At 43.6% G+C, this 72,089-nt stretch overlaps 1 protein-coding gene and 2 non-coding genes across 3 annotated transcripts; all 3 read right to left on the reverse strand.

Moving 5' to 3' along the window:
* Window positions 1–860: 860 nt before the first annotated feature.
* On the reverse strand, window positions 861–14,208 carry LOC137312888 (probable G-protein coupled receptor 139). The gene is made up of 2 exons (XM_067979266.1): window positions 14,094–14,208; window positions 861–1,771 (listed from the first exon to the last, which is right to left on the reverse strand). The coding sequence occupies exons 1-2, from the start codon at window positions 14,206–14,208 to the stop codon at window positions 861–863; spliced, it is 1,026 nt and encodes a 341-aa protein (XP_067835367.1).
* An 8,611-nt stretch (window positions 14,209–22,819) lies between these two features.
* trnat-ugu (transfer RNA threonine (anticodon UGU)) lies at window positions 22,820–22,892 on the reverse strand. The gene has a single exon. It is a non-coding gene; the product is annotated as a tRNA-Thr (tRNA).
* Window positions 22,893–27,946: 5,054 nt separating this feature from the next.
* On the reverse strand, window positions 27,947–28,036 carry trnar-ucg (transfer RNA arginine (anticodon UCG)). Its single transcript is given in 2 exon segments — window positions 27,947–27,982; window positions 28,000–28,036. It is a non-coding gene; the product is annotated as a tRNA-Arg (tRNA).
* Between the last annotated feature and the right edge of the window lie 44,053 nt (window positions 28,037–72,089).

Below are 72,089 nucleotides of genomic sequence, written 5' to 3' on the forward strand. Positions count from 1 at the left end.
AAACAATTGGGTATTGCAAGCCAAGAAATCCGTGAATAAACAGAGAGGTCTGAGCTAATAACATGTTAAAATGGTCAATGTTACTGAGTGACAAAGTGGAACAAAATGTGATTTATGAAAAGAACAGAAAGCAAAGGATTTGCTTGGCGACAAAAAAAAGATGTGATCAACGGAAAGGAACGCACCAAGCGTTATTCGGAGCATTTAATAAAGGAAGTGTGTGCTTACAGAGTAAAGCAACATCAGAGCTTTGAGACAGGAAGGGGTAACTGAGACTCTCCCACAGGCGCGATGTTGGCAGATCGTCTTTGTGATCTCACGCAGGCGCATAAGGTTAAGTGGTGTTTTGATTGAGGTTTTTCCGATTTTGAAAGGAATTGATGTAGTAGATCGAGATAAATATTGTTCGCTGGTGGAGGAGTCTATGACCAGGGGGCATAACCTTAGAATCAGAGTCAGGTCATTCAGTAGAGAAGTTCGGAAAGGGGTGGTGGAAGTGTGGAAATATCTCGCCCAAAAAGCAATAGTTACTCGCTTAATCAATAACTTTAAACCTGAGATCGATAGATTTTGGCAGCAATGAGTACTAAGGGATATGGAGCTAAGGCGGGTAAGTGGAGTTAGGATACAGATCAGCCCTGATCTCACTGAATGGCGGAACAGGCTCGAGGGACTGAATGACCTCCTCCTGTTCCTATGTTCCAATGTATAGAACATGCGGTCTTTGTCACATATTTCCCAGTGTTGGGTTTGGGAAGCGTCGGGAAGGAGAGCCAACCTGCTGGGACCCGCTAAACCCATCGAGGAGCACAGGGTGGGATATGAGACGGAATAAAGTTCCAATGCCGGGAATTCTGCCGCTATTTTCCTCGTTTAACTAATTTAAATATTAATTTGAGAGGATATTTCACCCCATTCTTCAGCTCCTCTCTGAATTTAGTCTGGGTCACTGCATAAATACACGTGTTTGTGCAGCAGCTCAAAAGCAGGAGCATGTAGCTGGTTTGATCTGCGATAAACATCGGGTCATTGAAACCTGTGCGATAATAACGGTTTGTAATTCGCACTGATAGGAAAAATAAAACATATGTCATCCATAGCAGTATGAAATTGCCGGAAATAGCAAACAGTAAGATGATGGATTTTCTTCGGTTCTCCATCTCCGGATCATTGTGATTCGCATCACTCTTGCTGCCCCTGAGCCTCCTGCGGACTCTACTGGCCACCAAAATGTTTCCTACAGTCAGAGAATTGAGCAGCAATATCAGGAATATTGGGAGCAGTGGAGTCAAACAGCGGTGAATCCATGTAAATGCGACCCATGCAGCTGAAGGATAAAAGTCTGGTTTTACAATACAGCCCCAGGGTACGTTCTCCAATATAATGTATGGTTCAAATGCAAAGTACCAGGGGATGTTTTTTGAACAGAACAGCGCGCACAAAGTTCCTATAACCACGGCTGCAGTTTTCTCGGTGCAATATTTAGTCCTCAGCTTCTGGCAACAAATTGTTATAAAACGATCAAAAGTGAAAGCGACTGTTAACCAGACAGAAATGTCTGAGACAGCATGGTTAAGGGCAGTTTGGAAAGAGCACACAGGGGTGAGGAACAGGAAGTTAGTCGGGAAATAATACTCCTTAATCCGAAACAATATTACGTCATTGATAATGACCAATAGATCCGCCGCTGCCATGGCCACCAGGTAGCGAGTGACACAATTCGAGAGACCGCACTTTCCTCGGGACAGGATCACAATCGTCATCACGTTAGCTGTGAAAGGGAAAGAAACAGAAACAGTGAATCACACAACAGGTTACAGCAAAAGAGCCAATTTCACAGTATTTTGTGTGAAACATACATCTTATGAGAGTATATGAGAGTGCTGAGTAAATAATAACAAATAAACATTCCCAGTAAAGAGGAAGGAATGAATCGAAGATATTCTCTGTGAATTTACTCGGAACTGCACCCTCTCTGACGCCGTAAGTTCGCCAGAGGAGCAGTGTAAACCCGGCGCAGCACCAAGGATTTTTAATTCCATTGATGAACATTAGCCAACACAAAGCGAGATAATATGTTACAAATAATTACAATCAGTTGTAAGTCAGAAGGGCAAATGACATAATGGAAAGAAAACGTAAGAATATAGGTTGCAAGTAAGTAATAAATTGTCAACTATAAATTGGGAGATAATTATTCAGTGCGGAGCAGTGAAAATTAAGCCAGCTGAAAATGCGGTCAATGCAAAATGGGGACCCCGAAGGGTGATCTCAACTGGCTGGGTTTGGACCCGTGAGCAGGAGAGGGGAGTGGACCAGGTGGTGGTCGGAAATAGTTCGGAGTTGTCAGATTTTATTCTCAGACTGGAGGTCGTGACAACAGATTGCAGCAAAACTCTGCTGTCAAACATCATCATACAAGGGAACTTGGCAGGTTTGAACTCGACCAAGTTGCAGCAATTTCGTTTCACAAACCCCAGCTGAACCGTTCACATGGTCAACAGACTTTCCATCGCTGCAAAACCCATGTCTGTCATCGACAACTTCCACAGTCCAACACCATGTGGGGAAACTCCAACAATGTCCGCAAGGGGCAAAGGGTTAGTAATGAGCAGCAACGGACAAATTTATCTTGTTCTTTTATGCCTAAAAAACAAATGTACCCCCCAAGTACAGGATGCAACAAGGGACACAATCCGACCTCAAAGGGAAATGATGGCAGCGATCCCGAGATCGAATAATAGACCAGTGCAAGTGACAATAGAGGCTGTCGTTCAACCCGGTCCCCGGATTACAGTACAGACCAGTGCAATTGATAATAGAGTCTCTCGTTCTACCAGGTCCACGGATCGCAGAACAGACCAGTGAAAGTGACAATAGAGGCTGTATTTCCACCAAGGGAAACAAAGTACCTGCCGAGATTCAACTTCAGAAAGATTGTCTGGGACATTCATACCTCTGAATTGAATCCATCTGTAATATCACTCCGACAAAAACGCGTTATGAAGAATTTGTCTCCATGGTCTGGAATGAAGTAATTGAGGAAATTGTAGCTGCGTTCGTAAATAGTCTTCAAAATCTCATTATTCATTAATTGTGCTGTTGGATTGGAAAATTACAATGGACTCTCCAATATTTGAGAAGGGTGGGAGATAGAAACTATATAACGATATACCTGCCGCTCTAAAGTCAGTTGTGGGAAAATTACCAGAATCTGTTAATAGGGACAGAGTGACTGAGCACTTGGACAAATTTGAGCCACGTGCTACTGAAGAGAAACACAGGGTAATTCGGCACCAACGCGTGGCGAAGGCTCTGGTGTCGGGACTCAGGCTTTCGTTTCCTCAAACAGTGGCACTCCAACGACATAGGTAGGACTAAGAAAGAGGTTCTGCTGTGGGAGTTTGAGCTGCTATAGACTGAATTATAAAGCAGAACTACAAAGGTGATAATCTCTTGATTATGACATGAGCCAGGAACAAATTGGCACAGAGTAAATCAGATCAGAGAGAAGAATGCGTGGCTCAAAGATTGGTGTGGGAGAAGTGGGTTTAGGTTCCTGGAGCACTGGCACCAATACTGGGGAAAGAGGGAGCTGTTCCGTTAGGACGGGCTTCACCTGAACCAAGCTGGGACCAATGTTCTGGCAAACTGAATAACTAGGGCGGTAGAGAAGGTTTTAAACTAAATAGAGTGGGGGAGGGCTCAGGTGGGATGAAGTTTAGATTAATAAAAAGAAAAGAAAAGGAAGCAGTACAGGAAAGCGATGTGGGGAAAGATAAACAGAGTGTGTCAGGAAGGGACAGAGCATACAAACATAAGATTGCACTAGCAAATGGGGCCTGGGTAGGAAAGAATGGTAAAAAGACAAATTTAAAGTTTCTTTATCTGAATGCATGCAGCATTCGTAATAAGATCGAAGAATTGACGGCACAAATAGAAACAAATGGGTATGATCTCGTGGTCATTATAGCGACGTGGTTGCAAGGTGACCTCGGTTGGGACCTAAATATTCAGGGTTATTTAACATTTAGGAAGGATAGGAAAAAAGGTAAAGGTGGTGGGCAGGCTCTGTTAATAAAGGATGAAATTGGTATAATATTGAGAAATGATCTTCGCTCAGAAGATCAAGGTTTCGAAACAATTTGGGTGGAGGTAAGAAATTACAAGGGAAAGAAATCACTGATGTGAGAAGTATATAGGCCCGCTAACAGTAGCTACACTGCAGGGCACAATACTAATCAGGAACTAAGGGGGGCTTCTAAAAAAATGTAATGCAAAAATCATGGGCGATTTCATGATTCACATAGATTGGACAAATCAAATTGGCAAAATAGCCCTGAGCAGCAGTTGACAGAGTGTATTCGCGACTGGTTCTTAGACCAATACGTCGGGGTACCAATCAGGGAGCAGACCATTTTGGATCTGGCAATGGCTAACGAAACAGGATTAATTAACGATCTCAAAGTGAAAGATCCCTTGGGAAGCAGTGATCACAGCATGATAGAATTTCACATCCAGTTTGAGAGCGAGGATCTTGGGTCTTGCTTTCAACTGGTTAAGTTCAATTTTAAAGTGTACATTTTTAAGTTTCTGTCAGGCTTCAGCAGAGAGAGCTGCTGTAGTAAGTAAATTGGTTAGCTAGATTAAACTGGTACCTGAAGGTGGGGCAGGGCTGACTCATCTGAGTCACAAACTGTAGAAATACAGGGGCATGTCAGTGCGACAGCAAGGAGTGCGGCAGGACAGAGTGGCTTGCTGAGCGTTTGGTAAGTGTGGGAGTTCGGTGAAGTGGGGGAAGGAGGTGCTGCTTTGCCTTGCTTTTCCTAACTTTTTCCACAGAGCGGCAGTGGACCTGAGCGTTGAAGACTGAGATTGGGGAATAAAAGCAGCAGCAGACCTGCAACAAGAGAAAAGAACTGTGCAACGTCACAGGTGAGACAGGAGAGTCCGAGAGGTGAGCACAGTATAAAAGGAGAGACCGAAAGCGGGAGGAGAGTCTGAGAGTTTAAGGCAAGTCATGGCAGCACAGCTCGCACTCGTGATATGCTCCACCTGCACTATGTGGGAAGTCATGGACACTACCAGTGTCCCTGGCGACCATGTGTGCAGGAAGTGTGTCCAGCTGCAGCTACTGGCTAATCGTATTTCGGAGCTGGAGCTGCGGGTGGATTCACTGTAGAGCATCCGCGATGCTTAAACTATCGTGGATAGCACGTTCAGTGAGGTGGTCACACCGCAGGTAAAGATTTCACAGGCAGAAAGGAAATGGGTGACCACCAGGCAGAGTAAAAGGACTAGGCAGGTAGAGCAGGAGTCCTCTGGGGCCATCTCCCTCTCAAATAGATATTCTGCTTTCGATAATGTTGGGGGAGATGGCTTATCAGGGGAAAGCAGCATGAGCCAAGTTCTGGGCACCAAGGGTGGCTCTGCTGCACAGGAGGGGAGGAAGAAGTGTGGCAGGGCAATAGTGATAGGGGATTCAATTGTAAGGGCAACAGAGAGGCGTTTCTGCGGCCGCAAACGTGATTCCAGGAAGGTATGTTGCCTCCCTGGGTCTAGGGTCAAAGATGTCACGGAGCGGCTGCAGGGCATTCTGGAGGGGGAGGGTGAACAGCCAGTAGTCGTGGTCCATATTGGTACGAACGACATAGGTAAAAAAGGGATGAGGTTCTGCAAGGTGAATTTAATGAGTTAGGAGATAAATTAAAAAGCAGGACTTCAAAGGTAACGATCTCAGGATTACTACCAGTGCCACGTGCTCGTAAGTATAGGAACAGGAGAATAGACAGGATGAATGCGTGGCTGCAGGGACGGTGTAGGAAGGAGGGATTTAGATTCATGGGACATTTGGTCCGGTTCTGGCGAAGTTGGGACCTGCACAAACGGGACGGATAAACCCGAGCAGGAACGGGACCAATATCCTCGCGGGGGTGTTTGCTGGTGCTGTTGGGGAAGGTTTAAACTCGAGTGGCAGGGGGATGGTAACCTGAGCGGGGAGTCAGAAGGGAATAAAGTTGAGAGCAGCAAGAGAGGGGAAGATCCAGGGGAAATTTACAATACAAATAGTACAAACAGTTGTTCAAGAACAAGTGAAAGGGAAAAGCCGTAGAGCAGCAGAAAGAAAGTGCACTTGAAGCACGAGAGATAAAATAAGAACGAGAAGGCGTAAGGCAGCAAAGCTGAAGGTCAGGCTCGGGTGTGTGGCCCAACTAAGAGTTCTATTTACAAATGCACGGAGTATAAGGAATAAATTAAATGAACTACAGGTTCAAATTCAAATTGGAGGGTATGACATGATAGATATTACTGAGACTTGGCTGCAGGATGGTCAGGATTGGGAACTAATTATACCAGGTTATAAGGTCTACATGAGAGATAGGGTAAATGGATGATGGGGAGGAGTAGCCTTAATGATTAGAGATGAAATCACTTCAATGATAAAGGGGGATATAACGAGAGGTAAGCAGCCAACAGAGACCTTATGGGTTGAATGGAGAAATAGGATAGGATCTAAGAATATAGTTGCAGTTGTATACAGGAGCTCTGGCAGCAGCTCTGAAGTGCTAGATTGTATAAATGCAGAGATTCGACAAGCGTGTAAGAAAGGCATAGTGGTCTTAATGGGGGACTTCAACCTTCACATAGATTGGGAAAAGCAGACTAGCAACTGTCAGAAAGGTAGTGAATTTCTTGAGAGTGTCCGGGATAGTTTTCAACAGCAGTATGCCCTAAAGGCAACAAGGGGGCAAGCCATATTCGATTTAGTAATGAGTAATGAACCAGATTTATTTAACGGCTTAACTGTGCGTGAACATCTATCCAATAGTGATCATGACATGATCGAGTTCAATGTAGTGTTTGAAAGGGAAAAAGTGAGTCAGCTGCTAAGATTCTAGACTTGGGCAAGGCCGACATCAATGGGATGAGACAGAGACTGTCCACAGTAAACTGGGCAAATCTGTTCATGGGTAAAACGTCTGAGGATCAGTGGGAAATGTTTAAAGAAACATTTGACGTGATACATAATTGGTTTATACCCCTGAGGTGAAAGAACTCTACTTGCCAAAAAAAACCGCCATGGACAACAAAAGAGGTAAGCGAGAGTATAAGGCATAAGGAAAGTGCATACAAAAAGACATAAAATGGTGCAGATCTTGGCGAATGGGACAGATACCAAGATCAACAAAGGGTCACAAAGCAGATAGTAAGGGCTGCAAAAAGAAAGTATGACATGAAACTTGCAAGGCATATCAAAAGCAATACGAAGAACGTTAATAGTTATATTAGGAATAAGAGGGTGGTCAGGAGCAGTGTTGGCCCCTTGAAAACTGAAAGTGGGGATATTGTCATTGACAATGGGGAAATGGCGGGCATGTTGAACAATTACTTTGCGTCGATATTCACAGTTGAAAAAGAGGATAGCATGCCGGAAATCCCAAGAAAACTGATATTGAATCGGGGACAGGAACTCGATAAAATTAACATAAGTAAAGCAACAATAATGAAGAAAATAAAAACACTAAAGAGTGACATTAGTGGAGCCCCGCAGGCATCTGCCTTGTGGCCTTAATTATTCACAATATTTATTAACGACTTAGATGAAGGCATAGAAAGTCTCATATCTAAATTTGCCGATGACACAAAGATTGGTGGCATTGTAATCAGTGTAGATGAAAACATAAAATTACAAAGTGATATTGATAGATTAGGTGAATGGGCAAAACTGTGGCAAATGGAATTCAGTGCAGACAAATGCGAGGTCATCCACTTTGGATCCAAAAAGGATAGAAAAGGGTACTTTCTAAATGGTAAAAAGTGAAAAAAACAGTGGATGTCCAAAGGGACTTCGGGGTTCAGGTACATAGATCATTGAAGTGACATGAACAGTTGCAGAAAATAATCAAGAAGGCAAATGGAATGTTGGCCTTTATATCTGAAGGACTGGAGTACAAGGGGGCAGAAGTTATGCTGCAGCTATAAAAAAAAAAACCTGGTTAGACCGCATCTGGATTACTGTGAGCAGTTCTGGGAACCGCACCTTCGGAAGGACACATTGGCCTTGGAGGGAGTGCAGCGTAGGTTTACTAGAATGATACCCGGACTTCAAGGGTTAAGTTACGAGGAGGGATGACACAAATTTGGGTTGTATTCTCCAGAGTTTCGAAGGTTAAGGGGTGATCTGATCGAAGTTTATAAGATATTAAGGGGAACGGATAGGGTGGATAGAGAGAAACTATTTCCGCTGGTTGGGGATTTTAGGAGTCGGGGGCACTGTCTATAAATTAGAGTCAGACCTTTCAGGAGCGAGATTAGAAAACATTTCTGCACAGAAAGTCTTGTAGAAGTTTGGAACTCACTTTCGAAAACGGCAATTGATACTATCTCAATTGCTAAATTTAAATCTGACATCGATAGCTTTTTGTCAAACAAATGTATTAAGGGATATGGGCCAAAGGCAGGTATATGGTGTTCGATCACGGATCAGCCATGATGTTATCAAATGGCGGAGCAGGCACGAGGGGCTGAATGGCCTACTCGTGTTCCGATGTTCCTTTGTTCCTATGTCTGAAACTATTGTATTGAACTTAAAGTAGGGCAATTATAAAGGAATGAGGGCGGAATTGGCTGAAGTGGATTGGGTAAATAGATTTGATGGTATGATGGTGGAAAAGCAGTGGCAAACATTTAAAAAATATACTTTGTGACTCGCAACAAAAATATATCCCTGTTAGGACGAACGACTCCACAAAAATGGTGAACCAACCAAGGCTAACTAAGGAAGTTATAGATGGTATCAGTTTAAAAGAAAAAGCATACAGCATGGCAAAGATTACTGGTAAGCCAGAAGATTGGGAAAAGTTTAAAAAACAGCAAAGGATGACAAAAGGAATAATAAAGAGGGAGAAAATAAATTATGAGAGTAAACTATCAAGACATAAAAACTGACAGTAAAAGCTTCCACAAGTAAATAAAAAGGAAGAGGGTAGCTAAAGCAAACATTGGTCCCTTCGAGGATGAGACTGGCGAAAAAATAACGGAAAACAAGCAAATGGCAGAGTAATTGAACAGAAATGTTGTATCTGTTTTCACATTAGAAGACACTGATATTATAACAATAGTAGTTGAAAATCAAGGGGCAAAGGAGAGGGAGGAACTAAAAACAATCACTATCACTGGAGAAAAAGTATTAGGTAAACTAATGGGTCTAAAGGCTGACAATTCCGCTAGACTTGATGGCTTGTATCCGATGATATTAAAGGAAGTGGCTACAGAGATAGTGGATGCATTGGTTGTAATCTTCCAGAATTCAGGAGATTCTGGAAAGATCCCAGCGGATTGGAAAACCGCAAACGTAACACCCCTATTTAAGAAGGGAAGGGAGTGAGACAGAAAATGGTAACGAAGGACCAGTTAGCCTGACATCTGTAATTGAGAAAATGCTAGAATCCATTATTAAGGAAGTAGTAGCAGGACTTTTGGAGACTCATAATACAATCAAGAAGAGTCAACATGGTTTTATGAAGGGGAAATCGTGCCTGACAAATTTATTAGAGTTCCTTGAGGAAGTAACGGGCAGGGTGGATAAAGTGCAAGTAATGGATGCAGTGTATTTGGATTTCCAAAAGGCATTCGATAAGGTGCGATATAAAAGATTGCTGCACAAGATAAGAGCTCATGGTGTTGGAGGTAATATATTGGCATCGATAGAGGATTGGCTAACTAACAGAAAACAAAGAGTCGGGATCAAAAGGGTCATTTTGAAAATGTCAATCTGTACCTTTTGGGGTGTCGCAGGGCTCAGTGCTGGGGCCTTAACTATTTGCAAAATATATCAATGACTTGGATGAAGGAACAGAGTGTCTTGTAGGGAAATTTGCTGATGATACAAAGATAGTTGTAAAATCAAGTTGCGATGAGAACACAAAGTGTCTGCAAAGGGATATTGACAGGTTAAGTGAATGGGCAAAAAATTGGCAGATGGAATATAATGTCGGAAAACGTGAAGTCATCCACTTTGGGAGGAAAAGTAAACAAGCAAAATATTATTTGAATGGAGAAATCCTACAAAATGCTGCGCTACAGAGGGTTCTGTGTGTCCTCGTCCATGAAACAGAAAAAATCAACATACACGTGCAGCAGGTAATCCGGAAGGCAAACGGAATATTGGCCTTTATTTCGAGGGGGATGGAGTGTAAAAGCAGGGAGATCATGCTACAACTGTACAGGGTGCTGGTGAGATAACACCTGGAGTAGTGCGAACAGTTCTGGTGCCCTTATTTAAGGAAGGACATAATTACATTGGAGGCAGTTCAGAGAAGGTTCACTAGGTTGATTCGGGATATGGAAGCGTTGTCCTATGAGGAAAGATTGAACAGGTGGGGTGTGAACTCATTAGGGTTTAGAAGAATGAGAGGAGATCTTATTGAAACCTACAAGTTTCTGAGGGGACTCGAAAGGGTAGATGCTGAGAGGATGTTACCCCTCATGGGGGAATCTAAAACTAGGGGGCATAGACTCAGAATAAGGGGTCGCCCGTTTAAGACGGAAATGAGCAGTGATTTCTTCTCCCCGAGGGTCGTGAATCTTTGGAATTTTTTACCCCAAAAAGCTGTGAAGGCCGAGTCATTGAACCTATTCAAGGCTGAGTGAGACAAATTTTTGATCAGCAAGGGATTCAAAGGATATGGACAATAGGCAGGAAAGTGGAGTTGAGGTAAAAATCAGATCAGCCATGATCTGATAGAATGGCGGAGCATGGTCGAGGGGACGAATGGCCTACTCCTGATCCTATCTCTTATGGTCTTATGGTCTTGTGGTCTTTTGCAATAGGGGGAGCCTTTACAAACCGGATGGCCTCTACCTGTACAACTGTGGTGGGAGGTGGTTGGGGTGAGAGGTGTTGGCAGGCAAGATAGCTGGAATGATGGGGGAGGGTTTAACCTGGATGCGGGGGTGTTTGCGGTCAGTGTAAGAGAACACCAGTTAAATTGGAGCAACTTTTATGTGTACCAGTGAAAACACAAATCAAAGCTTAATGAGTCTAATTCCAATAGTGGGAGGTCAACAAACTAAAATTATTGATAAAGTAAATGGGAAAGACAAAAATCAGAAAGCTAAAAAAGCTGCGCTTGCATAAATAGAAGAAGTCTGATAACTAAGATGGGTGATCTGGAAGGTATTGCAGCGGTTCATAGATTGGACATTAGTTTCATTACAGAGACATGGTGGAATGATTCCAATCAATGGTATACCTATCTGGTAGGGTGTAAATTGTTTAGAGTAGACCGTGTCAAGAGAGAGGGCGATGGTGTTGCAGCATATGTAAACTCCAGTATTGAGGCACAAGTCAGAGAGGATATATAAAAGGAAAGTGCTCCTCTACTTTTCCGAGTTGCTCACCATTTAGAATATCCCCCGATTTATCTTTCTTAGTTCCAACATGGATGACCTCACACTTGCCCACATTAATCTCCACCTGCCATAATTTTGCAGCGCGTTTCCCGCCTAATATCCTTCTCTGCTCAACCGACAAGTTCTGTGAGCGGAGCGCCGGTGGAATAGCGCCACCCGGTGGGAAGGTATCTAACTGATCACCAAGCCAGTTGAATCGCAGAATGTCCGTGCCGTGGACAAGGTGAAACCCGAACTCAGGCCAGCCAAGATGACTTTAAAACTTGCTCAATTACGGAGCTGTAGTTGTCGAACTTTCAGCTGCTTACCTCTCAGTGAAACGTCGTGTAATTATATTGAAACTGGTAAGAATATTGATAAATATGAGGCGGTCGTAATGGATGGTCAGAAAGTTCGGTGGCATATTCAATGGAATGGATTGTCCTCGGTCTCAGTGCGAGCACCCCATACCAATCAATGTGTACACACATGGCCGCCTGAATTGCCTGAGATGCAAAGATGTAGATGAAAGATTCAGTTCAGTCCTCTCCACTGATCAACTTGAGCAGTTTTTATTGATTTACTCGGGGAGAGAATTCCAAAGATCCACTGCCCTCTGAATGAAGAAATTCCTCCTCATTTCAGTCATAAATGGCCGTCCGCTTATTCTGTAAGTATGCCCCCTAGTTCTAGGCTGTCTAGCCAGGAGAATCAACTTCTCAGCATCTACCCTGTCAAGCGCCCTCAGAATATTATGTGTTTCAATGAGATCACCTCTCATGCTTCTAATCTACAGAGAGTACAGCCCCATTCAACTCAATCTCTCCTCAGCGGAACATCTCTCATCGCAGGAATCAATGAAGTGAAAATTCTGGCACCGCCTCCAAGAATATCCTTCCTCAGCTATGGAGACCAAAACTGTACACATTGCTCCAGGTGAAGACTCACTAAAGCCCTGCACAACTTCAGTAAGATTTCCTTACTCTTGTAATCCAACCCCCTTGCAATAAAGGCCAACATGCTTATTGTTTGCTGGACCAACATGTTTATTTTCGAGTTCCTTGTACGAGGACATCCAAATCTCTGTGAACACCAACATCTAATAAATTCTCATCATTTAAAAAATAATCTGTTTTTCTATTCTTCCTACCAAAGTGAGTAACCTCACATTTCCCTACATTGTACTCCTTCTAACACCTTCTTTCCCACTCACTTAACCGGTGTATATCCCTTTGCAGACTTTTTGTATTCTCCTCACAGCTTACATTCCCAACTAGCTTTGCATCATCAGCAGACTTGGATACATTACACTCGGCCCCTTCATCTAAGTCATTAATAGAGATTGTAAATAGCTGAGGCCCAAACACCGACCTTTCGACACCCCACTAGTTACAGCCTGCCAACCTGTAAATGTCCCGTTCATCTCTGCACTCTGTTTTCTGTCCGTTAAGCAATCCTCTATCCATCGAAACACAAACATAGAAACATAGAAAATAGGAGCAAGAGTAGGCCTTTCGGCCCTTCGGGCCTGCTCCGCCATTCAAAATGATCATGGCTGATCGTCTAACTCAGTACCCTGCTCCCGCATTTTCCCCATATCCCGTGATCCCTTTAGCATGAAGAAATATACCGATCTCCTTCTTGAATACATCTAATAACTTAGTCTCCACTGCCTTCTGTGGTAGAGAATTCCACAGGTTCACCACACTCTGAGTGAAGCAATTTCACGTCATCCCGGTTCTAAGTGGCATACCCCGTATACTGAGACTGTGACCCCTGGTTCTGGACTCCCCAGCCATCGGGAACATCCTCCCTACATCTAGTCTGTCTAGTTCTGTTAGAATTTCATTTGTTTCGATGATATCACCTCTCATTATTCTAAACTCTAGTGAATATAGGCCGAGTCGACCCAATCTCTCCTCATACGTCAGTCCTGCCATCCCAGGAATCAGTCTGGTAAACCTTCGTTGCACTCCCTCCATGGCAAGGACATCCGTCCTCAGATAAGGAGACCAAAACTGCACACAATACTCCAGATGTGGTCTCACCAACTCCCTGTATAACAGCAGTAAGACATCCCTGCTCCTGGACTCGAATCCTCCTACTCCCACCAGTGTTTTCTACTCCTTGTTAAATCTTTCTTCCACCCAAACTGATTCTACTTCCTGTTCTTCTGAACCAAGATCCATTCTCTCCACTGTCCTCATGTCATCCTTTATTATCAGATCGACACCCCTTCATTTGCTACTCTGCTTTCGGAACGTCAAGTTCCATGGAATATTTCATTCCGAACCTTGGTCACCTTGAATCATGTTTCTCCAATGGCGATTAAGTCAAACCATTTTATCTCTATTTTTGCAACTAATTCGTCTCTCTTATTAAGAAGCTCCGTGCATTCAGATAAAGAGCCTTTAATTTTAACTTTTTATCATTTCCTAAACTTTGAACTTATTTTTTGATGCGTTAATGGAACAGCTCCCTCTTTCGATCGTACAGTTGCCAATGTTCAATGAATTGAAACCCTTGTCTCCCACATCACTCTTTGAGCCACGCATTTAACTCTTTGACCTGTTTGTCCCTATTCCAATCTGCACGTGGCTCAGGTAGTATTACAGAGATTATCACCTTTGAGATTCTGTTTGTTAATTCAAACCCTAACTCCTCAAATTGCCTCAGCAGAACCTCATTCTTCTTTCTACCTGTGTCGTTGGCTCCTACATGGACCACGGCAAATGAATCCTCCCCCTCATGCCCTAAGTTATTCTCCAGCCGCGAGGAGATATCCATAACCTTGGCAAACGGTTGGCAACGCATCCCACGGGAATCTCGGTCGCGGCTGCAGAGAACTGTGTCTATCCCCCTGAATATAATATCCCCGACCACGACAACATTCATTTACTCCCCCGACTTGAATGGCCTCCTGTGCCACAGTGCCGTGGTATCTTTGCCCATCCTACCTGCAATTTTTGCTTTCAACCTTAAAGGTAGCAAGTGCCTTGTACCTGTAGGACAAGGTCAAATGCTGTGGCTCCTCCAACATTACATCCAGGGTCCCCATAACAGCCTGACTCGCAATCACACCCTCCTGTTTTTGACCACTGAACGAATCTAAACTACAACCTAATCTAAGGGTTGTGAATGTCTCCTGGATGAAAGTGTCCAGTTAACTCTACCCTTTCCGGATGCATTGCAGTGTCTGCACCTCGGACTTCAGCTGAACAACTTTGAGCTGAATCGCCTTGAACTGTGGACACTTACCACATATGTGGTTGCCTGGGATCTCTCTGATCTCCACAAACTCCCACATGCTGCTTTTCCATTCACTTAACAGAAATACAGTGTTCATAACCTGACAACAGCCCACTGGCTGAATATTGCTCACATTCTCACTTACAGCCGCATCAACTTGAAACATTCAATGTATTTCGTTGGAGAATAAAAACACATTATAACATCAATTAACATATCACACAAGAAAGTTGGAGGAAAGGGAGGTCGTGATATTCTCTGAATTTCTGACACTCACCCGAAATCAGCAAAAGAATCACTTCAGGACAAATACAGCAAATGACAAGACCCGCAAGAGCAGCAGTGACACAGTGAGACCCGGATTTATACGAACAGGAACCGGTTTCTATGATTTACCGGGAACTCGAAGGGTTCCAAGATTAACACAGGAATTAATTTGCACCTCTAAAGGTTTCAGTTACTCTGGAAATGGACATACGATGAATGCAACTCTCATTTCAGAAATTATGGCTCATGGTCCTAGATACGGGATATAAGGACATAGGAACAGGAGGAGATCATTCAGCCCTACGAGCCTGTACCTCCATTGAATTAGATCATGGCGGATTTGTAACCGAACTCCATTTACCCACCTTTGCTCCATATCCACTGATATTCTGACCCAACAATGATCTATCGAACTCAGTGCTCATTTCTAGATTTCCAGAATCCTTACTGTGAAAAAAATGTTACCTTATTTCACTCAAAAATGGCCGAGCTCTAATGTTAAATTTAACCTCTTCTTCAGGACCCCACCATAGTAAATTGTTTCTCTGCATCTACCTCATCGAATCCCTTTACCATTTTAAATACCGAGATCAGATCATCCTTCAACCATCTAAACTCACGGAAATACAACCACGCTCATGCAACCCGGCTTCAGAATTGAACCCTGTCAGCCCCGGTATCATTTTGATGAATCTGTGCTGCATCCCCTCCAAGGCCAATATATCCTTCCTGAGATTCTGTGCCCAAATCTAAAAAGAGTGCTCCAGATCGGGTCTGACCAAAGCTCTGTACAACTGAAGTAGCACTTCCACACTTTTCAATTAAACCCCCTGGCGATAAAAGACAACATTCCATTAACATCGACCCCTACTTTCTGTCTCCTATCTCACAACCAATTACCGACTCATGTCACAATTTAACTCCAATTCTAGACGTTCGCAATTTTGCTAATGTTCTCTTGAGCGAAAACTATCAAAAGCACGGAAATAATTGACATTGTAGCATAACTTGAGAATGTGGAGTTAGGGGTATATAACATTTCACACAGTACTGAAGATATTCTCAGATAAAATTACACCAGCTGACAGCACGTTCAATGATTGTAACAGATTGGAGCTTTTGCTGGACATTATAAGTACATTATGATCCCAATGAAAATATCACAAAAGGAAGGTGGAGGGAAACGCAGATTTGATATTCAATGAAATTTTGACATTGAGAGAGAAACAGTAACACAAATGCTTCAGAATAAACAACAATTTATCGGACACATAACAAGAACATTGATTTATTTAAACCCTGATTCATAAAGTAAGTAATTGTTCTGAATCAAACATCAAACACCACCTGGAGAACAGGAACACGGCGAACGGATATACAATCAATTAAACTTTATTTGTGTCTGAGAATTGATGGTGTCTCTGGGTGCGGTACACCGAGCTACAACTGACCCTGTGAGTTGATATATTCAGAGAAACCCTCATTAATAGAGGCGCGAATTTTCCAGTGGGAGTATTAGGCTGCATTGACATTGAGACTGGTGACAGTCAGAGGGACAGTCAGGCAACTCACTTCACTCGGTTGTTACTGAGCAACATCTTTAAACAGACTTCACAGTTTTATAATCAAACAGCCGAAATATTGATGGTTTATTCCGATCACAGGTGGATGGAGGAAGAGGTGATGAAGGGATATGAGGACAGGGCGGCAAAATGCGATCAGAACAATCTTCTCACTCTAAGGATCTGAGTGATATTAAAGGTGAATTTGTATCGAGCAGCGTTTTGACCGGGCGGACAGACTTGCTAAAAGTGCAGCAGGTGTATCAACCTGCAAGTGAGTGATCTAACTGATAAAAGTGTCCGGTTAGTATAAAGGGGCCATAACCCGGCATCTAATCGATGCTATGGGTAAAATACAGGTGGTGGAGGATGAAACGGGTTTCTCAAATCGGGTCAAACCCAGGACAGTTTCATGAAGCGCCGCTCCGCGGTTTCAATCGCTCGATCACTGCATTGGATTCCCAATCTCACCTGCATCGTGACAGAAAGGGGTCTGACATAAACTAGCTGCCTCCCACCGGCAGAGGGCCGCAAAATGCCGGCCCGTTGGTTGAAGAGGTGGCTGATTTCAGGCTGAGAACCGTTCATGGGAGAAGATCAGGGGGAGAATCAGTGTTCTACGTGGACCACATACCCACCCTGGGAATGGATTGTGATCACCAGGAATAATATCAACACTTTGGTGGGAAAAGACCGAAAACAGTCTGAAAGTTCTGATTAATGGGATTGAACAAATCCCACTCCTGATTGTTCGGATTCACAGTAATATGTCCAGGTTTAGAACGGATGTGAATGAGCGTTAGATCAGCGGAAGGAGGGGAGGAGAGGGAGTCTGTTATATGTCCAGTTCTTGAACGTATATTACCTAGTGTTAGATGAGGGGAAGGAGCAGAGGAGAAGAAATCTGTTATATGTCCAGGTATTGAACGGATATTGCCGAGTGTTAGATGAGGGGAAGGAGGAGAGGAGAGGGAGTCTTTTGGGACCAAGGGAAATAACTTTAAATCTAAATATATCCACTGTATCACAAACTGCAAGGATTCTCAGTTAAAAATGCATCAATTTGAAACTCATTTGATGATCAAAATAAGCTGCAGCTTTTGATGGAGATGAACAATAACATTATACTGTCAATAGAATGATCAGTCAAGGAACAAGATAGAGCGGGAAATACAGTCACTGAATTTCTGCCTTTGATTTAACTTGGAAAAAACACAGTGAAATAAGGACAGTTACCGAGATAAGAGTCGTAATACGGTTAAATTCTGAATCATACATTTAGGAAATGAATATAATAACTTACCGGGGACTCCAATGGCTGCTATAATCGGATAGTAAATCATTACTGTCTGTATAATTTGCGGCAACACGGTAAATGGATACACGGCGAATGGAACTCTCATTCTGTCAGAGAAGTGATGGTGAATCTTGACGCTGGACACACGGCTCCAACTGACTCTGTGAGATGAGAGATTAAGAGAAAATCATTATTTATAATCGAGGGAAACATCCAGTGGGATCAGGGAACAGCAGCATTGACATTACTTCCAGTCATTTGGACAGCCCGCAATTCCCTTCACTGTGATGTTTGTGCTGCACTAATTAATTCCAAAGGATATTGCAAGTATTTTCAAATGGAACAGCCCAACGATTGGTGCAATATTATGTTCATATTTCTATCTAACAATATACAGTAAGCCGGACTCTGACAGCATCACTGCAACACGTTAAACAGAAGGAGGTTCAATTTCCCTCCTGTTTTGTGACACGGTTCACTCCTGTCGATGCACCGACTCAATACCAAGAATTCTCAAACATGCTTCACGGGTTTGCATTGCTCCCCGCGATGAAAACACGTGGTATCATATTGTCATATTATGTTTCAGCACTGGAGGAGGCCATTCGGCCCATTGTTCCTTTGCCGGTTCTTTGAAAAAGCTATCCATTTCGTCCCATTCCCCTATTCTTTCCCCGTACATTTCTATATGTTTTCATTTCAAGTATTCATCCAATTCCCCTTTTTATAGTTACGATTGAACTTGCTTCCACCACCCTTTCAAGCACTGCTGTTAAGACCACTAAAACTCGCTGTGTAAAAAAAATGTTTCCTCATGACCGTTCATGATTTTGAACACCTTTATGATATCTCCCCTTAGCCTTTTTTGTTCAAAGGAGAAAAACCCCGGCTTCTCCAATCTCTACACATAACTGAAATGCATCATCCCTAGTATCTAATAAATCTCTTCAGAGCCCTCTCTAAAGCATTGACATCTTTCCTAAAGTGTGGTTCCCAGAATTGAAAACAATATTGCAGTTGCGGCATTACGGGAGTTTTCTAATGGTTTGGTATAACTTCCTTAATTTTGAACTTGATGCCTCTAATAATAAAGCTCAGGATCCCCTATGCCTTTTAATAGCCTTCTTAACTTGTCCTGCCACTTTCAAATATTTGTGTATGTGCACATCTAGCTCTCTCTGTTCCTGCACCTCTTTGAAATTGTACTATTTAGTTTTTATTACCTCTCCTCATTCTTCCAACCAAAATATATCCCCTTGCACTTCTCTGTGTTAAATTTAATCTGCCATGAGTCTGCCCATTTCACCAGTCTGTCTATGTCCTCCTGAAGTCTGCTGCTATCCTCCACATTGTTTGCTACATTTCCCTGTCATCTGCAAACTTTAAAATTATAACATCCATACCGATGTCCAGGTCATTAACATATATCAAAAAGAACTGTGGTCCTAATACTGACCACTGGGGAACACCACTGTATTCTTCCCACCAGTCTGAAAAACGAGCGTTCACCACTACTTTCTGCTTTCTGTCTCTCAGCCAATTTTGTATTCACGCTGCAAGTGTCCCATTAATCGCACGGGCTTTAATTTTGGTAATAAGTATATTATGTGTTACTTTATCAAATTCCCTTTGAAAGTCCATTTACACAACAACAATTGCACCAACCTCGTCAACCCTCTCCACTATTTCATGAAAGAACTTAATCAAGTTAGTCAAACACGATTTCCTTCAACAAATCCGTGCTGACTTTATCTTATTATCCTTTTCCAAGTGATAATTAAGTTTGTCCCAGATTATTGGCCCTAAATGTTGCCCCATCGCCGACGTTAGGCTGACTGACCTGTAATTGCCTTCTTTTCCCCCTTTGTGATCAGACGTGTGACAGATGTAACGTTTTCCTTTCGTTCCTCAGCCATGCTATCTGCCTCCACAAGAACATCTCCTTTTATTGTCCCTGATCGGTCCCACCCTTCCTTTGACTTCTCATATTTATACAATTATGAGACTTTTGCTTCCCTTTTATGTGAGCCACTAATCTATTCTCATATTCTCTTTACCCCTCTTATTCCCTTTTTTAGATCTCCTCTGTACTTTCTGTATTCAGCCTAGTTCTCTACTGTTTTATGATCCTTACATTTGTCATAAGCCTTCTTTTTCTGTTTCATTTTAGTCTCCGTATCTTTAGTCATGCGTGGATCTCTCGCTTTCCATGCCCTTCCTTTCTACCTCTCAGTGATGTGTCCACTCTGTACCGGAAACCAACTCCTCCTTGACCTTCCCCGTAATTATTGTAAACCTAATGATATTATGATCAGTGTTCGCCAAATTCTGCCCCACTGTAACATGCTCCACCTGCCCAACTTCATTCCCCAGAACTAGACCCTGCATTGTATTCTTACTCGGTGGGCTGGAAACACCCTGTCCCATAACGTTATCTTGTACACATTTCAGGAACTCCTTCCCCACTTTGCCCTTTACAGTCTTTACTGTCCCATTCTATATTGGGACAATTGAATCCCCCGTTATCAGAACTCTATAGTTCTTGCATCGTTCTGTAATTTGCCCCCAAATTTGCTCCTCTATCTCCTTCCCACTATTTGGTGGTCTACAGTTTACATCCAGTTGCGTAATAGCTTCTCTATTGTATCTTAATTTTAAACAAATAGTTTCTGTCTTTGAACTCTTGACTACATCATCCATTTCCAGTGCTATATTAGTGCATTCGATCAATACTGCCTCTCTTTCCTTCACTTCCCTATCTTTGCTGAATGCCTTGTGGCCGGGAATATTAAGTACACTGTCCTCCCCTTCATTGAGCAAGGTGTCTGTTATTGCCACAAAATCATAGAACCATTAAGCGACTTGAGCCTGCAGCTCACCAACCTGTTTTGCCACGCTACGTACATTTAGGCACATGCACTCCAAACTCATCTTAGACTGCTTTGGATTTGACCCTGTCTGATATCTCCTGTTTCTGAACTCTCTTTTTAATCTAGTGTTATTTGACCTTCCCAATCCTCTGTGTTCGTTGCTTCTCCCCTCCATTGTTTCCTTCTGATGCTCATGCCCCTGCCAATTTGGTTTAAACGCTCCACCACTTCACTAGTTAGCCTCCTCGCGAGGACATTAGTCCCAGCTCTGTTGAGGTGCAACACGTCCATTTTGAAAAAATCCCTCCTGCCCCAGAACTAATCCCAATGTCCCAGGAATCTGAAGCCTTCCCTCTTGCACCATTTATCCATCTGTTTGAATGTGGCCGTTCAGGCTCTTTATTCAATTAGGAATTTATGTCTTTCGGGCGGGAAGACATAAGGCTTTGCCCGAACACCTCAGGTGGACTAATGTAACCATAGACAAGGGCTTGAAATAACGTCGATTTCATTGAAATGAAGAACTTTAACGGTTACAGATGATGATGAAACTGACACCTTTCTATTTGAAGAGCGCTACCCGAGGTATCGGGACCTGGACGATATTGGAATAGGTTGTGACAAGTATGAAGCAGAAGCTCTACGGAAATCCACATCCCCAGGAGTCTGTGGGCTGCGGTGGGGATTCCAGATTCTGCTCCGTTCATTAATTTCAATTATTATCCATTCCAGAGAGTTTCACTTTGATGTTTTCTGTGGTATTATAATAGTTCACGCCAAGGACAACATGGACATTAGGAACAGTTGGAGGCCATTCAACCCGTCGGGCCTGTTCTACCATTCGGTTAGATCATGGCTGATCTTCGCCTTAAATCCATTTTCCCAACTTTGCTCCCGATCCCTTGATACCCTTAACTAACAGAAATCTATCTATCTCAGTGTTGATAACTGCAATTGACCCTCGGACTCGACAGTCTACAATGGCCGGGACTGTTTTACACCCGATCATTTCTAACAGACTCAGGACAGACCTGACGTAAATACACACATTCATTGTCTTACTGACTGTACGATTTCAACATTGTCGTTCTGGGTGCACGGGCAGGACATGTTGTAACGTTGACTTTATTTCTACTGTTTGGATTCAGAAAGAAGGAAATAAAACGGCTTTTGAAGCTACCGGTGCGACGAGGTGGCCGAAATCATGAGGCGATGCTAATGCAGTGCGCTCGCAGGGTCCGAATCCCATTCTCCTCGCTATTGTATTACAAGTTGGATGCAGCCCTACCGATAAATGTTCTATTGTTTTTTACATTATGTAATTGGCTTGAAATCTATTCCTATCACTCCGGTGTTTTTTGTCTGTGTTTTCACATTTTGCATTCTGCATCAATGAGATAAACTGAATTTGGATAAATAAACATTCAGCTTCTATCTGCACATCATCTTGAAACATTCCAACATTTTCTCCACGTGCGTTGCGTCAATAAACCGTGTACATTCTGTCCTCTGGTGCTCACACATGCTCTGAATGTAAGTCAATCCTGATAAGAATCTTTGTTGCTATTTCTGCAAGAAACAATTTGAAGTTTCACTTTCTTTCCGGTCTCGAGAATGAGGGTATGAATCTTTTGAAATTGTCGAATGTTTTCCTATTGAAGTGAAGTGAACCGTGTAAATCCGGTTAAACCGGCGGGTCGGAATCCCTTTAGATTGAGAATCCAGCTCTTCAACCTCTTCGCTAAAACAGCTCTGGTTTAAGAATTAAAGTCGTTGACCAGAAGCGGTCCCGCGGTGTTGGTCTGTGTTTAATCTCCACCATGAATGTTTAGCTTTACCCTAGAATCAGTTTGTCCAACGTCCTCACAGAAAGATTCATTCCCTCCTGTCTACTAGATTTGGGAAAATACAGAATATCAGCGAACAGCTGAATTTTTATTCGGCAATTGATTGATATTATTTAATGGAAATCTAAAAGTAGCAGGGGGCACTTTAACCTCATTTGTAAACCCGTGGATGGGAACCTCTGGAACTAATTTAACTCGGCAGTCAACACAGAGAGGCTGTGAAGCAAACCAAGGGCTTCTGCAAGCAGCAAATGAGGAAGAGGAAACGTTGTTCTCGCTGCTCTCTGGAACACAACGGTTGGAAAATGGGAGCAAAGAAACAAAACGAGCTAAAGGCACTGCTGGGATTTGAACCCTGGATCCCCTGTTTACAAGACAGGTGCTTTAACCACTGAGCCACGGCGCCCACATCCATGTCGGCTTTTTCCAAAGTTATCGTATTGATACTTTTGCAAGCGACTGTGTTGCTGCTTCCCCTTCATTTCGTCTGCGCAACAACATCAATCATTTGTTCATCGGTCTCTGCTTGAGAAACCATGGATATCAGTCATGACCCTCTCTTCCTTATCCCCTGGCAGTAGATCTTATTTCTAGCCCTATTCATCCTGTTGTATTCCTACACTCTCTCCACACTATGTCTTATCCTATGACATTTCGCATCTCTTCCCACGAAATGTTGGTGAGTAATGTCTGTGATACACCAGGCCTTGACCTCCTCATTTGGGTGACCTCCCACAACGACTGCAGAATAGTTTAATGTGTGTGTGTTTTACATTAGGAAATGAGTATTAGCGCTAGTCTACCTAGTGCACCTATTCTCACACAAACGACAATGTGGATTCAGAGCATTTAAATTTTAGGTCGTCTTACTGGATAAGACACGTTGTACATTCAAATTTGGTGATATTGCTCACTTGAAATAATTAGTGCACAAATCGATGGTGCTGTACATGGAATAGAAAGCGAGATTTGATGGATAGGAACCGTTTGAAAGGATGGCTGATCGGCTGTGGGTGGCAGCGAAATTTTATCGTGGCCGCGTGAATCTATTGCCAATGGTTCGTTGATCTCCGGGTGTGAATCTCGCTTTGGGGCTTTCACTGATTACCAAATGAGAAATCCGGGTTTCGAATCTCAGTTAAGCATCACTAGAATTTTGTTCTTCGTCAAAAATCATCAAACCGCTTGTTGCAGATGGCAGGAGCGCCATTTTTCAAAGAAAGAAGGCAGTGATGGATAGAAGTTAGGAAGACAGGAAGGAGAAGAAGCAAGAACGACTGAAAAGGAACAAAGGACTGAGCCTGAGAGAAAGAGAGTGAGAAGCTGAGAGGCTGAAGTCTGTGACTTTTCTCAGTCATTTCTTGCTGCCTCATACTTCATTTGTTGTTTTTGTCCAATCGTAAGGTACTGCGGCGCGATTAATGACGTAAATACAGCGATTTGGCGATCGCCGTTCAAGGCAACGTTGGGCTGAGCGACGAAAGCAACTTTTATCGTTTAATTCAACCTTTCGGAGGAGCGGCGCAAATGTTCCAGAAATTATGTGTAAATCACGCCATGCCATATCTCACTTGCTGCAATATTTACCTATCGGTAACGGAGCACGCCGTGAATACATTATTATGGCTCGAGGTCCCAGCAATTGCAGGATTATAATGAAAGTGAAATCATTCTCGTCCGTCAAAAGTTCGAACTTCTTCCACTCCGGGTTCGAACAGCCTTCTCTGTCCCTGCTCTGTCCACTTATCCCAGTTATTCACACAGAAAATGAGGCCGGTCCAGTATTGTAACAACTTGGGGAGAGCAAAAATCTGTCTCCTTCACCCGACAAAAGCACGCGTCGAACCGGGAACGAAACCAAACGGTAGCCGAGCACAGGCCTGGAGATCTCAGTGAATCAGCCGTCGGTGATATTAAACTCCCGATCAGGTCAATAAACACCAGACAGTTGTTTCTATCTCTCTGCCTGGTGCTGAATCCAGATATAAACTGTGGCAGGTGTAAACTGAGCAGCTCATCGCTTCAACCACCTTCACGCTTCACCCTCTGATCAGTTTCACCAAAACCGCTTCTTGTTTCTGGGTCAAATTCAATCTGATCGAGCGGATCAAAAACAAAAATCGAACTCATATTTCTCCAGGAGCGCAGTCGGCAAGATCTGGTTCCAGATCCTATTCCTGATTCTTGGAACACTAATCCCTGACTCGCCAGCACGGGATGCAAAGACAATTCTGATTGAACAGCAAAAACAGACGATATCCAATAAAGTCCCGTGGACGAGATTTAGTGAAGCGCTCACTGAAACCTCTGTGGGGAAACACAGTGGGCTTTCAAGGATTCCTCAAAATGTTAATGACCCGGATTTCAGTGAACACACGGGAATGTGCTCCCGATATTTATCAATGACTGGGAAGAAGGAATGGAAAGTTGTGTATCAAAGTTTGCAGATGACAGTACGATCGGAGGCACAGTTACCTGTGTGGATGGAATCAGGAAGTTACAAAGGGACAGAGACAGATTAAGTGTCTCGCAAAACTGTGTTAAATGGAGTTCAATGTGGGGAAGTGTGAGGTAATTCACTTTGGATCCAAGCAATCGGAAAATGTTCTCAATGTCGAGAGATTAGGAACAGTGGAGGAGCAAAGGGATTCGTGTGTCCATGTACACAAATCACTAAAAACTAGTGGACAATGCAAAAGGTAATCAAAAAGGTTAAAAGGATGGTTGGCCTTTATCTTAAGGGGACTGGAATACAAAGAGGAGGAAGTTATGCTTCAGTTGTATCGAGCCTTGGCCAGGCTACATCTGTCGAGCTGCGTTCAGTTCTGGGCAACGCCCCTCAGGACGGATATATTGGCCTTGGAGGGGGTGCAGCGCAGATTCACCAGAATCATCCCTGGTCATAAAGGCTTAAATTATGAGAACAGTTTGCATAAACTTGGATTCTATTCCCTTCAGTTTGAAAGGTTGATCTGATTGAGGTATTTATAATGATAAAACGATTTGGAAGAGTAGATACAGAGAAGATATTTCCTCTGGTGGTGGGGGTGGTGCGGAACATAAAATTAGAGCTAGGATTTTCACGGTGAAATCAGGAAGCACTTTATTACGTTGCACATACAGACACCAATGTCGTTTCTTAACTAATACATTCTGCAAAGTCTTACTTGATAATGCAAGGCGCACATTGAGAACGATTTTGGGAAAGAAGGTCTGATCGCGTCGGATTGAAACAGATAGTGTACAACATGGACTTGGATGGACGGGCAGAATTTCAAAGTGTGCAGATGACACGAAACTGGGCAATGTGATAAACAATTAAAAGGGTAGTAACAGACTTCAGGACGAAACAGACAGACTGATGAAATGGCCAGACACATGGCAGATGAAATTTAACGCAAAGCACTGTGAATTGATACATTATGGCCTAAAGAATGAGGAGATATAATATAAACTAAATGGTACAATTTTAAATCCAGTGCAGGAACATAGAGATCTGGGGATGTATGTAAACAAATCGTTGAAAGTGGCAGGACAAGTACAGAAGGCTGTTAAATCAGCATATGGGATCCTTGGCTTCATAAATAAAGCCATAGAGTACAAAAGAAAGGAAGTTATGCTAAACCTGAATAAAACACCAGTTAAGCCTCAGCTGGAGTATTGTGTTCAGTTATGGGCACCACACTCGAGGAAGGATATCAAGGCTTCAGAGAAGGTGCAGGAGAGATTTACAAGAATGGTACCGGGGATGAGGGACTTCAGTTATGTGTAGAGATTGGAGATGCTGAGGTTGTTCTCCTTAGAGCAGAGAATGTTAAGAAGAGATTTGACAGAGGTGTTCAAAATCATGAGCGATTTTAATTGTGCGTGTGAGAAGAAACTGTTTCCAGTGGCAGAAGGGTCGGTAACCAGAAGGCACAGGTTTAAGGTGATTGGCAAAGGAACCCAGATCAGGGCAGTCCTGAGGGATAACTGGTGGGAGGTTTCAGAAGAGACGATTAAATGAGAACATGTCGGTAAATGTTAAAGATTACCCAGCGCTGCTGAAAGAAGCGCAGGGAATTCTCCCGCTGTCTTGTCCAACATTCCTGACTCAGTAACACCAATAAAAAGAGCTGAACACAAAGAGCGAACTGAAGGGTCCAAGTTTAAGGGAGGAAACCAAAGCCCTCACGGCGTTCCACAGACACCCATCGACCATCGGAACTCACACTTCGATGGGCTCCAATGTCCGATCATTGAGAAACACGTCCCTCCTCCGCTTGGCTCCGTCCTTTGTGGGAATAGGAATTCAAACGTTTCAGCGACTCACGAAGTGTCCCTGGAACAGAATGAACAGCATTCCCTGTGTCTCGGGGTTTCAGTGACGGATTCTTGCCTGTCTGTCACAGGTCTGATCAGAACTCGGTTCCTGATCCATACAGTGTATCGTGTTTTAGAGACACCGAGATAGTACAGGAACAGAGAAGGAAGCAAACTGCGGACTGGATTCCTATTGCACTCCCGCGGTTATTGTTAACTAAAGACACCGTGGAATGGGATCAACAGACGGATTGTTGAGGATTTAAATGTTCGGGATTTAAAGCCAGGCTTTCTAACATGTTCCCAAATACCGATCGAATAATCGCGAGATGGTAAAATGCAGGAGATGCAGGAGGGACCGAAGTCCTTCAATCTCTGCAGCAGTTACTGGGAACCGAGCCATGGGTGGGATTCGAGTTCAAAACGGGAGACTGTTAACAATGAGAGAGATCCTGTGCTCAAATCTGGACCGGACTTCCCTCCAGAATTATTTTTTTCTTGATGAAGACCGGGTGGAGGACATAAATTTAACAGAAAAATGTACAGACTTGGTGCAAATCTAATAACTGGACTGGTTCAAGATTGTTAAAAAGTTTTGATAAAGTTAACCCTTTAAGTTCCAGCTCCCTTATCATTTGATATTCCCGTTAATCTTTCATTCGCTGTAAACCCCAGAGGCAGAAAGGAATGACAGATAGATCTGTCTCCGATCTGTCCTCTCTACTCACCCTTTATCTCATTACAGCAGTTGAAAAATTCCAATTGTCCCTCTCCATTTAAACAAAATAGAAACAAACCAGGGACACAGACTTAAAACATCGGTGTTGGATTGATAATGATAGCATTCAAGCCCATTTTGATTGTGGAAAACTTTTGCAGGGCCGCAACGAAAGTTCAATACAATAACGACACGGATGGGATTCGGACCCGTTCGTACAGAGCACAATGGATTATTCGAACATTTCTGAATCCAAACAGTAGAAATAAAGTCACTTTTACACTACGTCCTGCCCGAGCACCCAGACCGACAATGTTGAAAGTGTCGGGTCAACTTCTGTCAGCAAAGGAATTTACGGATTTCCGTTCCATGAGGTCAGCAACTGCAAGGAACGGTCCGGGATGAAACTGCAACGGCGCACGTTCGAAGGAATGCAAAAACAACCGCGGCAGGACTCGAACCTGCAATCTTCTGATAACATCGACGACTAATACCGAAGTCAGACGCCTTATCCATTAGGCCACACGGTCGCTTTTGCAAAGTTTCAGCTGAAGATCTTAAACCCGGGCTATGGGTGATTAGGACTCAACTTGTATCTTTCTCTTTCTTTCACTTTGTTGATGTTGTTCATTTATTGTTTTCTTTCTTGTAGCAAGTTGGCTCTACTGTTTCCGATGAATCAGGAAACTGACAACTGAACTCCCGCTGGATCTCCGAGAAACCTACAATCAGAATAAACAATGTTCAAATCTTTGATCGAAGTGTTTAGCCTCCAAAGCGAATCGCTTTCGCAATTTGCCTGAAAAATAGAGAGAGGGGAAATAAAGTAAAAGACAAATCGGTAAACTAAAAATGTACACGGAGAACAACACCGAGCGGAGAATGTGAACAGAATTTACTATCCAAGCCCGACGGGCCGAGTGGCCTCATCCTGTCCTGTAAAATACGAACAATCCCCAATTCTGCTGGGTGTGATTATTATTTGCTGATTTTCTTTTTTTTTGTAAATATAAACGCGGACGGGGTCCCGCACCACGGGGTAAACGGGTCAGATCCAGACCTGGCGCTCAGTGTTAATGTTAATATTGAGCACGGGATTCTATCCGTGTAATAATAATATCGCGGGTTTCTTGCGATATATTCCACACATCCCCTTGCTGTGTGTTTAATCTGGGCAGGGAATGTTTTGATCGTTTAGTGATATTCATTTATCAGGAAATTAGTAAACTCATCTCGAAACATGAGTTTTCCAGTTTTTATTTCGCTAAATGGAGTTGAGGTGCAGATCAGCGATGAGCTGCTGTGACTCCGCCGCGCCGGTTTAACCGGAATTAGACGTCTCAGTGAAGTGAAGTGAACCGTCTCAATCCGGTTTATTTCTTTATTTATAACATTGTTTATTTTGAGTGACAGATTTATCGAAAATTCTGTGTGAGTTCACTTGTTAGTTTTCTGATCAGTTGGAATCTGAAGAAGATAAAAATAAGGAAAGAAAACACATTACAAAGGTCAAAACTCGAATTGATACAATCACATTGTCTTCACCTTTAACGGCAATTAGTTCTCCCTGCTACCTCGTTCAATATTCATCTCTCCACGAGCGTCATTACAATACATTATCTGATCATTGCCGCGTCGCTGTGCTTGGGATCTTGTTGTGCGCAAATTAGTTGCCTCGTTTCCTACATGTCAGCAGTGACTACACGACCAAAAGTGCTTCATTGTCTGTAAAGCGCTTTGGGACGTCCTGGGGTGTGAAGGGCCCAATCAAAAAACATTATTTCTTTCGGTGGCCCCATGTGCCAGGTCCCATATCGGAATCCTGTCGACCAGCTCACGCAGGAAACGATGGGCGGTAATTTGAGCAGGAGGTCCAGTTATGAGCCAGTGTTTTCACTGCTGTGAACTGGGTTCAATTCCGCGTTAAAAAATGCTTTTTTACAAAACAGCTGGGAAGCCAGTAATATTAAAGAGAACTAATCAAGGTCTAAAAACAATTATTAAAGCCCAGCGCAGAGTGTGAATTTCAAAGATTCGATGATACTGAGGGTGGAACTCCCGATTCGTGGTATAGTTTTCATTTAAAATGTTTATATATTTATTTGAATTGATTTCATACCGAAATCGTAAACAGTCTATTCCGATCCTTGTTTAGCCGAATCAGGATTTACAATCTTATTACACGAGCTGAATAATCTGGAACAAAACCAGTCAGAAAAATGCACCAGACGACTTCAAATGTTCACCCTGTGATGAGGACAATATTACAGCCGAAGGACACATTGAAACGGTTAACGTCTCAGACTGTAAATCTAACGGACAAGTCAATTCATTTTCTGTTTACGGCCCTGGGTGGGCTTAGAATCACAAACTTTTCAGTTAATAACCGAACGTGTTGATTGATTGCGCCACAATGACGGTGAAATATTTGCGACGCTAAACCATTAATTGACCGAGAAAATGAAGCGACTGCAGTAACAGCGGTCTGCAATGATTCACCATCTTTTTGAAAATACCAACATTAACTGACATTTATTTTGCTCTGCGTTTCGTTTGGTGACTTTGCATTACGTTGTTTCTGTGCAAATGGAATAACATTTTAGATTTGAAGCTTTGCGTTTGTCCGACATTAATCCCGAGGATTTGGCGTTGTCGGTGAAGAAGTCAATGACAGAACCCCAATGACGAACGCTGACCCCTCTATACACTCAATATCAGTGGTCAGCGGCTGTCCCACAATGACCAACACTGACCCCTCGCGACACTGAATATCAGTGGTCAGCGGCTCATCCCCCAATGACCAACACTGACCCCTCTCTACCCTGAATATCAGTGGTCAGCGGCTGATCTCCCAATGACCAACACTGGCCGCTCTCTGCACTGAATGTCAGTGGTCAGCGGCTGATCTCCCAATGACCAACACTGGCCGCTCTCCTCAACACTGAATGTCAGTGGTCAGCGGCTGATCCCTGCAGTTTGACCTCTGAACCCGTGTCATGGGTTTAGAAAGTGATTGTGGATTCGAATTCATGGCTCAGAGGAGCACTGACAACTCCCGATGGTTTTATATAAACTACCTGCTGTTCCCTTCAATTATGCAGTCTGTCCCAGGAATCAGAATTGGGGGAAACTCACAAACCTGCGTTTCTTGTCAAGTTTGTTTAATTTGAGTCTTTCTCCTCATTCGACAGCCCGGAAACAATTTAGACAACGTGTCCCAAAGCTGGGTGATTCTTACAGTCACACTGACACTTTGACAAGTTTCACAAAAGTAAGTTTGATTGTTTTTTACCTGTTCAAAACATAATTAAGATATAATTCATTTTCTATGAACCGATTGGGAGCGTGCTATAACGTTAGATAAATACCCGTGCTTTGTTTCTGTCGATTTGTTTGGCTTTTTAATATATTGCCGTTTCATCAGGAAAGACTTAGAAATGGGCGGGTGTAAAACAGTTGCGACCCATTAAGAACGCGTTTTCACCCATTTTGTGAACTGACCGTGACAGACTCAATCTTGCTAATTTCTGATAACATCACGATTAACACCGGAGTCGTAAGCTTTGTCCATTAGACCGCATGACCACTGACCTATCCGTTCACAAACTGATTTTAAATATGGAGCCGAGGTGATTAAAGACTCTGGTTTTATCTGCCCCTTGCTTTCATTCTGTTGACATCGTTCATTTAATTTTTTCTCTCTTTTATAAAATTGGAGCTTCAGCTTCTGCGTTATCAGAAAAGTGGCAACTAAATTCCCGCTTGATCTCACATCAAGCTACAATTAAAATAAACAATGGTCAAATCTTGATCTAAATGTTTAGCCCTCAAACTGTACCTCTTTCACACTGAGTTCGTAAAGTACAGAGAAAGGAAATAAAAGACAAATTGATCAAATAAAACTCCACAATTAGAACAACAAAGTGGAGAGAAATTACTGTCCAAGCTCAGCGGGCCGATTAGCCGATTCCTGTCCTGTAAAATACGAACGTTCGCTAATTCTGATTTTCATTTTTTGCTAAATATAAACGCGGAGTGGGTCCCGTCACCTCGGGCTAATGGGTTCGATCCAGATCAGGCGCTCAGTGTTAACATCCGTATTCTCGCTGTTTAATAATTAAATCGCGGGGTTCTTGCTATATACTCGATACATGTCCTGTAATGTGTGTTTCATTTCGACAGGAATTGTTTCGCGGGTTTAGTAATATTCAATTTGCAGGAAATTAATTAAACAGGAAATAATTGCTTTGGCAAAATTGAGAGGGAACGAAATTTGTGGTATCCGTTTGACATAGATTGAAAATTAATTGGGAGGTCGGAGACAGAGTGGGGATAAAGTTTTTTAAAATAGTGTTCCCCAGGGATCTCTTCTGGGGCCTCACCTGTTCACAATATTTATCAATGACTTGGATGAAAGAATAGAGGAGCATAGAAAGAACAGAGATGACGTAAGAAAGGAAATAAGGAAAACAAAGAGAGGCCATGACAAAATATTTGCTAGTAAGATTAAAGAAAACCCAAAATGCTTTATCAGGACATTAAGAACAAGAGGATAGTTAAGGAAAAGGTGGGACGTATCAGGGATGATAAGGGTAACTTGTGTATAGAAGCAGAGGATGTGGGTAGGAATACAGATAAAATAATAATATTATGTCTCCGTATTCACAAAGGAAAGGGATGATCCAGACATAGTAGTTAAAGAGGAGAGGTGTGAAATATTGGATAAGATAAACATAACGAGAGAGGAAGTACGAGAGGGACTGGAATGCTTGAAAGTTGATAAGTCACCAGGGCCGGATGGATTGTTTCCTCGGCAATTGAAGGAAGCCAGGTAGGAAGTAGCGGATGCTCTGCGGATCATTTTCCAATCCTCACTAGATACAGGGGAGGTACCGGAGGACTGGAAGTCTGCAAACATAGTACCATTGTTTAGAAAGGTTACGGGGGAAAGGCCGAAAAATTATAGGCCAGTCAGTCTTACCTCGGTGGTGGGCAAACTATTAGAATCAATACTGAGAGACAGGATAAACTCTCATTTGGAAAGGCATCGGATAATCAGGGATAGTCAGCATGGATTTGTTCAGGGAAGGTCAAGCCTTACAAATCTGATTGAAGTATTTGAGGAAGTGAGAAGGAGGATTGATGAGGGAAGTGCAGTGGATGTTGTCTACATGGATTTTAATAAGGCTTTTGACAAGATCCCACATGGCAGATGGTCAGAAATTTAAAAGCCCATGGGATACAGGGAAATGAGGCGAATTGATTCCAAAATTGGCTCAGTAACAGGAAAGAAAGGGTAAAAGTCCATGGATGTCTTTGCGAATGGAAATCCGTTTCGAGTGGTGTGCCATATGGCTCAGTGTTGGGTCCCTTGCTGTTTGTGATATCTATTAATTATTTGGACTTGAATGTAGGGGGCATGATTGGCAAATTTGAAGACGACAAAAAATTGGCCGTGTCATTGATAGTGAAGAGGATAGCTGTGGACTCCATGAAGATATCAATGGGTTGGTGGAGTGGGCGGAAAAGTGGCAAATGGAGTTCAACCCGGAGAAGTGTGAGGTAATGCACTTAGAGAGGGCAAACAGTAAAATGGAATACGCAGTAAACGTGAATATATTGATTGGGGCAGAGGAAGCGAGAGACCTTGGAGTGCATGTGCACAGGTCCCTGAAGGTGGCAGTACAGCTAGATAAGGTTGTGAAGAAGGTATACGAAATGCTCTCCGCTATTAGCCGATGTTTTGAATGCAAAATCAGGGATGTAATGATGGAACTGTATAAAACGCTGGTAAGGCCACAGCTGGGGTATTGTGCGCAGTTCTGGTCACCATATTACAGGAAGGACATAAATGCTCTGGAGAGAAAGAGCAGAGAAGATTTACAAGTATGTTGCCACGGCATAAAAATTGCAGCTCCGAGGAGAGATTGGACAGGCTGGGGTTGTTTTCCTTGGAGCAGAGGAGGCTGAGGGATGACTTGATTGAGGTGTACAACATTAGTAGGGGCCCAGCTGGAGTCGACAGGAAGTATCTGTTTCTCCATCGGAGAGTTCAAGAACTGGAGGTCATAGATTTAAACTGATTGGCGGAAGGATTAGAGGGGACATGAGGAAAAACTTTTTCACCCAGAGGATGGTGGGCATATGGAATTCGCTGCCCGAATTGGTGGTAGAGGCAGGGATCGTCAACTATTTTACAAAATACCTGGACGTGCACCTAAAGTGCTGTAAGTTGCAGGGCTCCGGACCGGGTCCTGGGAGATCGGATTCGAATGGGCACCTGGTTGTTCTTCGAGCCGTCGCGGACACGATGGATCGAATGGTCCCCATTAGTGCTCTTTCTTTTTTATGGTTCTATGGAATGAATACAGGATTGGATATTGATATTTTCAGATGAGGATAAGTGATGAGGTACAGTAACTAGTGTAGACGGGAGCAGCAAATTGCAAAGGGACATAGACAGATTAAGTGAGTGGGCAAGATTAAGACAAATGGAGTCCAAGTGGGCAAGTGTGAGGTCACCCACTTTGGACAAAAGAAATATAAATCAGACTACTTTCTAAATGGGGAGAAGCTCAAGACAAAAGAGGAGCAATGAGATTTCGGAGTCTATGATCACAAATTATTAAAAGTCGATAGACAGGTAAAAACAGCAATCAAAAAGCCTAATTGAATGTTAATATTGAACTTTATCTCAAGGGGGTTCGAGTACAAAAGTGATGATTCAGTTGTACTATGCTTTGGTCAGACCCCATCTCGAGTTTTGCGTTCTGCATTGGATACCCAACCTCAGAAGGATACATTGGCATTGGGATGTGTTCAGCGCAGATTCAGCAGAATGATACAAAGGCTACACGGGTCAAATTATGAGGATAAATTACATAAACTAGGCTTATTTTCCCTAGAATATAGAAGGTCGAGGGATGATTTGATTGAGGTTTTTGGATTTTGAAATGAATTGATCGGGTAGGTAGAGATAAACTTTTGTTCGCTGTTGGGGAATTCTAGGACAACGGAACATAACCTTAAAATCAGAGCGAGGCCGTTCAGGAGAGAAGTTAGGAAACACTTTGTCTTCGAACAAAGGGTGGTGGAACTGTGGAACTCTCTCCCATAAGAAGTAGTAGGTGCGAGCTCAATTAATAATTTTAAATCTGAGCTCGATATATTTTTGCTGACTAAGGTTAATAAGGGATATGGAGCCAAGGCGGGTGCATGCAACAAATTATACAGATCAGCCATGATCTCATTGAATGGCGGAACAGGCTCGAGGGGCTGAATGGCCTTCTCCGCTTCCACATTCCTATGTTTGATCGGAATAAACTGTTTAAAATTTCCGCATAAAACCAATTCAATAAATAAGTAATAAAAAAGCTAATTTTTGGAAAACTGTGTAAGAATTGTGATTTCAATTCTCAGTAACATTGCAATATACAAAACTACCGCACACTGCAAGAACTATGACTTATTCAGAACTTAATTGGTTACCTTAAAATTGATTCGATTCGCAAAAGAGATAATGTTCTAAGCGGGAATCGAGCCGGGGTCGCGAGCGCAGAATTCTAACCACAGCGGACCTGCATCGATGGTGGGTGCAGGTTTTCTTGTATCAGCAAGCGTCAAGGCTCCAACCTGCAATCGTAGCCATGGCGCCATGGAAAGGAAGACTTTCATAAAATAGCGCCTTTGACCTCCGCAGGACGTCCCAAAGCACTTTTCAGTCAATTATTTGCTTTTTGAAGTTCAGTCACTGTTGAAATGTGGGAAATGCGACAACCAATATGCGCACAGCACGATCCAAAAAAAGCAGCGAGGTGATAATGACCAGATAACCTCTTTTAGTGATGTTGGCTTGGGGATAATTATTGGACAGGACACTGGGGAGAAATAATGGTCCTTAAAACTGGAGACAAAGCGATTGTTCTAATTATAGTTTTGGTGTCATTTTGTCGCTGTCCTTGTTTTTTCCCTCCATCAGCTTCCAAGTTATCGGAAAACTGACAACTGAAATCTCAATTAGTTTCAATCTGTCACACAAAATAAACACTGTTAGAAATTAAGGGATAAAGTGGATTCAGAAGGCTCACTTCACATCATGAACCGTATAAATTGGGTCAAACTAGTGCTTAGGTTCGCATTCGATTTAGAATCCAGATTTTTAACCTCGTTGCTAAAATAGTTCTGGTTTAAGGATTATAGCCATCAACCAGAACCATTCCCGTGGTGCTTGTCTGTGTTTAATCTCAACCCTGAATGATTAGCTCCAAACTAGAATCAGTTTGTCTTCGAGAAAGAAGTTTCAGCAGCGACCGAGCGGGAAGCAGATGCTGAGGCAGAAAATGCAACTTACCCCGGGAGGCGGGTTCAACCTCCTCACAGAAAGATTCGCTCCCTCTGTCTATCTCACTGGGGAAAACTGAATCGCATGGAACAGCTGAATTTTTATAACAGGATTGATTCATATTTTGTCACGGAAATGTAAAGGAGCAGTGGGAACATTTTCCTCACAAAGGTGAAACTTTAGAATTGAACACGTGGATGGGAATCACTCGAACTAATTTGGCAGGAAGAGGAGCACCTGGATGAAGAGAGGAAAAGTAAGGTGCGCAGAGGACTGGGAGAGACGAACAGCATTAGAGTTAAGAGTAGTTCAAAAGTAGGAGGGGTCAGACAGGGGTGGCGGGGGGGGGGGGGGGGGGTTCCAGAAAACGAGTGAATGTGCATAAATATGGTAAATAAGGTTCATGAATTGCAGGCACAAGAAGCCACGTGGGATTACAATCTAGTGCCTGTAATGCAGACCTGACTCAAACAAAGGGGGGAATGAGCATTTAATATTCCTGGTTACAATGTATTCAGGAAAAATACGGAAGGAAAGAAAAGGAGCAGGCGGTGGCAGTATTGAAAAAAAATTTATATCATTAAAGCACTAGGAAGGGATGATGTATTTAAGAGTTCAAAGATAGAATCTATTCGGTTCGAATTAAGGAACAAGGGAGGAGCTATTACGCTGCTAAGTGGATATTAGAGCCCACCAAATAGTGGGAAGGAGACAGAGGAGCAAATCTAGAGGCAGATTGTAGAAACGTTCAAGAATTTTAGAGTCGTGATAATGTGCAGACTTCAATTAGTCTAATGTAACCCAATAGTGTAAAGGAAAAGAAGGTGAGGAGTTCCTGAAAGGTGCACAAGGGAACTTCATTTTTTTATTTTTATTTTTTATTCGTTCACGGGATGTGGGCGTCGCTGGCAAGGCCGGCATTTATTGCCCATCCCTAATTGCCCTCGAGAAGGTGGTGGTAAGCCGCCTTCTTGAACCGCTGCAGTCCGTGTGGTGACGGTTCGCCCACAGTGCTGTTAGGAAGGGAGTTCCAGGATTTTGACCCAGCGACAATGAAGGAACGGCGATATATTTCCAAGTCGGGATGGTGTGTGACTTGGAGTGGAACGTGCAGGTGGTGTTGTTCCCATGCGCCTGCTGCCGTTGTCCTTCCAGGTGGTAGAGGTCGCGGGTTTGGGAGGTGCTGTCGAAGAAGCCTTGGCGAGTTGCTGCAGTGCATCCTGTGGATGGTGCACACTGCAGCCACAGTGCGCCGGTGGTGAAGGGAGTGAATGTTTAGGGTGGTTGATGGGGTGCCAATCAAGCGGGCTGCTTTATCCTGGATGGTGTCGAGCTTCTTGAGTGTTGTTGGAGCTGCACTCATCCAGGCAAGTGGAGAGTATTCCATCACACTCCTGACTTGTGCCTTGTCGATGGTGGAAAGGCTTTGGGGAGTCAGGAGGTGAGTCACTCGCCGCAGAATACCCAGCCTCTGACCTGCTCTCGTAGCCACGGTATTTATATGGCTGGTCCAGCTAAGTTTCTGGTCAATGGTGACCCCCAGGATGTTGATGGTGGGGGAATCGGCGGGTTTATCAGTAGGTTTTCAGCCCAAAGAGGAAGAAAACAGGGGTGGGTTATCATATTCATTATATCACTGTGTATTGTTTATAATTTTCAATTCAACAGGTAAATGTAATATTATTACTTTGTGTATTAATTACCATATCCAATTTAACAATAAATTGATTTCCATTCTATTGATTATCATTTTCAATTTAACAATAATTTGAATCGCCGTCTATTGATTATCATATCCAACTTATCAATAACTTAAATCGTCGTCTATTGATTATCATATCCAACTTATCAATAACTTGAATCGCTGTCTATTGATTATCATATCCAATTTAACAATAAGTTCAATCGCCGTCTATTGATTATCATATTAAATTTAACAATAAGTTGAATCGCGGTCTATTGATTATCATTTCCAATTTAACAATAACTTGATTCCCCTTCTATGATTATCATATCCAATTTAACATTAACTTGATTCCCCCGTTTTCATATCGAACTTTACGATTAACTGTAACTGCCTCTCTCTGTGTATTTTTTATCATACCCTAATTAGCAGTGAACTGTAAATGTATTCCGCTTTGAATTGTTCATCATATCAAATTTAACAATTAACTATTACGTTTTTGGCTGTGCATTATCTATGATTGCCTAATTATCTATTAACTGGTTGATGAAGTGCTCTTTTTCATAAAGTACTGCTCAACTCAATATAATTCTTAATCTTTGAAAACCAGTTGTCTCAGAGGAATATAGGAATAGGAGTAGGCCATTCAGCCTCTCGAGCCTGTTCCGTCAATCAATGAGATGATGGCTCATGTATATCCTAACTCCATCCACCCGCCTTGGACCTATATCCCTCAAAGCTCTTGGCTAAAAATAAACTATCGATCTCAGATTTAAAAATTATTAATCGAATTAGCATCTACTGCTTTCTGTCGGAGAGAGTTCCACACTTCTACCAGCTTTTGCGCTTCAAAACTTCTCTCCTCAATGGCCTGGCACTGATTTCAAAGTTATGTCCCTTTTTCCAAGGTTTCCTCAGAAGAAGAAATAATTTTAGTTCTATATACCCTCTCAATGCCTTTCAAAATCCTAGAAGTCTCAATCAAACATCTTCTATATTTCTGGGAGTCCTAGTCCAGTATATGTAATGTCTCATAATTTAAGCCTTTAAGACCTGGTAACATTCTGGTGAATCTGAGCTAACTTCGTTCCAAGGTCAACATATTCTTTCTAAGGTATGCAGTAATCATGCAGTACAACCAATAACACTTAAACCTGTTCTTAAAAGGCAATATTTACTCAGAAACCTGTGAATGGAAACTTGTTACAGTTCTGATCTCAGTATCTTCGGCCTTTACAGAACCGAACCCTCATTACGCGCCGACAGTTTTGTACGTGGTTCTAACTGTGTGCACGTGGCAATCCATAAATTCGGCTTAACGTAATTGCATAAATGTTAAAAATGCAACTTCATATAAGGAGAATTTATGTGTTTATCCCTTATAATATCTGTATTTTCCTCACTTAACATGCTAATTTTCCTGTTGCACTAACAACTATATCTACCTTACTTTGTTATCGTGTCTGTTGTTTCGCTATTTATCCATATAATTGCCATTCTAGCATGTGAAACCATTAATTATAAGTCTGCCTTTGTTTGTGCATCATTCGGATAATGTTTACCCAGGCGTTTTCATTTGCAGCACAAACTGTTTACCCACTCTTTTATCAAATCCTTCAGTATTGAATGGCGGTCTTTAATTAAACCTCTTAATACTTCATCCTGAAACTGACCATTGATGTAGGGTCAGTCAGGCCCAATGGACCAGTGTTACTTTAAATTGAATGAGAATTCCCCACTGAACAGGTAAGGGCTAAAGTTGAGCATTTTTACAATATGAAATCACGTCAATAGTAGGACAACATTAACAGACTGCAGGACAGTCTTCGTAAACTTCGGTACCGCAGGGATCAGTTTTTGGCCCGAGCTATTCACGGGTTGGCAGGCAGTGAATATCGGGGTACCGCAGGGATCAGTGCTTGGACCCGAGATGTTCACGGGTTGTCAGGCAGTGACTAGTGGGGAACCTCAGGGATCAGTGCTTGGGCCCCAGCAATTCACGAGGTGGCAGGCAGTGGCTAGTTGGGTAACGCAGAGATCAGTGCTTAGGCCCCAGCTATTCACAATATGTATCAATGATTTGGATGAGGGAACCAAATGTATTATTTCCAAGTTTGCTGACGACAGAAAAATAGGTGGGATCGTGAGTTGTGAGGAGGATGCAAAGAGGCTTCACGGCGGTTTAGACAAGTTGAGTGAGTGGGCAAATACATGGCAGAGCAGTATAATGTGGATAAATGTGAAGTTATCCACTTCGGAAGGAAAAACAGAAAGGCAGAGTATTGTGTAAATGGTGATAGATTGGGAAACGTTGATGTGCAAAGGAACCTGGGTGTCCTTGTACATCAGTCACTAAAAGCAAACATGCAGTTACAGCAAGCAGTTAGGAATACAAATGGTATGTTGGCCTTCATTGCAAGAGGATTTGAGGACAGGAGCAAGGATCTCTTGCTGCAGTTATACAGGGCCTTGGTGAGACCACACCTGGAGTATTGTTCACAGTTACCCCGAGAAAGCATATACTTGCCATAGAGGGAGTGCAGCGAAGGTTCACCAGACTGATTCCTGGGATGGCAGTTCTGTCGTATCAAGAGAGATTGTTTCGACTCGGCATGTATTCACGTGATTTTAGAAAAATGTGAGGGGATCTCATTGAAACGTATAAAATTCTGACAGGGCTAGACAGGCTGGATGCAGGGAGGATGTTTCCCCTGTCTGGGGGTTCCAGAACGAGGGGTCTCAGTCTTAAGATACGGGGTAGGTCATTTAGGACTGAGATGAGGAGAAATTTATTCAATCAGAGGGTGGTGAAACTGTGGAATTCTCTACCACAGGATGCTGTGGAGGCCAAGTCGCTGAATATATTTAAGGAGGAGCCAAATAGATTTCTAGACACAAAATGCATCAAGGAGTATCGGGAGAGAGCGGGAATATGGTATTGAGTTAGAGGATGAGCCATGATCATATTAAATGGCGGAGCAGGTCGAAGGGCCGAATAGCCTACTCCTGCTCCTATTTTCTATGTTTCTATGTTTAAACCTTTGCTTACACCAGTCTATGTGAAAATTAAAATCTCCCATTATAACAACATTGCTTTCGTTACATGCTCCTCATGTCTCCTTATTGATACATCCCCCATTAAATTACGACTACACAATGATCTGTAGCCAATTCCTACCAGAGCCTTTAATGCTTTGCTGTTACGTCGTTCAACTCATAGTCCATCCAATGCCTGATCTATTTAATTTTTTGAGGAGTTCACTAATAAGATCGGCATGGGAGTTTCTTAAGGTGTTTTGTAAATGGACTTCCAGAAGGCATTCGTTAAAGCTCTGCACAAAAATTACACGCAGAAATGAGAGAGTATGGAATTGGAAGTGGCATTTTGATCTGGGTTGGGAATTGTTTGTGATGTCGGAAATATATTGTGGAGAGAAAGTGTTTGTTTTCTGATATTCTAAATGTGATAAGTGATGTTCTCCGGGGATCTCTTCCGGGGAGTCAACTTTTTGACATATTTATTGATGACTTGGATGAAAGAATAGAGGGTTGTATATTTAAGTTTGGAGTTGGCACTAAATTAGCAGGAACAGTAAGTAGTGCAGAGGGGAGCAGAGAGTTGAAAAGGGACAGAGACCGATTAATTGAATGGGCAAAACTATAACAGACGGAGTTCAATGTGAATTCAGTTTGGAACTGGGAAAGATAACTTAGAGTATAAATGGAGAGAAACGAGGAATTGAACAGGATACACATAATTAAAAGTAAGTACGCAGGTACAAAAAGCAAAGAAAAAGACTAATGGAAGAATGGCCTTTCTCTCAAGGGCCTGGAATACAAAGGGGAGGAAGTTATGCTTCAGTTGTATAGAGGCTTGGTCAGACCCCATCGAGAGATACTGCGTTCAGCTTTGGGCACTGCAGCTCAGGATGTGGATATACTTTTAATTCGTTCATGGGATGTGGCCGTCGCTGGCTGAGCCAGCATTTATTGCCCATCTATAATTGCCCTTGAAAAGGTGATGGTGAGTCGCCTTCTTGAACCGCCGTAGTCCGTGTGGTAAATGTTCTCCCACAGTGCTGTTAGGAAGGGAGTTCCAGGATTTTTACCCAGCGACAATGAAAGAGCGGCGATATCAAATTGGGCAGAGCAGCCTTGAGGACGAGTTCATTGAGTGCATCAGGGATGGATTTCTTGAGCAGTATGTAACTGATCCTACAAGGGGGCAGGCAACCTTGGACCTGGTCCTGTGTAATGAGTCAGGATTAATTAATAATGTCCTAGTTAAGGATCCCCTTGGAACGAGCGACCACAACATGGTTGAATTCCATATCCAATTAGAGGGTGAGAAGGTTGATTCTCAAACAAGCGTACTGAGCTTGAATAAAGGAGACTATGATGGTATGAGAGCGGAATTGATTAAAGTGGACTGGGAAAATAGATTAAAGGGTAAGACGGTACATGAGCAGTGGTGTTCATTTAGGGAGTTATTTTACAACTTTCAAAATAAATATATTCCACTGAGGAAAAAAGGGTGTAAAAGAAATGACAGCCACCCGTGGCGAAGTAAAGAAATCAAGGATAGTATCCGAATAAAACAAGGACATATAAGGTAGCCAAACTTAGTGGGAAGATAGAAGATTGGGAATTCTTCAAAAGACAGCAAAAAGTAACTAAAGGATTGATTAAGAAAGGGAAGTTAGATTATGAAAATAAATTAGCAAAAAATATAAAAACAGATAGCAAGAGTTTCTATAGTTATATAAAAAGAAAAAGGGTGGCTAAGGCAAACATAGGTCCCTTAGAGGATGAGACCGGGAAATTAATGGTGGGAAACATGGAGATGGCAAAAATGCTGAACAAATATTTTGTTTCAGTCTTTACAGTAGAGGACACTAAGAATATCCCAACACTGGACAAACAGGGGACTCTCGGGGGGGGAGGAGCTAAATACGATTAAAATCACTCAAGAGATGGTACTCAGTAAAATAATGGGACTCAAGGCGGATAAATCCCCTGGACCTGATGGCTTCCATCCTAGGGTCTTGAGGGAAGTGGCAGTAGGGATTGTGGATGCTTTGGTGATAGTTTTCCAAAATTCCCTGGACTCAGGAGAGGTCCCGGCAGATTGGAAAACTGCTAATGTAACACCGTTATTTAAAAAGGGTAGTAGGCAGAAGGCTGGAAATTATAGGCCAGTTAGCTTAACATCTGTGGTGGGTAAAATTTTGGAGTCTATTATTAAGGAGACAGTAACGGAACATTTAGATAAGCATAATTTAATAGGACAAAGTCAGCATGGCTTTATGAAGGGGAAGTCATGTCTGACAAATTTGCTTGAGTTCTTCGAGGATATAACGTATAGGGTGGATAAATGGGAACCAGTGGACGTAGTGTATTTAGACTTCCAGAAGGCATTCGACAAGGTGCCACATAAAAGATTATTACTTAAGATAAAAAATCACGGGATTGGGGGTAATATTCTGGCATGGGTGGAGGATTGGTTATCAAACAGGAAGCAGAGAGTTGGGATAAATGGTTCATTTTCGGACTGGCAACCAGTAACCAGTGGTGTTCCACAGGGGTCGGTGCTGGGTCCCCAACTCTTTACAATCTATATTAACGATTTGGAGGAGGGGACCGAGTGCAACATATCAAAATTTGCAGATGATACAAAGATGGGAGGGAAAGTAGAGAGTGAGGAGGACATAAAAAACCTGCAAGGGGATATAGACAGGCTGGGTGAGTGGGCGGAGATTTGGCAGATGCAATATAATATTAGAAAATGTGAGGTTATGCACTTTGGCAGGAAAAATCAGAGAGCAAGTTATTTTCTTAATGGCGAGAGACTGGAAAGTACTGCAGTACAAAGGGATCTGGGGGTCCTAGTGCAAGAAAATCAAAAAGTTGGTATGCAGGTGCAGCAGGTGATCAAGAAAGCCAACGGAATGTTGGCTTTTATTGCTAGGGGGATAGAATATAAAAACAAGGAGGTATTGCTGCAGTTATATAAGGTATTGGTGAGACCGCACCTGGAATACTGCATACAGTTTTGGTCTCCATACTTAAGAAAATACATACTTGCTCTTGAGGCAGTACAAAGAAGGTTCACTCGGTTAATCCCGGGGATGAGGGGGCGGACATATGAGGAGAGGTTGAGTAGATTGGGACTCTACTCATTGGAGTTCAGAAGAATGAGAGGCGATCTTATTGAAACATATAAGATTGTGAAGGGTCTTGATCGGGTGGATGCAGTAAGGATGTTCCCAAAGATGGGTGAAACTTGAACTAGGGGGCATAATCTTAGAATAAGGGGCTGCTCTTTCAAAACTGAGATGAGGAGAAACTTCTTCACTCAGAGGGTGGTAGGTCTGTGGAATTTGCTGCCCCAGGAAGCTGTGGAAGCTACATCATTAGATAAATTTAAAACAGAAATAGACAGTTTCCTAGAAGTAAAGGGAATTAGGGGTTATGGGGAGCGGGCAGGAAATTGGACATGAAGCTGAGTTCGGATCGGTAAATGCCCTGTGGGTGGCGGAGAGGGCCCAGGGGCTATGTGGCCGGGTCCTGCTCCGACTTCTTGTGTTCTTTAGATTTGTGGTTGGGATCAGATCAGCCATGATCTTATTGAATGGCGGAGCAGGCTCGAGGGGCCGATTGGCCTACTCCTGCTCCAATTTCTTATGTTCTTATGTTCTTATGTTCTTATTTCTAAGTCGGGATGGTGTGTGACTTGGAGGGGAACGTGTGGTTTGTGTTGTTCCCATGTGCCTGCTGCCCTTGTACTTCTAGATGGTAGAGTTCGCGGATTTGGGAGGTGCTGTCGAAGAAGCCTTGGCAAGTTGCTGCAGTGCATCCTGTGGATGGTACCCTCTGCAGCCACGGTGCGCTGGTTGTGAAGGGAGTGAATGTTTAGGGTGGTGCACGGTGTGCCAATCAAGTGAGCTGCATTGTCCTTGATGGTGTCGAGCTCCTTGAGTGTTGTTGGAGCTGCACTCATCCAGACAAGTGGAGAGTATTCCATCACACACCTGACTTGTGCATTGTAGATGCTGGAAAGGCTTTGGGGAGTCAGGAGGTGAGTCACTCGCCGCAGAATACCCAGCCTCTGACCTGCTCTTGTAGCCACAGCATTTAAGTGGCTTGTCCAGTTAAATTTCTGGTCAATCGTGACTTCCAGGATGTTGATGGTGCAGGATTCAGCGAAGGTAATGGCATTAAATGCCATGGGGAGGTGGTTAGACTCTCTCTTGTTGGAGATAGTCATTGCCTGGCACTTTCCTGGCGCGCATGTTACTTGCACTTATCAGCCCAAACCTGGATGTTGTCCAGGTCTTTCTGCAAGCAGGCACGGACCACTGCATTATCTGAGGGTTTGCGAATGCAACTGAACACTTTGCATTCATCAGCGAACATCCCGATTTCTGATCTTATGATGCAGGGAAGGTCATTGATGAAGCATCTGAAGATGGTTGGGCCTGGGACACTCCCCTGAGGAACTGCTGCAGCAATATCGCGGGGCTGAGATGATTGGCGTCAAATAACTCTCAAGAATATTGGCCTTGGAATGTTGCAGAGCAGTTTCACTAGATCCTTAAAGGATAAGGACAGGTTGCATAAACTAGTCTTATATTCCCTTGATTGTAGAAGATTGATGTGTGATCTGACGGAGTTGATTAAAATTTTTGAAAATATTCGATAAAGTCGATACAGAGAAACGATTTCCTCTGTTCCTGCAATCAAGAACGATGAGGCACAATCTTCAAATTACAGCTTGGCCATTTCGGAGGGAAGTCAAGAAGCACAGAAAAATAATCAGAAAAAATCGATTCTGAGCCGAAGAAGATGTGATGTCGAAATGATTGGAAAAAAGAGACTCATTTTAAGGAGTTTTAAATGTGGAAGAGCGACGTGGCGAGAAAGGACGGTTCATGAATGGGATTCCAGAACCTGTGGCCTGGACGACTGAATGCTCAGCCCCCATTTGTGGGTAGCCTGGAAGGGGTGGTCCACAAGATGTCGGAGATGGAGGAACACAGATTTATCAGGGGGCTGTATGGCTTGAACAGTTTACAGAGATAGGGCGGGTGAGGCTATAAAGTGATTTCAACACAAGGATGACAATGTTAAATTTTAATCTTTAGGGGACTTGGAGCCAAAGTAGATCAGCGAGCACAGGGGTGAAGTTCAGCAAAGTTATGAATGAGCTCGAGTTCATGGAGAGTGGAAGATGGGAGATCGGCCTGGAGACCGTTGGAATATTCAAGTGTGGAGGTGACATTGTCATAGATGAATGTTCCTGGAGCAGGTGGCTGAGGCGAATTCAGGTACAAAGTGATGTTACAGAGGCGGAAGAAGGCTGCCTTCATGATGGAGATGTTATGCGTTCGGAAGGTCATCCCAGCAGCAAATTGATTGCGGACAATCCGATTCCAACCTAACAGAATGACCAGAGAGCGGGATGGAATTGCTGGCGAGGGTACGGAGTTTGCAGAAGGAGCCGAAGACGATGGCTTCAGTCTTTCCAATTTTCAATCGGAGTAAATTGTGGCTCATCCAAGTCTCGATTTCGGACATGCAGTCTGCCAAGACAGAGGTAGTTCACGGGTCGAGAGAGCTGGTCGTGAGTCACAGCTCGGTGTCATTAGCGTACATGTGGGAGCTGAACCCATTTGTTTGCATGATCTCACCAAGGGGCAGCGTGCATATGAGGGCGATGGAGGGAAGGGTAGATCCGTTGGCGACTCCAAATATTTCGGCACGGGATTGGGAATTGAATGCATTGATGAAGATATTCGGGAGATGATTGGATCGGCAAGAGTGGAACCAAACTTGGGCAGTCCAACTTAGCTCGACAACGGAGGGGATGCGTCTGTGAAGGAGGGTGTGGTCGTACCTGACAAAGAATGCAGGCAGGTCGAGAAGGCTGAGGAGGAAGAGTGCTTCACGGTCACAGTCACGTAAGATATCATGTGTAACATTGATTAGGGCCGTTTCAGTCCTGCTGCTGGGGCGACAATCTTATTGGAGAGATTCAAACAGGGAGTTGCAGGACAGGCGGGCTTGGATTTGAGGAGAGGAAACCGTTGACAATAACTGTTCACTTGAGGGCCAGGAAGTTAGGTGGTCCGACGTTTAGTGGTCTAAAGAACAGGAGTTTGGTCCCATGGGAATTATAAGCAGGGAGAGGGTATGAAATTAGAAAGGAGGGAAAGTAGAGAAAGGGCCATGTTCAGGGTTAAATGATGGAGAAGCCTTGGGGGAGGTTTTTCATGATGGGTAAGGGGGATGTCCCAGAGGCAGATGAATGGATGTTCTGAATAGTGACAATGAAACCCGCCAGTTACTCGCAGTTTTTAATGGGGACGGTGGAGGGGCAGTGGAGAGAAGTTTAACGAGACGGTTGGCAGTGGAGAAAGGAAGACAAGGGTTACGTTTGCGTCCCGGGATAATCATGGAGTAGTGGGCTGTTTTAGCAGAGGAGACCAAGGCCCAATAGGTTTTGATCTGGTCGAGGCAGATCTGCCAATGGATGGCTGAACCAATTCGTTACTCTGTGGCTTAAGGGAGAGAAGATGAGGGATGTACCAGGGGACTGACCAGGGTGGACGTGGGTAAGGGTTTCACTGGGGTTAAGGACATCAAGGTGTAGATGAGTGAGTGGCTGAGCAGATCGATAACTGGAGAAAGATCCTGGGAAATGGACAACTAAAGGCGAGTAATTTGGGAGTTGTAAAGTGTCGCTCTAAATGTCTTGGCGAGGGAATACTTTTTTCAGCGGCGGACACAGTAGGAAGTGAGCTTAGAATGGAACTGGAGATGTGGATGGTGAGGGATGCAGGTTATTGGTCTGATATGTCCATGTATGTGACCGGGAAAATGTAAGCAGAGAAGCCACGGGAGATAGCAAGGTCGAAGAAATCAAGGTGACAATCAATGCAATCAGAATGTGGGTTTCACATTGTTTGTCCTTCCCCATTGTTATTAATATTAATATATCGTGCTGGGGCAGTTCCTCTGTACAACTATATTCAGTTATCTAAAAAGTGCTGGGTTTAAAAGGGGTTAACTGATTGTGTTTGTTCAGTGACTGTAATTAATGTCAGTCTCCACTGTTCCTAATTGAGTAACTGGAGTGTTTCCCTCTGCTATAAATCAGGGATTTATCTCAAGGTATTACTCAATGGCATCTGTCAGAGTATCACCCTCAGCAAAAGCAGGGAGCAGCGGCTATAAGGAGAGGGGAAGAATGTTCCTTGAGTTTCAGATACTTGCGGCCGTTCATGCCGTACAGAAGATATACTACCCTATCCTGGCTGCTGTCGGGATCCCGGGTAAGGAACGACCTCCTGCTATTCATGTTGTATATCTTGTTTAACTGTGTCACTGTATTTTCTGTGTGACTTGCTGAGTACTTCCAGTATTTTCCGTTTTTATTATTAATGTTAGTCTAGTCGGCTTCAGGCAGTTAATTAAATTTCATCAACAGTTATAGGACTTTAGGTTAGAACTGATCTAGTCCGGTTCAGGCACTTAATGAAACATTAACAACAGTTACAGAAGTCCAAATTAGAACTGATCTGGTCGGGTTCAGACACTATATCAAATCTCAACAATTACAGTACTCCAGATTAGAACTGATTTGGTCGGGTTGTGATACTTAATCAAACCTTACCAGCAGTAACAGAACTCCAGATCAGAAATGAACTAGTCGGCTTCAGACACTTAATAAAATCTCATCAACAGTAACATGACTGCAGATTAGAACTGATCGAGTCGGGATCAGATTCTTAATCAAATCGCAGCAACTTTTCTCGGACTCCAGATTAGAACTGATATCGTCGGGTTCAGATACTCAATCAAATCTCACCTACAGTTATTGGTTTCTAGGTTAGAACTTGGTCAAATCTCACCATCAGTTATCGAGCTCCAGATAAGAACTGATCTAGTCGGGTTCAGACTCTTAATCAAATCCCACCAACAGTGAGGCAATTCGAGATTAGAACTGATCTAGTCGGGTCCAGATACTTAAATCAAATCTCACCAAGAGTTGCACGAATCCAGATGAGAACTTACGATTCGAGTTTAAACCCTTAATCAAATCTCACCAACAGTTATAGAGCTCCTGATTAGAAATGATGGGGTCGGGTTCAGACACTGAATCAAATCCCACCAACAGTTACAGGATTCCAGAATAGAAATGATCTAGTCGGGTTCAGACACTTAATCTAATCTCAACAACAGTTACTGATTACAGGTTAGAACTGATCTCGTCGGCTTCAGACACTAGTCAAATCTCACCGACAGTTCCAGGACTCCAGATTAGAACTGTTCAAGTCGGGTTCAGAAACCTAATCTAATGTCGCCAACAGTTGCTGGACGCCAGGTTAGAACTGATCTATTCGGCTTCAGGCACTTATCAAATCTCAACGACATTTACAAGACTCCAGATTGGAGCTGATCTAGTCGGGTTTAGATACTTAATCAAGTCTCACCAACAGTTACTGGACTCCAGTTTAGAACTGATCTTGTCGGGTTTTGGCACTTAATGAAATCTCAGCAACGGTTCCAGGTCCCCATATTAGAACTGGTCTTGTCAGGTTCAGGGAAATAATCAAATCCCACCAACATTTAATGAGCTACAGATTAGAAATGATCTTTTCGATTTCAGATACTTTATCAAATCTCACCAACAGTTACAGGACTCCAGATTAGAACTGATCTATTTGGCTTCCGACACTTAATCAAATCCCACCAACAATTACAAGACACCAGATTAGAACTGACATCGTCGGGTTCAGACACTTCATCAAATCTTACCAACAGTAATATGAATCCAGTTTAGAACTGATCTAGTCGGGATCAGAAAATAAATAAAATCTAACCAACTGTTACACGACTCCAGATTAGAAGTTATCTAGTCCGGTTCAGATACTTAATCAAATCTCACCAAAAGTTGCACGATTCCAGATTAGAACTTATCGATTCGGGTTTAAACACTTAATCAAATCACACCAACAGTGACAGGACTCCAGGTTAAAAATTATTTAGTCGGGTTAAGATGCTTTTTCAAATCTCACCAACAGTTACAGGAATTCAGATTAGAACTGATGCAGTCGGGTTCAGATACTTAATCGAATCGCACCAACGATTATAGGACTCCAGGTGTGAACTGATGTAGTTGTGTTCAGACAATTGAACAAATCTCACCAATAGTTACACGACACCAGATTGGAACTGATCGAGTCGGGTTCAGATACTAAATGAAATCTCAGGAACAGTTACAGGACTCGAGATTAGAACTGATCCAATCGGGTTCAGATAATTAATCAATCTCAGGCAATTAATGAAATCCCACCAATATTTACAGAGCTCCAGATTAGAATTTATCTGGTCGGGTTCAGATACTGAATCAAATCTCACCAAAAGTTACAGGACTTCAGTTTAGAACTGATCTAGTCAGGTTTGGACACTTAATCAAATCTCCGCTACAGTTACTCGAATCGAGATTAGAACTGATCCAGTCGGGTTCAGATAATTAATCAAACCTCACCAACATTAACAGGACACCAGATTAGAACTGGTCAAGTCTGGTACAGGCACTTAATCAAATCTCACCAACTGTTACAGGACTCCAGGTGTGAACTGATCTAGTCGGGTTCAGACAATTAATCAAATCTCACCAACTGTTACAGGACTCCAGGTGTGAACTGATCTAGTCGGGTTCAGACAATTAATCAAATCTCACCAACTGTTACAGGACTCCAGGTGTGAACTGATCTAGTCGGGTTCAGACACTTTATCAAATCTCACCAACTGTTACAGGACTCCAGGTGTGATCTGATCGAGTCGGGTTCAGACACTTTATCAAATCTCACCAGCTGTTACAGGACTCCAGATTAGAACTGATCTCGTCGTGTTCAGATACTGAATCAAATCTCACCAAGGATAACAGGGCTCCATATTAGAACTGCTCTAGTCGGGTCCAGGCATTAAAACACATCTCACCAACTGTTAAAGGACTACAGATTAGAACTGATCTCGTCGGGTTCAGATACTTTGTTAAACCCCAAGGTGGTAAATTATATTCATCTTATTATCAAATACAAAGAACGAAATCTGCATTCACACAGCTGGTTATAATGTGAATCATTTGCGATGTTCTAAAAAGGGCGATTGGAATTCGCGCTCATTATTCTCCACGGCCTGTCTCTCCCCATTGACTCGAGTTGTTTAAAGGGCGGCTGATTCTACATTGTACATTATACACCACGGCCTGTCTCCCATCCATTGACTCTGGGTGTATGAAGGGCGGCCGATTCCACATTGTAAATTATACACCACGGCCTGTTTCCCATCCATTGACTCTGGGTGTCTAAAGGACAGCCAATTCCACATTGTTCATTATACACCACGGCCGGTTTCCCACTCATTGACTCGGGGTGGATAAAAGGCGGCCGATTCCACATTGTACATTATACACTACGGCCGGTCTCCCACCCATTGACTCGGTGTTTAAGCGGCGGACGATTCCACATTGTACATTATACACCACGGCCGGTCTCGCACCCATTGACTCGGTGTTTAAGCGGCGGCCGATTCCACCTTGCACATTATACACCACGGCCGGTTTGCCATCCATTGACTCGGGGAGTATAAAGGGCGGCTGATTCCATATAACAGAAAGTAGGAATAAACGGGTCTTTTTCCTGGTGGCAGGCAGTTTCTAGTGGGGTACCGCAGGGTTCAGTGCTTGGGCCCGAGCTATTAACAACATATATCAATGATTTGGATGAGGGAACGAATTGTAACATTTCCAAGTTTGCAGACGACAAACAGCTGGGGTGGAATGTGAACTGTGATGAAGATGCAAAGAGGCTCCAGTGTGATTTAGACAAGTTGGGTGAGTGGGCAAGAACATGGCAGATGCAGTATAACGTGGAGAAATGTGAGCTTATCCACTTTCGTTGTAAAAACAGAAAGGCAGATGATGATCTGAATGGTGATAGATTGGGAAAAGGGGAGGTGCTATGAGACCTGGGTGTCCTTGTACACCAGTCGCTAAAAGCGAGCATTCAGGTGCAGCAAGCTGTTCGGAAGGCGGAAGGTATGTTGGTCTTCATTGCAAGAGGATTTGAGTACAGGAGCAGGAATGTCTTACTGCAGTTGTACAGGGCCTTGATGAGACCACATCTGGAGTATTGTGTGCAGTTTTGGTCTCCTTCTCTGAGGAAGGATGTCCTTGCCATGGAGGGAGTGCAAGGAAGGTATACCAGACTGATTCCAGGGATGGCAGGACTGACGTATGAGGAGAGATTTGGTCGACGTGGCCTATATTCACTAGAGTTTAGAAGAATGAGAGGTGATCTCATCGAAACATATAAAATTCTAACAGGACTTGACATACTTGCTGCAGGGAGGATGTTCCCAATGGCTGGGGAGTCCAGAACCAGGGGTCACAGTCTCAGGATACGGGGTATGCCATTTAGAACAGAGAAGAGGAGAAATTTCTTCACTCAGAGGATGATGAACCTGTGGAATTCTCTGCCATGGAAGGCAGTGGAGGCTCAGTCATTACATGTATTCAAGAACGAGATGGATATATTTCTTAATGCTAAAGGGATCAAGGGATATGAGGAAAAAGCGGGAACAGGGTACTGAGTTAGACGATCAGCCATGATAATTTTGAATGACGAAGCAGGCCCGAAGGGCCGAATGGCCAAGTTTTGCTCCTATTTTCGATATTTCTATGTTTCTATGCACATTATACACCACTGCCTGTTTCCATTCCATTGACTTCGGGTGTATAAATGGCGGCCGATTCCACATTGTACATTCTACACCATGGCCGGTTTCCCACCCATTGACTCGGAGTGTATAAAGGGCGGCCGATTCCACATTGTACATTCTACACCAGCGACTGTCGGTATAAATACCCCGAGTATCTGCAGAGAGAAGAGAGAAGTCACCAGTTCGGACGTGGACCCTTCTCAAAACATGTTTGGTGATATCATTAGATTATTTAAAGTGAAGATTGTTTGTAAGTCGATTGAAGATTCTGTGATTGGAAAGAGTTTTTAAATGTTTCTCAATAAATATTTTACATTCAATGGACTTGAAGTTTCAGATTTGAGTTGAAGTTCAAGCAATGTCCTGTTTAATTAACAGTTTATTTCACACCGTGTTATGTTTCCATGATTTAATCCCACTCCCGGATTCGTTTTACAATTTATCACTGAGCAGTTAGTTATAGTTTTCATTGTAATTCCTTTCTCCAGCTGAAAGCCCGTTCACAATGAAAGTTATTCAATTCCATCATTGGAAGCAAGAACAAGTCTGGAAATTTCACACCAACTCAATCAAACCTCTGATTTCGCTCTCATCCTGCTCTGTTAATGTGTCTGTTTATTTCTCTTCTTACCAGTTAACTTAGTGACGATCAAGATTCTGTGTCAAGGAACGTGCGGACTCTCCAAATGTGTCACTCGCTATCTGGTAGCCATGGCAGCGGCGGATCTACTGGTCGTTATCACCGATCTGATATTGAGGCAGATTCCGATTGCTCATCAAATACGCATTGTGCGATTCATTCCCGTGTGTAATATTCACGCCGTCCTGCTGTACGCAGCCACAGACTGTTCTGTCTGGTTCACCGTTAGTTTCACCTTTGATCGATTTGTGGCCATTTGCTGCCAGAAGCTAAAAACTAAATATTGCACCGAGAAGACTGCGGCTGTGATTCTCGGAACGGTGACTGTGGTGAGCTGTTTAAATAACATTTTCTGGTACTTTATGTATCAACCTTGGTACACGATTCATAATAACCCCTGGTTTTGTTATGTGAGCGTCCTTGTTAAGATTTCAGGATTATGGACAGCAATCGAACTCCTTCATTATATCCTCACTCCGTGTGTCCCATTTGTTCTGATTCTGCTGCTCAATGCTTTCACCGTCAGACACATTTTAGTGGCCAGCAGAGCCCGCAGGAGACTCCGGGGTCACGACAGTGGGGAGAGCCACAAAGACCCAGAGATGGTGAGCCGAAGGAAATCCATCATTTTACTGTTCGTTATCTCGGGGAATTTCATCCTGTTATGGACGCTGTTTATGATGTGTTCTATAGCGCAGCGAATGTGGTATCTTGGTTATATGTCTATCAAACCAGCTCTTTTTGTACTAGAAATTGGATTCATGCTCCAACTCCTGAGTTGCTGTACAAACACTTGTATTTATGCAGTGACACAGACTAAATTCAGAGAGCAGTTGAAGAATGTGGTGAAATATCCCATTACTATAATTGTTAAATTCATTAAATGAGAAGAATCGAAGAATTTCCAGCGTCAGAATTCAATCCTGGTTCATGTTCCAACCGATCCGATAGTCCCCGCCACACTGTCGAAGGTCAGTACTGAGGGAGCGCTGCACTGTCGGAGGGGCATTGCTGAGGGAGCGCTGCACTGTCGGAGGGGCAGAACTGAGGGAGCGCTGCACTGTCGAATGGGCAGTGCTCCGGGAGCGCTGCACTGTCGGTGGGGCAGTACTGAGGGAGTGCTGCTCTGTCGGTGGGGCAGTACTGAGGGAGCGCTGTACTGTCGGAGGGCCAGTGCTCCGGGAGCGCTGCACTGTCGGAGGGCAGAACTGAGGGAGTGCTGCACTGTCGGAGGGTCAGTGCTGAGGGAGGGCTGCACTGTCGGTGGGGCAGAACTGGGGGAGTGCTGCACTGTCGGAGGGTCAATACAGAGGAGTGCTGGTCTGCCAAGAGGTGCTGTCTATTGAATGAGACGCTGAACCTCTCAGGTGGACTTGATTGATCCCACCGCGCTATAACGAAGAAGAGTCCTGGACAATATTGATCACTCAACCAACATCACTAAAAAACATGATCATTTTCACGTTGCTGTCGGTGCTACCTTGTTGTGCACAAATTAGATGCCGCGTTTCTTACATTAGTACCGCAATGACTGCACTTCAAAAGTACTTCATTGGCTGAAAAGCGCTTTCGAACGACCTGCGGTCATGAAAGGCGCCGTGTAAATACAAGTCGCTCTTTCTCAGAAAGCGCTAATGAGCATTTCCTTATGTAAAACACAAACACTCCAACTAATTCTGCTGTAGTTGTAGGAGGTCACATACAGGACGAGGTCAGGGCCTCGTGTATGACATATTATTCACTAACAGTTGATAGGAACAGATGAGTAATGTTATGGGCATAACACCAGGTAATCGAGAGAAAGTGTGGGAATGCAAGATTATGAACAGGACTGGGTATAAGATGGGTTGTATCATTGAATTGATGAAGAAAATATATTAACCATACGTCACAATATTTACTAGCCCCCGAACTTGTACAAAGGTTAAAGATCAACGACTATCCCACAAACCCAACCTAACTGGCGAGCTGTCTGTACTGGAATTCATTGGGTATTTGAATGCCTGATTTTGGTCGGGCCATCTCTCGTCCGACAGACCCATTTCGAGCTGATTGGGGAATATGGAGGATCTGGGCGAATATATCGATGTGTACTCGGTGCATCATGGCGAGACATCTCTGAGGATCAGTGATCTTCTGGGAAAGACAAAGTGCCTGACTGAGTTAGCCTGGATCATTAAAAAGGACATTCTGCAGATCTTTAGGAAGGTGAGAACCAAAATTGCATTGCTGCTCGTGGCTGAGATCCGAGACCAATAATGGTCTCAGAAAGAAGTGAGAAAGATTGAAGGAATGAAATAAACAGCAACAAGAGGATAGAGCGATGGAAATGCACGATGAGAAGGGGAAGGCAGAGAAAGAGTTCAATATAAAGGTAGAGAAAAGAGATAAAGCTGAGACACTTGCTGCACAGGTTAGAGCAAGTAGGATTCCACGTGCTGAAGTTCTGCTAAAGAGAAGTCGTGTGGTGGAGGAGTTAGAAAGCGCTGTACCGGAATTATAGATGAACAATGGTCCAGCTTTAGGCAGACACTCCCGATTTTACAGGATTCGGGACCAACAGGCAATTCCGCTGTAGTTACAGTATTAGACAATGAGTCTAGTCCATCTGACGCCTGTCGCTCACCCTATTCAAAGAATAGTCACCAACATCTGTTCCTCCACCTCCACTTTATCCACCGTTAAGTACCGCCCCTGTGCTATTCCACACTACACATCACTTCCACCAACTCCAGCCGAACCCCACCCTATCAATCATTTGTCGCTGCCTCACCTCCACCTCACACTTACCCACAACTCCGAGCTGCCCCAACACCAAGCCCAATCTATCCTCCACTTCCAGCCGCTTCAACTCCACCTCCCACTTATCCACGTCTCCCACCTGTCCCACGCTATTGACCGTTACCTTCCGCCATTCACTGCCCCCAATTCCAGCCTGAACATGTCCATCAGCGACTCCTTTTCAGCAGGTGGAATCCCTAATCTCCTCAACAGCTACTCAGTGACCAAGATGATCCTAGTGGAGCAGTGCGTGTCGGTTAAGGAGTTTTGATTTTCGCTTCGGTATTTTCACTGATTGAAATACGAGTTTAAATCCCTCACGAGCGCTGCTGTGATACCATTTTAAGTCAAAAATCAGCAATTGGCTTCTCACAGCTTTTCAGCGTCATCACCAAAATCATCGTATTGACGATCACCTGGGACCAGTGAGGATTGTCACTCTATTCCGTCACCTCCTCATCACCGTTGTCATAGTCATCTAAATTCACACACCCTCATTCTGAAAAAAACACCTTTGGAGAGGAAATGAAGTCTGTGCAACCCCCAGAGATTGTGCCAAGATAGAGACAGTCTGTCGTTCGTTCTTCGAAGTTGTGCATCAAATGGAGGAAGCTCACCCAGTTAATCGCTGTCAGGACACGCTCGCCAGTAACGGCATTGCGATTTGGATCAAAGGCGGTTAAATGGAGTTAAGATGGAGATCAGCCAGAATCTAAAAGAACAGCTCGAGGGGGTGAATAGTCAACACCTGTTACATTATTCCTAAGGTGTCGACAACCTTGAGCCAATTTTCAGTCGAAGCCATGATGCCAATGCAATCATCCATAGTATGTACTTGGGTGGAAATCTGAACTATAAGATTCTATGCCCTGAGACATTTCCTCTGACAAACCCCAGTCAGGGGCTTGTTTGATGCATCTGCTCAAAGCAGACTGGCGCATGTCCCCTGCAGTGTTGTATGGCATCAATAATACAAGGTCAGCAGCGGGTGGTCACAACTTAGTCAGTGCTTCTCCAGTGAGGCAGAGCCGCAAAAATTATGTCCTGTCTGACATCCCCAGGTACCACTACGGTGATTTTTAATTCGGTTCAAGGGGCATTGTTCCCCGAAGTGCCTTCAAACCTGAAAATGTTTTCCAGTGTTACCTTTACCCAGATCATGCAGACGGAACATCTGAAATCCGAACAGGAGTAGGCCATACGGCCTCTCGAGCCTGCTCCGCCATTCATTAAGATCATGGCTGATCATCGACCTCAACTCCACTTTCCTGCCTGATCCGTTGAGGACCCTAGTGTCCAGCAATCTACGGATCTCAGCCTTGAATATACTCAAACACTCAGCATCCCCAGCCCTTTGGAGTAGAGAATTCCAAAGTGAAGAGTGAAGAAATTTCTCCTCATCTCAGTCTTAAATGGCCGACCCCTTATTCTGAGACTATGCCCATTAGTTCTCGGCTCTCCAGCCAGGGGAAATAACCTCTCAACATCAACCCTGTCAAGCTCCTTCAGAATCTTATATATTTCAATGAGATCACATCTCATTCTTCTAAACTACAGAGAAAATAGACCCATTTTATTAAATATCTCCTCATAGGAGAACTCTCTCATCCCAGGAATCAATCTTGTGAACCTTCGTTGCACCGCCTCTAAAGGCAAGTATATCCTTCCTTTGAAAGGAGAACAAAACTGTGCACAATACTCCTAGTGTGGTCTCAACAAAGCCCAGTACAACTGTAGCAAGATTTCCTTACTATAAGGAAGTATTGCTGCAATACTCCAGACCCACAGCAATGTGGTTGATTCTTAATTGCCCTCTGAAATGGCCTAGCAAGCCACTCAGTTGTAAAATCTCGCTACGAAAAGTCATAATAAGAAAAAAACCGGACGGACCACCCGGCATCGGACCACTAGGCACCGGACACGACAACGGCAAAACACCAAGCCCAGTCGACCCTGCAAGGTCCTCCTTACTAACATCTGGGGACTTGTGCCAAAATTGGGAGAGCTGTCCCACAGACTAGTCAAGCAACAGCCTGACATAGCCATACTCACAGAATCATATCTTTCAGCAAACGTCCCAGACTCTTCCATCACCATCCCTGGGGATGTCCTGTCCCACCGGCAGGACAGACCCACCAGAGGTGGCGGTACAGTGATATACAGTCAGGAGGGAGTGGCCCTGGGAGTCCTCAACATTGACTATGGACCCCATGAAATATCATGGCATCAGTTCAAACATGGGCAAGGAAACCTCCTGCTGATTACCACCTACCGTCCTCCCTCAGCTGATGAATCAGTCCTCCTCCATGTTGAACACCACTTGGAGGAAGCACTGAGGGTAGCAAGGGCACAAAATGTACTCTGGGTGGGGGACTTCAATGTCCATCACCAAGAGTGGCTCGGTAGCACCACGACTGACCGAGCTGGCCGAGTCGTGAAGGAAATAACTGCTAGACTGGGAATGCGGCAGGTGGTGAGCGAACAAACACGAGGGAAAAATTTACTTGACCTCGTCCTCACCAATCTACCTGTCGCAAATGCATCTGTCCATGACAGTATTGGTAGGAGTGACCATCGCACAGTCCTCGTGGAGATGAAATCCCGTCTTCGCACTGAGGACACCATCCAACGTGTTGTGTGGCACTACCACCGTGCTAAATGCGATAGATTCAGAACAGATCTAGCAGCTCAAAACTGGGCATCCATGAGGCGCTGTGGGCCATCAGCAGCAGCAGAATTGTATTTCAGCACAATCTGTAACCTCATGGCCCGGCATATTCCTCACTCTACCATTACCAACAAGCCAGGGGATCAACCCTGGTTCAATGAGGAGTGTCGAAGAGCATGCCAGGAGCAGCACCAGGCGTACCTAAAAATGAGGTGCCAACCAGGTGAAGCTACAACTCAGGAGTACATGCATGCTAACAGCGGAAGCAACTTGCTATAGACAGAGCTAAGCGATTCCACAACCAACGGATCAGATCAAAGATGTGCAGTCCTGCCACATCCAGTCGTGAATGGTGGTGGACAATGAAACAACTAACGGGAGGAGATGGCTCTGCAAACATCCCTATTCTCAATGATGGAGGAGTCCAGCACGTGAGTGCAAAAGACAAGGCTGAAGCGTTTGCAACCATCTTCAGCCAGAAGTGCCGAGTGGATAATCCATCTCAGCCTCCTCCCGATATCCCAACCATCACGGAAGCCAGTCTTCGGTCAATTCGATTCACTCCACGTGATATCAAGAAACGGCTGAGTGCACTGGATACAGCAAAGGCTATGGGCCCCGACAACATCCCAGCTGTCGTGCTGAAGACTTGTGCTCCAGAACGAGCTGCGCCGCTAGCCAAGCTGTTCCAGTACAGCTTCAAGACTGGTATCCACCCGACAATGTGGAAAATTGCCCAGGTATGTCCTGTCCACAAAAAGCAGGATAAATCCAATCCGGCCAATTACCGTCCCATCAGTCTACTCTCAATCATCAGCAAAGTGATGGAAGGTGTCGTCGACAGTGCTATCAAGCGACACTTACTCACCAATAACCTGCTCACCGATACTCAGTTTGGGTTCCGCCAGGACCACTCGGCTCCAGACCGCATTACAGCCTTGGTCCAAACATGGACAAAAGAGCTGAAATCCAGAGGTGAGGTTAGAGTGACTGCCCTTGACATCAGGGCAGCATTTGACCGAGTGTGGCACAAAGGAGCCCTAGTAAAATTAAAGTCGATGCGAATCAGGGGGAAAACTCTCCAGTGGCTGGAGTCATACCGAGCACAAAGGAAGATGGTAGTGGTTGTTGGAGGCCAATCATCTCAGCCCCAGGGCATTGCTGCAGGAGTTCCTCAGGGCAGTTTCCTAGGCCCAACCATCTTCAGCTGCTTCATCAATGACCTTCCCTCCATCATAAGGTCAGAAATGGAGATGTTCGCTGATGACTGCACAGTGTTCAGTTCCATTCGCAACCCCTCAGATAATGAAGCAGTCCGAGCCTGCATGCAGCAAGACCTGGACAACATCCAGGCTTGGGCTCATAAGTGGCAAGTAACATTCGCGCCTGATAAGTGCCAGGCAATGACCATCTCCAACAAGAGAGAGTCTAACCACCTCCCCTTGACATTCAACGGCATTACCATCGCCGAATCCCCCACCATCAACATCCTGGGGGTCACCATTGACCAGAAACTTAACTGGACCAGCCATATAAATACCGTGGCTACGAGAGCAGGTCAGAGGCTGGGTATTCTGCGGCGAGTGACTCACCTCCTGACTCCCCAAAGCCTTTCCACCATCTACAAGGCACAAGTCAGGAGTGTGATGGAATACTCTCCACTTGCCTGGATGAGTGCAGCTCCAACAACACTCAAGAAGCTCGACACCATGCAAGATAACGCAGCCCGCTTGATTGGCACCCCATCCACCACCCCAAACATTCACTCACTTCACTGTGGCTGCAGTGTGCACCATCCACAGGATGCACTGCAGCAACTCGCCAAGGCTTCTTCGACATCACCTCCCAAACCCGCGACATCTACCACCTAGAAGGACAAGGGCAGCAGGCGCATGGGAACAACACCACCTGCACGTTCCCCTCCAAGTCACACACCATCCCGACTTGGAAATATATCGCCGTTCCTTCATTGTCGCTGGGTCAAAATCCTGGAACTCCCTTCCTAACAGCACTGTGGGAGAACCGTCTCCACACGGACTGCAGCGGTTCAAGAAGGCGGCTCACCACCACCTTCTCGAGGGCAATTAGTGATGAGCAATAAATGCCGGCCTTGCCAGCGACGTCCACATCCCGTGAACGAATTAAAAAAATAAAAAAAAATTGTTGCCCCCTTGCAATAAAGGCCAACATTCGGTTTGCCTTCCTAATTGCTTGATGTTCCTGCATGCGAACTCTGTGTTTCTTGTCCGAGGACACACAGATCTGCCTGAACACCAACATTAAATATTTGTCACCATTTAAAAATATTCTTTTTTGTTCTTCCGACCAAAGTGAATAACCTCACATTTCCCATTCAGCGTGGATAGAATCTCCTGACCTTGTAGATCTGCCCTTTTTACATCAGCGGCAGGGACCAAGGCTGCGTGACATTGACCATTGGAAAAATGCAGCCTGCAGTACAGAAAGGACCAAGAATAGGGACATCTACCAATGTACACTTGTACGAATGGAGGAACACAGAAAAATCTGATCCACACTGCAGCTCGCAACCCTCCCAATCGCTGGTGTTGAAACGAAAGTGTTAGTCTGACGAACTTCATGTCTGTTGATGTAATAGAGTTTCCTTCATTTTGCAATAAAGTTAGTTCTTAGCCCTTGTTTCGTTAGTATGAAGGATGAATCAAAATTCTCCGATAATTGGTAAAAGAAGCATAGGGGAATGAGGTGACTTTTTAAGCAACGAGTTGTGATGATATGGAATTGCCAGAAAGGTTGGTGGAAGCAGATTCAATCGATTGCAAAGTTCATAGAATCATGTAATCATAGAAAGGTTACAGCACAGAAGGAGGCCATTCGACCCATCCAGCCCGTGCCGGCTCTTTGTAAGAGCAACCCGATTAGTCCGATTGGCCCGTTATTTTCCCGTCGCCCTGCACGTTTTTTTTCCACTGCAAGTATTTCTCCAATTCATTTTTGAAAGCCACAATTGAATCTGCTACCATCACAGTTTCAAGGCATCTCATTGCAGGTCATCACTACTCATTGCATAAACACGTTTTTCCTCCTGTCGCATTTGGTTCTTTTGCCAATCACCTTCGATCTGCGTCTTCTGTTTCTCGAACTTTCCGCCAATATGAACAGTTTCTCTTTATTTACATTATCTAAACCCTTCATGACTTTGAACACTTCTATCAAATCTCCTTTTAACCTCCTCTGCTGGAAGGAGAACAACCCCAGCTTCTCCAGTCTATCCACGTAACTGAAGTCCTTCATCCCTGGAACCATTCTAGTAAATCGCTTCTGCACCCTCTCTAAGGTCTTCACATCTTTCCTGAAGTGCAGTGCCCAGAATTGGACACAATATTCCAGTTGTGGCCGAAGCAGTGTTTTATAAACGCTCAACATAAATTCCTTGCTTTTGCACTCTATATGCCTCTATTTACAAAGCCCAGGATTCCGTGGGCTTTTTAACCACTTTCTCAACCTGTCCTGCCGCCTTCAAAGATTTCGAAACATATCCCCCAAGATCGCACTGTTCCTGCACCACCCCCCGCCTAGAATTGTATCATTTAGTTTTTTATTGCCTCTCCTCGTTCTTCCTGCGAAAATATATCACTTCGCACTTCTCGACATTAAATTAAATTTACCATACGTCCGCTCATTCCACCAGCCTGTCTATGTCTTCCTGAAGTCTTTTACTATCCACCTCACTTTTCACTACGCTTCCAAGCTTTGTGTAATTTGCAGATTTTGACATTGTGCTCTGTACACCCAAGTCCAAGTCATTAATATATATGCAAAAAAGTCGTACGGTGCTCTGGGGAACACCATATTATTCCTACCTCTGGTCTGAAAAACAGCCACTCACCACTTCTCTCTGTTTCCTATCACGTGATCAATTTCGTATCTCTCTGGCCACTGCGCATCTTATTCCATGGGCTCAAATTTGGTGACAAGCCGATTATATGGCACTTCATCAAACACTCTTTGGAAGTCCATATACACAACATCAAACGCATTAACTTCATCAACCCTCTCTGTTACCTCATCAAACTCTAAATCAAGTTATTTAAATACGATTTGCCTTCAACAAATCCGTTCTGGGTTTCCTTTATTAATCCACACTTGTCCAAGTGACTATTAATTTTGTCCCATATTATCATTTCTAAAAGATTCCCCACGACCGAGGTTAAACTGACTGGCCTGTAGTTGCCGAGTTTATCCTTACGCCCTCTTTTAAACAAAGATGTAGCATTTGCAATTCTCCGATCCTCTGGCATCACTCCCACATATAAGAAGGATTGCAAGATTATGGCCAGCACTTCTGCAATTTCCACCCTTCCTTTCCTCAGCAACCTAGGATACATCCCATCTGGATCGGGTGAAATATCTACTTTAAGTACAGCCAGCCTTTCGGATAGTTGAAGTCCCCCATTATCACTACTCTATAGTCCTTGCACATCTCCGTGATTTCCCTGCAAATTCACTCCTCTGTATCCTCCCCACTAATTGTTGGCCTATAGAATAAACTCAGTGATGCAATGTCACCTATATTGTTTCTTAACTCTAACCAAATAGACTCTATCCTTGATCCCTGAAAGAAACCCTCTCGCTCCAGCCCTGCAATATTCTCCTTAATCAATGCTGCCACCCCCGCCACTACCTCCCCCTACACACCTCTTTCTTGTCTTTCCTGAACACCTTGTATCGAGGAATATTTAGTACCCATTACTGCACTTTTTTGAGCAAGGTCTCTGTTACCTCTACCACATCATATTCCCATGTGAATAATTGCGCCTGCAGCTCACCAACCTTATTTACCACGCTTCGTGGGTTTAAACACATCCACTCTAAATCTATCTTCGACCTTCTCGTCTTCTCTCTTAGTCTGATCCCACATAATAATGTGTTATTTCTTACTCTACTGCTATCTCTCTCTCTCAATCCTTTGTGCACCTCGTTTCTCCTTTCTAATGCTACATCCTGGTGCCCATCCCCCTTCCAAATTAGTTCAATTCCCCCCACCACTTGTGAACCTTCCCATGTGTACATTTGTACCAGCTCGTTTGTGGTACAACCCATCCATCTTGAACATGTTCCCTCTCTCCCAGAACTGGTCTCAATGCCCCAAGTATCTGAAACCCTCCCTCTTGCACATGTCTTTAGTCACACATTACCCTGTCTTATCTTCCTATTTCTCTACTCACTCGCATGTTGCACTGGGAGTAGTCCAAAGGTTACTAACGTTGAGGCCCAGCTTTTTTACTTCCTCCGAGCTCCTGAAATCCTAGCCGAAGGACCTCATACCCTTTCTTTCCTGTGTCGTTGGTACCCACATGGACCACGATATCTGGCTGTTCCGCTTCCCCACGCAGAATGTTCCACACTCTCTCCATGATGCCCTCTACCCTGGCACCAGGGAGGCAACACACCAAGTGGGACTCACGGCGACGGTCAATGAAACGCCTGTCTGTGCCCCTTACTATCGAATCCCAAATGAATACTGCAATTCTACACGTCACTGTGCTCCCCCGTGCAGTCCTTTGCCCCATGGTGCCATGCTCAGGACTGCTCTCCTTCGAGGAGTCATCACCCTCACTGACATTCAGTGATGAACACCGGTTTGGCAATGGCACGCATCCAGCAGATTCCTGCACTGCCTGCCTCTTCATACCCTTTCGGATGGCCACCAACTTGCTATCCTGAACTCTCTGTGGCTGCGGGGTGAAAACCTCCTGGAATGTACGATCCAGGAAATCTTCAGCCTCGATTATGCTCTGGAGTGAATCCAGCTGCCCCGAAATCTCAGAATCCCTCAGCTTGAGCTTGAGGAACTGGAGGCATTTCCTGCACACTTGGCCCTCCAGGACATATGAAACGTCCTGAAGTTTCCACATGGAGACAGAATTGCAGGCGATTGATCTCAGCTCCCGTCTATTGCATTCAGTTTTTTTTTTCTCATCTCCCTTAGGACACTCCATTATTATTAATTTACTTATTGTTTACTTAACCCGATTAACCTCCCCTTTTATTCCGGGTCTCTCAGAGATCTTCCTCGCTGCTCACTGTCTTTCCCCCTCCACACCGAATGCCCCCTCTCTCCAAATTCTCAAGTTTCCACTCTGTTCACAATCCACTCAATTCCCTCTGTGCTTCAGCGTGCACCTTTTACTTGACACAACTTTTGAGAACAGCAGTTACAACTATTCAATCAGCTTCCAGCTCAAAATAATTACCCTCTATTCAGACCATCACCGACAACTGATTAACGGCCACAGACATGCAGTTTCTGTTTACTGTTACTGAACTTGCAGTTTCTGTTAACTGTTCGTGAACGTGCAGTTTCTGTTAACTGTTACTGAACTTGCAGTTTCTATTCACTGTTACTGAACTTACAGTTTCTGTTAACTGTTCGTGAACGTGCAGTTTCTGTTAACTGTTACTGAACTTGCAGTTTCTATTCACTGTTCCTGAACTTACAGTTTCTGTAAACTGCCACTGACGTGCAGTTTCTGAACTTGCAGTTTCTGTTAACTGTTACTGAACCTGCAGTTTCTGTTTACTGTTACTGAACTTGCAGTTTCTGTTAACTGTTACTGAACTTGCAGTTTCTGTGAACTGTTACTGAACTTGCAGTTTCTGTTAACTGTAACTGAACTTGCAGTTTCTGTTAACTGTTACTGAACCTCCAGTTTCTGTTAACTGTTACTGAACTTGCAGTTTCTGTTAACTGTTACTGAACTTGCAGTTTCTGTTAACTGTTACTGGACTTGCAGTTTCTGTTAACTGTTACTGAACTTACAGTTTCTGTTTACAGTTCTGAACTTGCAGTTTCTGTTAACTGTAACTGAACTTGCAGTTTCTGTTAACTGTTACTGAACTTGCAGTTTCTGTTAACTGTTACTGGACTTGCAGTTTCTGTTAACTGTTACTGAACTTACAGTTTCTGTTTACTGTTACTGGACTTGCAGTTTCTTTTCAAAATGTAAAGCTCTATTTTGAATTATAAACTAAATTTTAATTTCAATTCACCGATTACTTTAATAGATCCCACCTCTCACCAACATCACATGAGCTGTATAATCTGGTACAGAAATAGTCATCAAATTGCTTAGTGTAACTTTAAATGTGCACCGTGTGGTCAGGACAATGTTGCAGCCAAAAGACACATTGAAAAGGTGAAAGTGTCAGATGGTGAACCTGACAAATAAATATGTAAACCCAAAGTACCCGTTCCAGGGTGGGTTGGAACCGCCAACCTTTTAATTAATAACTAAGCACGCTGAACGATTGCACCACAGAAACAATTGAACACATCAATCACTAAAAATTTACAGAGCTATGGGCAAAGAGCAGGGGACAAGAATGGGACTCATTGGAAAGCTCTTTCGAAGAACCGGCATAGGTAAAATGGGCCAAATGGCCTCCTCCTGTGCTGTGCTTAACATGATACTATGATAATTAAGATATAATTCATGTGTGTGAAGCAATTTTGGGCGGGATATGGCGTTTCAGAAATGTAAGTGCTCTGTTTTTTTTGTGTTGATTTTTATTGTATTTCCGTTACATCAGGTCAGGGACTCTTATGAATGATTGGGTGTAAAAAGTTCCAGGCCATGTAGGGCACTTTACTAACCAGTGTGTGAAACGACCTGGGTAGAAAGTCGATTTTGTGCTAACAGCACCATTAAAGCCGAAGTCAGACGCCTGATCCTTTTGACCACGCAATCACTGATAGAAACTCGTCAGCAAATGATCTTAAACCCGGAGCAGAAGTGATTGCACACTCCGATTGTATCTGGCTCTTGCTTTCACTTTATTGATGTTATTCATTCCATGTCTTCTCTCTTCTTTTAGCATGTTAGCTCTAGAAATGAAGCCTGTGCTTGGTTTGAATTTTTATGGCTTTATTCACCTCCATCGCTACTTTTAGTGATTTGTGTGTCTGTAACCCGAGATCCCTTTGCTCCAGTGCCCCATTGAGTCCCTTATTATCCAAGAAATATGTGGCCTCCTTAATCTGCATACCAAACTCCACCACCTCACACTTATCTTTATTGAAATTAATTTGCCAATTACACGCCCATTCTGCAAGTTTATTAATGTCTTCTTTCATTTTGATGCATTATTCCTTTGTATTAACTGCACCTCCTAATTTTTTGTCATCTGCAAATTTTGAAATTGTACTTCCGATTCGCGAGTTCAAATCTTTCATGTAAATTGTGAACAACAATGATCCCAGCATTGATCCCTGTGAAATACCACTTCCCACCCTTTGCTAGTCTGAGTAGCTACCCTTAGCACCAACTCTCTGTTTTGGGTTTTGTAGCCAGTTTGCTATCCACGCTGCGACCTGTACCCTAACTCCACATGCTCTGACCTTACTCATGAGTTTACAAGGTGTCACCTTATCAAAGGCCTTTTGAAAAACCAAATATATTACATCTACTGCATTGCCCTTGTCTACGATTTCTGTTACTTCTTTAAAGAATTCAATAAGGTTGATCAAGCATGATTTTCCCTTCTGAAATCAGTTCTGACCACTCTTTATTATATTTTCGTTTTCCAGATGTTTTTCCTATTACATCTGTGAGGAAAGATTCCATTATCTTTCCTACCACCGAAGTTAAGCGAACTGGTCTGTAGTCCCCTGAACTTGTTCAATCCCTCTTTTTAAATACAGGAAGAACATTAGCTGTCCGCCAGTCCTGTGGCACTATTCCCTTTTCTAATAATTTTGATACACATGTAATAATTCCTCTGCTACCTCTTCCCTAACATCGTTTAATATATGTGGATGCAATCCACCTGGATCAATAGTTTCATCCTCTCTGTGGTTGAATTGTTTATCAATTATTTATCCCCCCGCCCCCTACCGTGATTTTTACTTTAAATGTCTTTAGATCCATTTTGATCCATTCATCTGATATCATACCCACTTTACTCCCTGGGAAATACTGAGACAAAGTAACTGTTAAATATTTCTGCCATTTCACTGTCATTACCTGTGAGCTGATCTTGTGCATCCCTTAGTAGCCCTATCCCCTACACTGATTTTTCTTTTGTTATTTATGTGTTTGTAGAATACTTTAACTATTTCTTTTTATATTCCTTCATACTTTAATTTCATAGTTCCTCTTTGCTTTCTGAATCGTTTTTTAACATCTTTCCGAACCTTTTCTTATTCCCCTTAGTCAACCTTTCCTTTTTTGTCTGTACACTTGGAAGATGCCTTTTTCTGCAGTTTCAATTTCATCTTCAGCTCCTTATTCATCCAAAATGTTTCATTATTGGCTGGATTTCTTTTGTTTTTTAGAGGAATATATTTCTCCTGGACTCTATTGATCACCATTTAAAATATTTCCCACTTTTTTTCTGTCTCTTTGTCTTTCAAAATTTTTTTCAGTTTAACTTCCTGAGTTCCATTCTCATCCCCTCAAAATGTGCTTTTTTTACCCAATCTATTACTTTGGTCTTTGTCTTACTTACGTTTTTCTCAATCATTATTTTAAACCTTATTATGTTATGATCGCTATTGCCAACATGTTCCACTATGCGTCCTTCTCTTAACTGCTCCTGTTCCTTTCCCATTAATAGATCCAGCAGTGATTCCTCTCTTGTCGGGCATCTCACATACTGAGTAAGAAAGGAATCCTGTGCACACTGTAACAATTCCGTCTCCCTTCCCCCTTTCCTGACCTCTTCTTGCCAGTTCATTTTGGGGTAGTTGATAAACTCCGATGATTATTATTCAATGTTTTTTACTCATTTCATAGATTTGTCTCCCTATTTCTCATCCACTTGCCTTCCATTATTAGGTAGTCTGCAGAATATACCTATTTCCGTGGTCGATCACTTGTTATTCTTTGCCTCAACCCACATGGATTCCCTTTCTATCCTAATATTATTCATGTCCCTTTTTTCTATTGCCATTATTTTGTCTCTAATTACTACAGCTACTCCTCCCCCCTCTATCCTTTCTAAATACGTCATATCCTGAAATATTTAACTGCCATTTCTGTTCTTTCTGTAGCCATGTTTCAGTTATCCCGATAGCATCTGGCTCCTCGCTTCGAATTACTGCCCCCAGTTCCCCTGTTTTGTTTTGGATGCTGTACACAATGCTGTACAGGCAAAATAATTTGATTTTAATATTTGCTCCCCCTTCCTTCATTATTAGCAGTCATTTTGATATTCTTCACCTAGAGTCATAGATTCATAGAGTCATAGAGTTATACAGCACGGATAGAGGCCCTTCGGCCCATCGTGTCCGCGCCGGCCATCAGCCCTGCCGACTCCAATCCCATATTCCAGCATTTGGTCCGGAGCCTTGGAGGCTATGGCATTTCAAGTGCATTTCATAGAATTCATAGAATCATAGAATTTACAACATGGAAACAGGCCCTTCGGCCCAACATGTCCATGTCGCCCAGTTTATACCACTAAGCTGGTCCCAATTGCCTGCATTTGGCCCATATCCCTCTATACCCATCTTACCCATGTAACTGTCCAAATGCTTTTTAAAAGACAAAATTGTACCCGCCTCTTCTACTGCATCTGGCAGGTCGTTCCAGACACTCACCACCCTTCCAGTGAAAAAATTGCCCCTCTGGACCCTTTTGTATCTCTCCCCTCTCACCTTAAATCTATGCCCCCTCGTTATAGACTACCCTACTTTGGGAAAATATTTTGACTATCGACCTTATCTATGCCCCTCATTATTTTATAGACTTCTATAAGATCACCCCTGAACCTCCTACTCTCCAGGGCAAAAAGTCCCAGTCTGTCTAACCTCTCCCTGTAAGTCAAACCATCAAGTCCCTGTAGCATCCTAGTAAATCTTTTCTGCACTCTTTCTAGTTTAATAATATCCTTTCTATAATAGGGTGACCAGAACTGTACACAGTACTCCAAGTGTGGCCTCACCAATGCCCTGTACAACTTCAACAAGACATCCCAACTCCTGCATTCAATGTTCTGACCAATGAAACCAAGCATGCCGAATGCCTTCTTCATCACCCTATCCACCTGTGACTCCACTTTCAAGGAGCTATGAATCTGTACTCCGAGATCTCTTTGTTCTCTAACTCTCCCCAACGCCCTACCATTAACGGAGTAGGTCCTGGCCCGATTCGATCTACCAAAATGCATCACCTCACATTTATCTAAATTAAACTCCATCTGCCATTCATCGGCCCACTGGCCCAATTGATCAAGAACCCGTTGCAATCCGAGATAACCTTCTTCACTGTCCACAATGCCACCAATCTTGGTGTCATCTGCAAACTGACTAACCATGCCTCCTAAATTCTCATCCAAATCATTAATATAAATAACAAATAACAGCGGACCCAGCACCGATCCCTGAGGCACACCGCTGGACACAGGCATCCAGTTTGAAAAACAACCCTCGACAACCACCCTCTGTCTTCTGTCGTCAAGCCAATTTTGTATCCAATTGGCTACCTCACCTTGGATCCCATGAGATTTAACCTTATGTAACAACCTACCATGCGGTACCTTGTCAAATGCTTTGCTGAAGTCCATGTAGACCACGTCTGCTGCACAGCCCTCATCTATCTTCTTGGTTACCCCTTCAAAAAACTCAATCAAATTCGTGAGACATGATTTTCCTCTCACAAAACCATGCTGACTGTTCCTAATTAGTCCCTGCCTCTCCAAATGCCTGTAGATCCTGTCCCTCAGAATACCCTCTAACAACTTACCCACTACAGATGTCAGGCTCACTGGTCTGTAGTTCCCAGGCTTTTCCCTGCCGCTCTTCTTGAACAAAGGCACAACATTTGCTACCCTCCAATCTTCAGGCACCTCACCTGTAGCGGTGGATGATTCAAATATCTCTGCTAGGGGACCCGCAATTTCCTCCCTAACCTCCCATAACGTCCTGGGATACATTTCATCAGGTCCCGGAGATTTATCTACCTTGATGCGCGTTAAGACTTACAGCACCTCCCTCTCTGTAATATGTACACTCCTCAAGACATCATTATTTATTTCCCCAAGTTCCCTAACATCCATGCCTTTCTCAACCGTAAATACCGATGTGAAATATTCATTCAGGATCTCACCCATTTCTTGTGGTTCCGCACATAGATGACCTTGTTGATCCTTAAGAGGCCATACTCTCTCCCTCGTTACCCTTTTGCCCTTTATGTATTTGTAGAAGCTCTTTGGATTCACCTTTGCCTGATCTGCCAAAGCAATCTCATATCCCCTTTTTACCCTCCTGATTTCTCTCTTAACTCTACTCCGGCAATCTCGATACTCTTCAAGGGATCCACTTGATCCCAGCTGCCTATGCATGTCATATGCCTCCTTCTTCTTTTTGACTAGTGCCTCAATCTCCCGAGTCATCCAAGGTTCTCTACTTCTACCAGCCTTGCCCTTCACTTTATAAGGAATGTGCTTACCCTGAACCCTGGTGAACACACTTTTGAAAGCCTCCCACTTACCAGACGTCCCTTTGCCTGCCAACAGACTCTCCCAATCAACTTCTGAAAGTTCCTGTCTAATACCATCAAAATTGGCCTTTCCCCAATTTAGAATTTTAACTTTTGGGCCAGACCTATCCTTCTCCATAGCTATCTTAAAACTAATAGAATTATGATCACTAGTCCCAAAGTGATTCCTCACTAACATTTCTGTCACCTGCCCTTCCTTATTTCCCAAGAGGAGGTCAAGTTTTGCCCCCTCTCTTGTCGGGCCATCCACATACTGAATGAGAAATTCCTCCTGAATACACTCAACAAATTTCTCTCCATCCAAGCCCCTAATGCTATGGCTGTCCCATTCAATGTTGGGAAAGTTAAAGTCCCCTACTATTACCACCCTATTTTTCTTGCAGCTGTCTGTAATCTCCTTACATATTTGCTCCTCAATTTCCCGTTGACTATTTGGGGGTCTGTAGTACAATCCTTTCAAAGTGATCTCTCCCTTCTTATTTTTCAGTTCTACCCATATAGACTCAGTGGGCGAACCCTCGGATATATCCCCTCTCACTACTGCCGTGATGTTCTCCCTAATCAAGAACGCAACTCCCCCTCCTCTCTTACCTCCTGCTCTATCTTTCCTATAGCATCTGTACCCTGGAACATTGAGCTGCCAGTCCTGCCCCTCCCTTATCCATGTTTCAGTAATAGCTATAACATCCCAGTCCCATGTACCCATCCATACCCTGAGTTCATCTGCCTTGCCCATCAGACTTCTTGCATTGAAATAAATGCAGTTTAATCTAGACTTCCCTTGGTCTTTGCCCTGCTTTCTCAGACCATCTGTCCGGTCATGTTCTGTACACTCTCCCTTACTGCCTTTTGTTTCTGTCACCATTTTATTTCCCATTGACTTCCTGCATCGGTTCCCATCCCCCTGCCACATTAGTTTAAACACTCACCAACAGCACTGGCAAACACTACCCCACGGACATTGGTTCCAGTCCTGCCCAGATGCAGACCGTCCAATTTGTACTGGTCCCGCCTCCCCCAGAACCGGTTACAATGGCCAAGGAATTTGAATCCCTCCCTCTTGCACCATCTCTCAAGCCACGTATTCATCTTAGCTATCCTGTCATTCCTACTCTGACTTGCCCGTGGCACTGGTAGCAATCCTGAGATTACTACCTTTGAGGTCCTACTCTTTAGTTTAACTCCTAATTCCCTAAA

The sequence above is a fragment of the Heptranchias perlo genome, unplaced genomic scaffold, assembly GCF_035084215.1.
Source record: "Heptranchias perlo isolate sHepPer1 unplaced genomic scaffold, sHepPer1.hap1 HAP1_SCAFFOLD_44, whole genome shotgun sequence".
Classification (NCBI taxonomy): Eukaryota; Metazoa; Chordata; class Chondrichthyes; order Hexanchiformes; family Hexanchidae; genus Heptranchias; species Heptranchias perlo.

Excerpts from the sequence above, each read along its gene's own strand:
- LOC137312888 (XM_067979266.1), bottom strand. The coding sequence starts at position 14,208 with ATGCGTTGCCAACCGTTTGCCAAGGTTATGGATATCTCCTCGCGGCTG. Across the intron at positions 1,772-14,093 it reads TGTAGGAGCCAACGACACAG|CTAACGTGATGACGATTGTG; the intron begins GTAGAAAGAAGA and ends TCCCTTTCACAG.